Source organism: Phoca vitulina, unplaced genomic scaffold, assembly GCF_004348235.1.
Source record: "Phoca vitulina isolate PV1807 unplaced genomic scaffold, GSC_HSeal_1.0 scaffold2, whole genome shotgun sequence".
NCBI lineage: Eukaryota > Metazoa > Chordata > Mammalia > Carnivora > Phocidae > Phoca > Phoca vitulina.
In genome coordinates, this window is record NW_022589705.1 from 10,119,122 (window position 1) to 10,191,210 (window position 72,089).

Genomic DNA, 72,089 nt, shown 5'->3' on the forward strand with positions numbered 1-72,089 from the left:
AGAGAACAGAAGTAGAACATTTACATCTCAAAGGCACAGGGAAAAGATATAAATTCCACCAAAAAGGATTTTTATTCCCTATATCCAGATGTTTTATAGTACCCTGCAAGTTTTTTGAGATGAACAGGAGACGTTTGGGGATGGTAAAATGGATAGTGTGCTTTGAACCGTTTCTAGAGCCACATTTCTGTTCTTGTAAAGATGAGATTTGTCAGGACAGTACAGTTGTTTTTAATTCCTCAAAGAACTGGGTTGCAACCTGAATGATATCAAGAGGCTGACTGACACTCCCATCCACCCGCATGATCTTCAATTTGCTGATTTATTTATTATTCATTAGGGGGATTTCTTTTCTTTTCTTTTTTTTTTTTCTTTTTTATTTATTTGACAGAGAGAGAGAGCACAAGCAGGGGGAGCAGCAGAGGGAGAGGGAGAAGCAGGCTCCGCGCTGAGCAGGGAGCCCGATGCGGGACTCAATCCCAGGGTCCTGGGATCACGACCTGAGCTGAAGGCAGACCCTTAACCTATCGAGCCACCCAGGTGCCCCCATTAGGGGGATTTCAACTAAGATGGAAATTAAGATTCTCACGCTCTAGATTAAGAGCTGTGTGCCTTTATGACATAGTAAATTCTTTCACAGTGGTTTGGGAATGTTTTTCTTTCCCTTTAGGTACATAGTTTCACTTTAGTTTAGGGAAAAAGGCCTTTTTAAAAGTTCCTATAAGCGGGGGCGCCTGGGTGGCTCAGCCAGTTAAGCGGCTGCCTTTGGCTCAGGTCATGATCCCAGGGTCCTGGGATCAAGCCCCACATCGGGCTCCCTGCTCAGCGGGGAGCCTGCTTCTCCCTCTCCCTCTGCCTGTCTCTCTGCTTACTTGTTCTCTCTCTCTGTCAGATAAGTAAATAAAATCTTTAAAAAAAATAAATAAAAAATAAAAGTTCCTATCAGGCTCTGAATATCAGCTTCCAATCCGGCCAACTTCTGACCACAGAGCTCACTAAACATCCTTTCAAATATCTTATTAATACTTCTTAGCTAGACGAACAGTAAAAATTTTTCTTCTTCTTTTAAACCAGAGGTATCCCTATCAGATGACTCAAAACCCAAACTAACAAACCTTTTATGACTTAACCATGGACAGAAGAGGTGCCCCCAAGGAGGGTGCAAGAGATATTACCTCCCGAGACCCTGAGTTACTCCCAAAGAGAACCCAAAAGGAGACTTCGACAATCCCCCTGATGGCTGAGCATGGCTGGGAGGACACTAGCTGCATATGGGGATGCAACCCATATTTCTGTCCAGCCATAGTTTTAGGGCCTCCAACCCTACCGTTGAGCTGCCTGCACTTGCAAGAATAACCTGTGTGTCCCGACAGGCAGAAAAGCCAAGCCAAGTTCTCATGACACAAAATGAGACAAAGGGGAAAGCAATAGCTGTCTCCAGGAAAAAAAAGGATTGATAACCAGTGGGCACCCAAACAGAAATTCATGAGCCACAATTCAAAGATCTAATTCTCAACTGGTTTTCGCTTGTCAATCTGAATTTGGAAAGGAAGGGACAGCATGAAGTTTACTTCCGCTCTCGCCCAGGCAGCACAGAGATCCAGGAGAGCTAACTTTGGTAGGAATGCTCACCCTTTGCTGGCTTCTGCCGGTTTTCTCAGGATCCCATCTGCAGGCTCTGGAGTGAGTGGGGTGTCCCAGGAGGTCTCATTCTGGTCACCAGAAATTGCAGAGGAGGAAAAATGATTTTCCCCCACCTTTTAATGTGAGTGTTTGGCTAAGACCCTTTTTTTCTCAAGGGAACCGCATAAATGGATACATTCACCTAAATTAAAAATTCTCCACTGTGGCCACTGGCATTGAAGATTATCTTTGGTAAGGTTAACCTGCTTGTTCAGCTTTAACACAATATTTTATTCAGCTGAGGCCTCACACTGGGCCCAGCCCAGTTTAAGTTGGTCCTAGTCTGCCCCCAGACCCAGGCCAGTGTTTAAGTTGAACCCAGTCAATTTCTGGACCCAGTCCCTAAAAAGAAATGCTTGAATGAAGTCCAGCAGTGTGGAATACAAACGCTGTGGAGCTAGGACCTAAGAGGGACTTGCCCATGAGCCTGTAGAGGCCCGAGAAAGCCTCAAGCTCCGGGGGCTGGGTGGGGACCTGCGTCCCTTGCTCGTTGCTCCTGGGGGGGGGGCGGGTCAGAGGTCTCCTTCCTTTGTTCCCTCTTCTGATACCAGAACTGTTAAAAGATAAACTGAAGCATATTAAATAAATAGGTTAAGAGTTTATTTGAGGAAAAATCTATTCAAATCAGGCAGTGTCAGATCAGAAGGATTTAGCAGCACTCCATCGACAGGAGCTCAGGGAGAGACTTTCACAGAGAAAAAGGTGGAAGCAAAGCAAGGAAGTTTTTGGTGTTTTTTGTTGTTGTTGTTGTTTTTTAAGATAGTTTATTTATTGATTTTCGGTAGGCCCTATGCCTGCCATGGGGCTGGAACTCAGGACTCTGAGATCAAGTGTCACATGCTCTCCTGACTGAGCCAGCCCAGCGCCCCAGCAAGGAAGTTGTTGATATAGTTTGAAGCCTAGTTCCTTGTGATGAATTGTCTTTACCATTTTCATTTGGTACCTTTGTGGCATTGACTGGGCTTAGATTTGGGTTTGCTTGCAGAAACCATCCTGGGCCTTAGAGCCACCTCTGTGTAAGGGCTTCCTTGTTGAATTAACTTAACCATAGTTCCCAAAAGGATTTTCTACCTGGTTTACTCTGATGCTTGCTTCTGAGCCTATGGTGAAAAATTCTACTTTCTGAGTCTGGATGGGTGGAGGGAGGGCCTGGGATGGTGTCAAATCACAGTGTTTCCTCCACCCCTCAGGAAGTTAAAGTCCACTGGCAGGAGTGACCACATTGACTCCAGCCGCACGGACTTAGAATGCTCGCTTGTGTTCACAGTGCAGCTGAATGAAATGCCTTAAAAAAAGGAGTAACTTTGTCGACAATCCTATACTTTTTCTTCCCAGATTGCCTCATCGGTGAAGGATTCCTTTGCTGAAGACCACATCAAAGGTAAAATAAAGACGGGACGGTGTGTTGGGTTGGTTTTCTGCAATGTTTTGAATGACCGGCATCTTCCCCCAGCCCCCCACCTCCCTCACCTGGCCTGCTCACCAGACAGCCTGCCCTGTCCGGGAAGCAACAGCCTGCCTGCCAACCTGACGGAGGGAAATAAAGAATGCCGCATGCTTTCTTCCGGACATTTACATTTCTCTTTGCTATTTCTCTATTTTTTTTTTTTACTGAACCACTTGTGAGAAAATAGCAGGTTCTATGATACCTCGCTCCTGAGTGCTTGCTAGCACGCAGCTCCCGAGACCAAGAACATGCTCCTAGCAGAACCCAAGACCACGACCGCATGGTCTACTAGAAAGTCCAGAATTCAGATTTCCCCAAGTGATCTCCTAAAGTCCTTTACAACTTGTTTCCTGGTCCAGAATTCAGTCGAGGAGCAGTCATGGCATTTTTGTTGTCACATCTATTTAGTTAGTCCCTTAGAATATTTTCATTTTAGCAATTGCTTTGTAAAGGGAATTCCTAAACCCGAGGCTCCTCCTCCCCTCCTTGTTTCTCTAAAGTCAAGAGCTCACCCAGAGGACCAGAGGGTGATGCACAACTTCCCCTAGGATGTGGCTTGCAGACCTAGGCCACGGAGGCCAGTGCTAAGAGCGGCCACCTTACAGTGAGGTCAGGCTTTGTAGTTAATTCCTTTGCAATTCCTGCCTGAACTAAACGGAGGGGTCATCTTTCAGATGCCATTCAGATCTCTCTGATGGCTTTGATGTCCCTCGAATCATGGCTTTTCATTAGCTTTTTCTCACCTTTCCCATGGTTCTGCCTGGATTGTGAGTATGGAATAAACAGGGATAGGGAGACATAGTCAGACTGACTTTATATGTAATTATGGACATACCCCCGGATAACTGTCAAAGCCATCTGGACTTGCCAGGTGAAGCTAGGCAGCAGGCCTCCAGAAAAGTCCCCAAAGATGGTACAAAGCCCTGCTTGCATTTTTGAGGTTGAGATCAGAGCCTGTAAACAATTTAGAAATGAGGAAATCATCCATTTTTAAAGGGGTGGGCTAAAAAAAATTACAAAGGGTTTTATACCACAGAGAAAAATAAAGTTTAAAAGTTTAGATCAGTTTCTTGTCAACTGAATCAACTGTCTTGGTATTGTCACAGAGACCAACCATCATGATGCAGAGGGCAGGGAAGGCCCAACCTTACACTAAAGCCCTGGACGGAGGATGGGGATGGATGATTGTATTTCATTTCTTCCTGGTAAGAATTTACTTTCCCCTTTTCTACTGCCCAAAAGAGAGCTCTTCTGGAGAAAGGCTCAGAGCAAAGCCAGGAACTGCCAATAGCTGCCAAAGTCAGTGGCCCACCCTGAACTCGGAAGAAAGTTGAAAATGTCCTCCTTGAGTGAAAGACAAAGTGTTTCCCTCCAGCCCCCTCCTCGCTGCCATCCCAAAACCTACAGAATGTTCCAGCCACCAGCAGCAGCTCCACCCTGGCGGCATGGCAATTAGGATGCATAGATAATCATACATTTAAGCACCCCAGAAGTAGCAGTGGGAGGTGCTAAAAAGTGCTGTTGGGTGGGTTCCCAGCTCAGCCCAGCATACACATGGCAGCAACCTCCCTCTCTCCTAGGGGATGGGGACATTTTCTCTGTTCTCCCTACTGTCCACTTCCCAACCCATCCTCACAACCGTAACTTATGCTAGAATTAGGCCCAGTGTGCATTTCTGATATGTCTGGAAAGGGAGAGAAGTATGTGGATTCTGAAACTGGAGACTGATTTTTCTCCATCTGTAAGCAACTGGACTGGGCACTCCATTTCCTAATTAACTTCTTTCCCTCATCCACCTAGAGGCTCTTAAGGTTGTTGTGAGACAGTGGTGATGTGAAATGTCAGCATGGCCATTCTAGAATACTGGTGAGTCCCATCCCAGCTGTGCCCCAAACAAGCCTGTAACAGTGGCACCAGCTCCACATTCCGCATAAGTGTTCCCAGATCAGTGAACTTTGAGATGGACTCATGAAGACACCCTATCCCTCTTGTCTTCCTCCCCTGCTCCGCCCTACAGTAAGAAGCTCACAAAGACGGGACTGCGGGTCTTGGTGACTACTAATAATCCTGCAGTCCACAATGTGATGCAAGAGCTCCATAACCAGGACAATGGGAAAACATCATACCTCCTCCTCCCTAGTGACAGAGGAAGGGAAAGTAGCGGCCCAGGTCCTCAGGCAGGATTTATGTAATACAAACCTCCTAACCGGAGAACTATTTGTTAAACATTAGCTTCCTGACCAAAGAATGTATACTCACTTTTTTTTCTCCCAGAAATGTTACTAATAAGGAAGCTAAGGATGTCCTAAGTCTGAGAGCCCTCCCAGACTTTGGGCCACCTCCCCAAAGCACGGGCTTTGCAGAGCTAGCATCGCTGGTGAGGGTCTCCAGATCTCCCGCCTTTCTCCCCAGTAACGAGCCTTACTTTTCCAACATTCTCCTCTGGGGAGAGAAGTTATTTGGCCAATGTAGTTACTGGTAAGAAAGACTGCCTAATAACCAGATTATTAAACAATGTTCAGTGTTCCACTTTTCTGGGTGCGACACTGCTGATGAAAGCACAAAAGAATATACTGAGTCCTCAAGTGTTAACAATTAACTCCAGCTACGTGATTGCAGTGATATGGGGATACTTACAGGATTATGGTTTTCTGTCTGCATGAGTTACAAGTATATTTTTCTACAATAGATGAGTTTCTAAAAAGATGAGTGAAAAAAATCCTGGAGCATGTGGCTAGTGCAACTGAGAAACTACATTATGGGGGGGTAGGGGGCTGAAACATTGTAATTTAGTGAAACAACGAAACAAAACAAGGTGCTGGAACGTGCAATATATTCATACAAACACCCTCAGGGGCACATTCAAGTCAAGTGTGAACTCCATACCCCTTCCCCTAGTCCTGACCTCACACCCTGGGACCCCAGTGTCCCTCCATATACAACCATGCACGCTTAATTTGAAAAAGGAAGCCCCAGTATATTTTGATGTAGCACCCAACTTAATTAAAATTACACTAAATGAGAATTAGCCCCCACCTTAATTAAAACGACATTGAAATTCATTTAATATTAAAATTAAAACAGCCACATGTACAGGCTACTGTATTGGACAGAATAGTTCTATAGTCTATCCTGTGGCCTATTATAAAATGTTCTTTTCAGATTATCAGCCTAGTAATTATGTTTTAACCAGTTAATAAATAAGTGGTACAGAAAGGCTCTTCAGTAGAGTTTAAAAAATCAAGTGCATGGGAGAGGAAAATGAGTGAGCAAGAAGCCAGAACCCTGAAGAAACAGGGATGGAGTTTAAGTCACTCAAGGGCTCATCTTGGTTCTGTCATGTAGCTGTGGACCCCTGACAAGTGATTGAATCTCTCAAGGCCAGCTTCACCCTCCGAGAAGAGGGGTGGTAACAGGCCTAACCTCCAGGCAGGATGACTACATCATTTGCAGGATCCAGTGCAAAATAAAAATGCATGGCCCCTTGTTCAACAATTATTAAGAATTAAAAAAAAAAAAAGAGAAGAAAAAAGAAATATCCAGTAACAAAATGTTCTTTGGGAGTGCTCTACTTTAAAAGAAAAAAAGAGGGCTCATTCTTGGGACGCCTGTCTGGCTCAGTTGGTGAAGCATGTGACTCTTGATTATGGGGTTGTGTGTTTGAGCCCCATGTTGCGTGTAGAGATTACTTAAAAATAAAATCTTTAAGAAGAGTAAAAGTTTATTTATTTATTTATTTTTAAGATTTTATTTATTCATCTGAGACACAGAGATAGAGAGAGAGAGGGAGCATGAGCAGGGGGGAGGCAGAGGGAGAGGGAGAACCAGGCTCCCCGCTAAGCCAGGAGCCCAACGTGGGGCTTGATCCCAGGACCCTGGAATCATGACCTGAGCCGAAGGCAGACACTTAACCATCTGAGCCACCCAGGCGCCCCAAGTTTATTATTATTTTTTTTTAATTTTATTTATTTGACAGAGCATAAGCAGGGGAGAGGGAGAAGCAGGCTACGGGGCTTGATCCCTGGGGCTCAATGCGGGGCTCGATCCCAGGACCCTGGGATCACGACCTGAGCCAAAGGCAGACACTTAACTGACTGAGCCACCCAGGCGTCTCAAAAGAGTAAGTTTTTTAAAAAGGACTCATTCTAACTTACCACACTTTGTAACTATATATTTGCATGAGTTTTGTTGTTTTTTTCTGTATTCAGTCTGTCTCACTGGACTGAGTGTCCCATGATGGCAGGTACCATGTCTCACCACCATTTGCTCACCATTGTAAGACCAGCCCCTCATAGCAAACAGCCTGGGACATCGTAGGCATTCAATAAATACCTGTTGGTGGATGGGTAGGATGGATGGAGGGATGAACTGACTGATGGACACACTTACGAATAAAGCAAGTGATTATGATGAGATTGGAGATGGGTAGGGGCCTTGTAGGGGCATGTTTAAAACACTGGTTTTTATCTTGAGGCTGAGGAGCTAATGAAAAAAAGCAAGCAGGGGAAAGGATGGGATCAGATGTGCATTTCCGGAAAATAGCTCTACCTGCAGGGTGGATGATGATTGGCAGGGGATAGGCCTGGAAGCATGGAGATCCACTGGTTGGGTGTTGTGATAATCCAGGTGAGCAAAAAAGGCCCTAAATTAAAGCAACAGCAGTGAGGATGGAGAAAATACAGGTCCGTGCAATAGGGAGGAGATGGACCTATAAGATTTGGACAGGAACAGAGTATCAGGGCAAAAGGGAGTCAAGGAGTCCTGGGTTGTTGGCTTGGGCAACTTGGAGGATAATGCATCACTCACTGAATTGGAGGACACAAGAAGAAGGGAAGAACATCTGAAGATGCTTGGATAGCTTAATCCTGGGCAGGGACCATGGGACCTGTGACGTAAGCAGAAATGTGTTCAGCAGCCCACGCACAGGTGGAGCACGGGATCTCGTACTGAAATCTGTGCGTCATCGGCATACATTGGTTGGCTCGAACCAAAGGGCTGGATGGGGAAAATCGCCAGGGAGGGGGAGAAGAGCAACTCAGCAGAAGCCTGGGGAAAACTGATGTTAGGGGTCGGGCGGCGAGTAGCCCACGGAGGAAACTAAGAAGCAGTGGGAGATGCAGGGATGCAGCATCACAGAAGCAAAGGCAGAAATGTCCAGGAGCTAAGGGCGATGAACAGATGCTGCCTCGAGGTGAAATGCCAGAACTGACGACGGGGTTTGTTCAGCAACAAGGAAGCTTCTGATAGCCTTGCTGAGCGTCCCTACAGTCAATGGTGGGATGTGAGGAAGCAGAGATAACCTGACAGACTGTTCTCTAGTTTGTGTAGTCCAGGAAGGAAGAGCTGGGGTGATAAGAGAGAGAGACCCAGAGTAGAAGGAAGTTGTTGTTAAACAACAATTACCCAATCATTTCTGACCAAGCCTGATGCTCTCTATTCAAAAGGGGCCCCTTTGGCTGATCCAGCCCCCTTTCCCAAGACAATATTCTAATGAGTGATCTGGTGAGGGAGCTCTTACTGTGTATGAGTGTTTGTGTGTGTGTGTGTCTGGGGTGCTCTTAAAGATACTTTATACTTAGGGGCGCCTGGGTGGCTCAGTCGTTAAGCATCTGCCTTCGGCTCAGGTCATGATCCCAGGGTCCTAGGATCGAGCCCTGCATCGGGCTCCCTGCTCAGCTGGAAGTCTGCTTCTCCCTCTCCCACTCCCCCTGCTTGTGTTCCTTCTCTCGCTGTGTCTCTCTCTGTCAAATAAACAAATAAAATCTTAAAAAAAAAAAAAAAAGCTGACTTTAAAAAAAAAGATACTTTAAAGATATTTAAGAAAATAAGGGGGCTGGGTCAGCCACAGGAGAACTTCTAGGGGCTTTTATTTTTGGGTGAGCCCATTTACAATGTCTGAGGTGGACTCTGGAACAGGACTGAAACCCACCTACCTTAGTTGAAAGCCAGGATGAAGTAATGAAGTAGCAGAATATAGATGTACCTAGTCTGCTTGGATAACTAAGGGAAAATTCAGATCTTGAGAAAAAGAGTTTTGATATCGGAGTCAAAATAGAAACAAAGTTGGAAGGTTACAAGTTAAGGGAGGGAGGCAGAGCTGATGCAAAGGCTGTGTCCTTGGCTTTCTTGACACACAGTGGAAAGCACAGACCCACTTATCACAGACAAGTCCTATCCACTCACTGCTGCTATGCCCAGACATCAAGGACAGACCGGAGAGGAAAGGTCCTAAACTGGGGCGGGGTGGGGGAGGGGATACAAGAAGCTAGCCAAATTCAGGTGGCTAAGAAAGGAGAGGTCAGCACTGTCTAGACACCAGCATGGAACCATGTCCACAGAAAAAAGGGAAGGAAATTTTACAGAATGATGATGCCTCATTGTGGTGTCCCTTGCTCATGAGAGGCTGCAATCACCACTCTGCATTCCGAATCGAGAAAAACAAGTGGGGGCCGCCTGTGGTTTGCTATGCTCTCTAGCTTCATTTCCTGATAGAAGCAACTCTGAGGAACAGGAGGATTATAAATTGCCTGAACAAGGACCTGATAAAATGTCTTTTTCACTTGTGAATGTAGAGCCCAGGTGTCCGTGGCATTGTTCACTCTGAATAAGGACAATTTTGTTGCTACTATCAAATCAAAATGGGAAAAGTACATTAAGGGACCCCCTTCTCGCCACGCCCAACGTTTGCAACCTCGGAGCACCACTGGTTCTTAGTCCCTTACTCCAGACAAGAACTAATACTAGTTTGAAACAAGAGTCAAATGAAGGGGATTGAGGAGGAAGCTGTTGGTTATGTAGCACGCGGGGGCTGAGGGAAAGAGAGGCTCTGACTTGGGTGAGCAAGTGGATGGGCCCAATGAAAGGAGAAATGAAAAGACTAGGTGTGGGATAAGGGAAAGAAGAGTCTAATTTTGGATGGGTTGACCTGAGTTAGATATGGTGGTTATACAAACGAGTCTGAAGCTCTTGAGAAAGCAGAATGGTTACGTGAGGTAACAAAATCACAGTTAAGTTTGAGTATTAAGTGCTATCCTTTACCTGAATTTTCTCAATCTTCAGTTCTATAAATGTAACATTTCCTTTATCTTCACTTTACAAAAAAGAAAGCTTAACTTCTGTGAAGTGTTTGCCCAAGGTCACACCTCTCATAGGATGTGGAGCCAGGATTCAGGCCAAGACAGGCTGACCACAGAACAGTACTTGTAACCATGACATTATGAATACGTGGGTGGTAACTTAAACCTCAAGTGAATGACTGTCTACAGACCAGGTACAGAGTGACATGAGTGAACGACAAGGGGGTAATACAGAGAAAGTGGAATAGGTGAAAGGAAGCCCCAGGTCTGTGGCTGGTCAGCGAAGCGTGGCCAGGTTGAAAGCGGAGAAAGTGGCCTTGGAAAGCTAAGGCCACCGAAAAAAAAAGGGGAAGCTTGAAAGCACCTGGAGACAGCGAGTGCACGCAGCTCCCGTGCTAAGTGCCTACAGACCCTGGCCCGGCGGCCTCCCTTCAGGTTCCCCCTGCTGACCCCTGCTCTTCACTGCCCCCAGGGTAATGGGAATTCTAAGAACAAATGTTAATATGCCACAGAAAGAAACGTGACCTCAAAAGGGATATTCCTCCTAGTGGAAGGGAGAATGGTGGTACTGGCAAGGAGGGTTAGTTGGGACAAAAGAAAAGGATGGGGCACATAACCAACCATAAGCTGACCCTCTAACCTGTTTACCCTTGCTGTTCTGGCATAAATTAATAGTGTTCCTTTCCGCCCTCAAGTATTTCCATTTGGACGATATATGGCCTCCCTATTTATATATCAAGTGAGGAAGGGCACTCAGTTTAAGAGCAAAGTTAAAGCAAAGCTAATCTAAGAACCGATGGGAACAATTCATCTTTTGGACCAACGTGCTTCTCTCACAAGAGTTAAATGCAATTAGCTGTCTTTAAGGGATGCGATTCCAACAGAACAGTACAGTGACTGGTCTGGAGTCAGTCTATCTGGGTTCAAATCTCACCTCTGGCACCCCCATCTTGAGCGACTTTCAATCTCTCTAAACCTCACTTTCCAAAAAAAAACATTGATTCCATAGCCTTGGAATGAATATTAAAGGAGATGCTTTTGTGTCAAGTACCTAGACACTCCAAGAGGATGGCCGCCCCACAAAATACAAGATGTATAACGTGGAACCAACAAACTGGTAAATACCAGTGACCTGGGGCCAGGCGGGGCAGGGTCCTAAGAACGAGCAGCTGTAAACTTCTCTGTAATGGCTCACTCACCACCTGACTTGGACTCTTTGGTCTGCTTTGATTTAGGTAAACATGTTTGTGATGGGGATGGTCAAGACGTTTGCAATTTTCTTTGTGGTTTTCCAAGAAGAATTTGAAAGCACCTCAGAGCAAACTGGTTGGATTGGATCCATCATGTCATCACTTCGTTTTTCTGCAGGTATAAAGCTGGCAATAAGCTTGCTGTCCAAGGAAAAGCACCACAAAGGGCAATCCCAAGAAGATTCATCTGTCAGTCATTTAAGACTGAAGCGTTGCTAAAACTCAGATTCATTAATAGGTAAAGCTGAGAAAAGTTACGGACTTGAAGTGTTTAGCCTCTACTTGATTTGACAAAATCAGAAGAAATAGGGTTCAAAAAGAGCTTAAGAATCCAACTATTTAAGTCCATGATTCAATTTCTCACACCTTGTTTCTTTCACAGTGCCTGAACACGGGTTCAGTGAGCCAGTCTCTCTGGGAAATCAGACCACAGGGTTCTTAAGCCCAACATCTAAGCATATTCAAAACAACACAGAGAACCAATTCCTCTTCCTTTGCTTCTATTTGGGGCTAAAACATGATAGGGTAGATTAATGATCAAACTTTGTTCTAGTCAAAGGTAACTAGGTGCAATCTCATTTTGTGGGTTTTTTTTTTTTTTTTTAAGGCTTTACTTATTTAAGTAATCTGTACACCAACGTGGGGCTCGAACTCATGACCCTGAGATCGAGTCACGTGTTCTCCTGACTGAGCCAGCCAGGCGCCCCTCGTTTTGTGGTTTTATCAAACCTGCTTATTTACAATCCTCTTTAAAACAAACAACTCTTTTTCCAAAAAGCACAATAGTGTGGGCCTGGGAATATTATGAAACCCAATACAGACACCTTTCTAAAGGATATACAATACTCCAAAGTCAAGTCCTCTTGTTTTCCTTCAGTTGCTCATTTAAATTGCACATCAGAAGATAAGAAATGCCAGAGCGTATTTACCTGTACTTGCCTTTCTTCCTTTTTCTGAGGTCCCCTGGTTGCCATTACTTGTGACATAATTGGAGAGAAGACTGCCTCCATTCTTGGGGTTTTCCTTGTTACTGGTGGATATCTGATCAGCAGCTGGGCTACTAACATTCCCTTTCTTTGTGTGACTATGGGACTTTTACCTGGTGAGTTCATGGTAAAAATAAGACTGTAAAAGATGGAACTAGGAACCTTCTCTTTTACCGTCTTGTCCATGGGCCCAAAAGGCCTACTTAAATTATCTCAGTTCCAGGAGAATATCTCATCTGGTACCAAGCCACTTCATGTGATTCCAAGCTACTGTTTTTCTTTTTAGGTTTGGGTTCTGCTTTCTTGTACCAAGCAGCTGCTGTGGTAACTATCAAATACTTCGAGAAACGATTAGCTCTTTCTACAGCTATTGCCCGTTCTGGGATGGGACTGACGTTTCTAATAGCACCTTTTACAAAAGTCCTGATAGATCTATATGACTGGACAGGTAAGTCATTCTGTGTCTGAACCATCAACTCCACAAGGTATGTTCAGCTCTTTCCCTCTAATGAGTGGAAGTAAAGACTTTTTGAGCCAAGGAAGAAATAAGCAGGATTTCTAAAGTAGCGTAAACCTGTGCCTCCCCTTCCTTGGAGAACACAGCAGAAGGCATGTTGAACTACTTGCAGGCTTCGCCACGGACCACCCCAGCAACTCAGACTTCACACGGTTCAGGTCTGAGGGGATGGAGGCCACTCTGTGAAGCTGGCAAAACACCTTGCAGGGAAAGTGATACTCCTGGGGACACACGGATTCCCTCCTCCTCCTCTACCACTAAAGCACTCACTTTTCAAATATTCTCTTAAAAAATTCCACATTAAAAAATACCTCATCCATCTGACTCACTAAAATAGACCGAGAAAAAGAAGGGCGTAAACAGAGCATTATGTTCCTAAATCTTTTATATACCATCAGCTATAAATTTTTCACAAATGAAAACCATTCACTCCACGATTTTCTTTGTGCCTGACCTAAAACATTCGGATTGAAATAATCTTAAATTACTGGAAAAATATATGTATATGTACATGTACATATATAGGAATATATACAAACCTATTTCTACCTACAGAGCCTTACAGTTGATGCTTTCCTTTCCCAAGTGAAAAACTACCAGTGGTTTCATGGTAAACAGAACCAGCTGGCAAATCTGTAAGACAGGACAGCAGAATCTACAGCCAATTCCATCTCTGAAAGCACCACACACAACCCACAGCTTTGGTCAGACCACGCTGAAACCAAGCAACTACTCAGCTTCCAAGGCAAGACTGGCATCTGTCTTCTTTCAAGGAAATTAAAAATGGCATGAGATGAAAGGCTGGCCCCTCTCCTAAGGCAGTTTCTGAATGACTCTCATCATCTAACTCTAGAATTCTGTATTTTCTATCCTTAAATCTATATCCCCACTTCAGGATATCTTAAATCCCTATTTAAAACACCGTAATTTTCTAACACTTCAAATATCCACCCCCCCCCCCCACGCTCCCCCAAAAAACTATTCTTTCTTCCTCTCGCACAAATAACACTCTCTCCTTCCACATCATCTCCTGGTGCAGCTTTCTGGTTTTCTATTTTCAAAGGACGCCCTGTTTTCACAAGGATACAGTGGTGTGTAGGGCTAAAAATGAAGTCAACAGATTTAGATACTTCAGTTAAATTTAGGGGACAAAGTAGTGTTTTCAGGAATCACTGCACTGTGACTGAATATATTTGTGGTGGGGCCCCTTCTGAGCCTAAGAACAGAGAGTATTGCGAAATGAGAGGGGTCATTTTTAACCTAACTTCTCACTTTCTCTCCCCCATTTAGGTGCTCTTATACTACTTGCAGGGATCACACTGAATTTGGTGCCTTCTAGTATGCTCCTAAGACCCATCCATATCAAAAGCAAGAACAATTCTGATATTAAAAATAAAGGCAGCAGCTTATCTGCAAGTAATCCAGGGGCAGTGGGTGCGACAGAAACGTCATCCTGCAATGAGACACAAGAAGCCACCATCAGGGACAGTGCTCTGCAAAAGGCCGGACAACCTGGTACAAGTTTAACAGTCTCACAAAACAGAGAGTTCAACAATGAGCCTAACGGGGACAGTTATGAGAAAGAGGCTATTTCATGGAGCTGTAAACAAAAACTCTGTGACCTCTCCCTTTTAAAAAATCCTTTCTTCTACATATTTACCTGGTCTTTTCTCCTCAGTCAGTTGGCATATTTCATCCCTACTTTTCACCTGGTGGCCAGAGCCAGAACATTGGGGATTGACATCATGGATGCCTCCTTCCTCGTTTCTGTAGCTGGTAAGAAAGCATACTTTGACTTCAAACTCAAAAGGAAAAATGAATTTTACAAAAATTTATTCGATTTTATAAAAAACTAAAGAAAAACAATTTTTTAAGAAAAGGAGTTATGGGAGGGCCAGGAAAAAGGAAGTCTTTTGAGGCTGGCAGGAGCACCAGGCATGTCCCTCCCAGATCTCTGTCACTGCACCTTGCACACAGGAGCTCTACACCAGTGGCCCCTAAGCAAGTCTTGTTCGTTTTCATGTCAGTGTCTGTCTGACACAGTACACTATTTATTGCATAAATACTTGATTTTAAAAAGTAGGCAACAGCCACCTCCAGGAAGCAGGAAAAGCATAGGCAGACAGCACAGGGCTAGACTGGTTCTAGAGCTTAGACTTCCTGGGTTCACGTTTTGTTCTGTATTTCCTAGCTGTAGGACCTTGGGCAAGTTACTCATGTTCTCTGTGCCTCAATTTCCTCATCTGTAATACAGGGATAATAGTACCTATCCTCAAAAGGTTATCAGGATTAAATGAGCAATGCATGTAGAGTTTAGAATAGTGCCTGGCCCATCATAAGCATTCAGTAACGTTCTATTAGTATGGGTAGCTAAGAATTTTTCCCCTTGCACTCATAGTAAGACAGATAAATATGCCCGTTAAGGTCATTCACTAATGGACTGGGCATCATTTTTTTTTTTTTTTAATTAGAATACTAAGTTAAAAATGAAAACTATCATTTTAGTTGAGTATTTATAAAAACGTAAGGAAGCAAAATGCTTAATTCAAAAGAGGTGGATTCTCTCAATGGACAAAATAGGTAGCCTAAAAAAGTGAATTGACATGGAACGGGACTATTCTAAATACGTGGAAATTCTATGTAGCTTGATGTTAACTTTTCTCTCCCTAATTTCTTGAAAAGACTGCTTACACAGTCCTTACAAAACTGACTATACGCCATTCCAACTGCAAAGACACACTTCAGTCAACTAAAGCTTGTGTACGCAAGAAATACATAACTAAACTGTTTTTTTTAATTAAAATGTCCGGTAGTCATCAATTTAGATCAGATTAGGCTATGCAATGGGACCAAAGAACATAACAAAAAGTTTCCGTATGTATCCTAGGAAGTAACTGTAAAAAGAGAAATAGTAGTATGCATTTTCTGTCCCCCACCCTTTTTTGTGAAGCAATTTAGGAAGAATTTACAGTACAAAGCAACTGTAGCTCATGCTACTCTTGGTGAAAATGTTCTATTATTTAACTGCTACATTAGTTTATAATCGATAAAAAATAAGAATATCCTGTTATCATGAAAGAAAAATATGATTCTCAAATTTTATTCAAGTTTACACCATAGCTCCAATGTTCAAAATGATCACACATTTCCAGATTTCCTTATTTCCAAAAAAAGCAAAACAAAACAACAAACAAAACAGATTTCCTATTTCCAAGCATAATAACCTTGAGGGGAGCACTTAATTACCAAAACCTCAGGTACAACCATAAGAAAGAGTCCCAACATCTATTTTTATTTTCAACATAAGACTTTATTATTTATAATGTCCAGTCTTGCACCATCTGACTCCCCAGCACACTGCCCAGAGGGTCTACCAGTCTTTTAGAACTCTCACTCCCTCACCTGCAGGACCTCTCTGAGGAAGGCTTCCTGAGCGCTGGGGCCTCTGTAACCAGGGATTCCCAGTTAGGTGGTACAAGCTTTCCAAACCCGACGAGGAAAAAAAAAAAAAAAAAAAAACCACCTGAGGGGTCTTCTACCCAACTCTGGAGGAGTCTTTTTTGGCATTGTATTAGATGTATTTGGAGTAGGTAAATAAATGACTGAATCTGATGACAGACAGATGAGACCATTTTTTGCTCATATGTCCTCACCTCAGGAAGAAGTTGTATTACTCAGGAAAAGAGGTCTTATGCAGTTACACTTTCCAAAGGGGCTAGGGAAACGGAATTCGGATTTCATAAGGTCTTCTCAATCTTGTTCCAGGTATCACTGAGGCAGTCAGTCAGATAATCTCTGGATGGGTTGCTGATCAAAACTGGATCAAGAAGTATCATTACCACAAGTCTTACCTCATCCTCTGCGGCATCACTAACCTCCTTGCTCCTCTGGCGACCACATTTCCATTACTTATGACCTATACCATCTTCTTTGCCATTTTCGCTGGTGGTTACCTGGCAATGATACTTCCTGTACTGGTGAGTAGACATACTCATTAACACTGTTAGACCATTTAGAAAAAAGCACGTATTAATAATAACCTCCCCAAAGAGATTACATACTTTGTGTTAATTTTATAATTAAAAAAAAAATCATATGCAAGGCCTCCGAAACCCTGTAGCTGTATCCTGTCCAGTTTTCATCTTACCCTTGGGGGAGGAATGGTGAGAGAACATATATGAGACAAAAAAGAAATGAAAGCAAAAAGGGGATCAGCAGGATTTCACTTTCTCAGTCCCCCAAAAGGTTAGGTTTGTGTTTACTTGTTTCCTTCAGCTCCAGAAATTTCTTTGGCTCCTTCTAAGACACCATCTTGAGTTCCTTGAGAGAAAAAGTGACTTCCTGACCAGTGTGGCTTCTCTCTTGTTGAGAGTAGTTCTATGTACTCTAATAGGGACATTGTTCATTTCCTCTCTACTTTTACCCCAAATTGACTTAAAGTCCTGGGCCCAAAGGAATGGAAATACTTACACAAATATTTCATGGATTCTTCTGGCCTGATATCAATATTCGCGTAAGGGCTGTAGGATATTATATGAAGCTTATGTAAAAACCAAACTTTCTAAAGCTGAAATCAACCTGGAAAAATTGACTTCTTACAACCAATAGCTGGTATTTAGCCACAGGTGGATTTGAGAATACCACTGTCAGCTCAGAATGTAAATACCATTTCCTAATAGAGAAGAGCCATGAGGATCAGGGAAGAAAGGTACCCCTGAGTTGTCTCAAAGATTTAAAATAAGAAGCCTCATGTTCCTTACTAATAAAATGAAAACACTGCCTGCCTAGCACAATAACTCTTCCTTGTTTGCCTCAGCTCTTGTAGAATATCAAGGCAAAAGGCCAACCAAATCACCTCAGAAGTCAATCGTTCATAGTATTTATCTCTTTGCAGGCACAGGTCTCTACAGAGTTTCACCTTCAATATGGCTAACACTGGATTCTAATCCCTACAGGTTGATCTGTCTGGGAATTCTAGAGTACACAGGTTCTTGGGACTTGCCGGTTTCTTTGCTGGGATGGCTGTCCTTTCTGGACCACCTATAGCAGGTAACAGCTTAGCCATATTTTGAGCAAACTTCAATAGCTAAAAGAAAATGCTGATCCATTATGAATGGTAACATGCAATGACAGTATCAGGTTAAAAGCCTGATGAGATCTCTGCTGTTCCTACACTCACTTTCACATCCCATCACCAACCCAGGAGAATCTGAGAATTCACTCAACAGATAATAAGAGGTTAACTAAGCAGCTTCTTACAGTATCTTGGGAGTCTCAGAGCAGGGATTGTGTGTATATCTACTTGCCTAGGGAGACAATCCAGCGTTTTAGAAGATTCTCAAAGATCGATGATGCCTTAAACAAACCAACCAACCACTAGCATCTTTTATCTGAGCAGGAGTCATTACAGAGCTTGAAGGCTGCCTGACCCTCCTGCTCTTCAGATGTGCTACTACACAGCTTGTCCAGGGCTTCCCAGTATCTCTGATTTTCCAAGAGGGATGATGGAGGCCCTTCATACTCTATCTGGTCCAAGGGTGGGAGGATACTTGGCCTACAGGCCAGAATCTCTGTGGAGAGGATGTGTGGAGCCCGTCACTGGTGAATATTAAATACAAGCGCAGGAAAAATTGGGGGAGTTCTGATATTTAAGCTAGCTTTAAGACTAAAGCATTGTTTTGTATGCAGGTTTAACTTAAATGGACATTCCGTGCTTGCTGAACATTTAATCCAAGACTCTCAAAAGACTACTCACACAGAAATATTTCGAGGAAACAGACTTAAACTTTAGTATTTTACATACTACAGGTTCTCAATGTTAAAATGTCTAAATTACTACAGCATTTCCAATCACCCACAAAAAGGTATTCAGCCTAAAACTTCCTTTTACTTCCTTCAGTCCTGAAGTGAAACAGAGAAAAATACAATCTTGCCTCACTATCTTTGTTTAAAAACTAAATGCTATTTAGGTTTGCACCTAAATGTAAGACCTAGAAAAGGCAAACAGCAAAAGGGAAAGTATAAAATTAGTAACAAAAATTATTATTGAATGGAAAAAACACACCATTATCTGATGTTCAATTTAGGTGTATCTCTTCTAAAGGAAAAGTTTATACAAATATACAACCAACTCCTACTTGTGTTTATGAGCCCACCTCAGCCCATGTGGTCTAGCTCAGCCTACACCTCACACCTGGAAAGCAGGCTCGAATTTTAAAGTGAGGCCCAGGACTGTGACGTAGGGGCTGGTAACAGGAGACTAACACCAGATGTGCTTAGCAGAGCAGCTCTACGGCTGGTGCCCAGGTCAGCGAGCTAGAAAAAACAGAACTCAAATATAGCTTGCCGATGCATTTTCTCAATCTTGATCCTTCTTCAATGGCCATCCCCGTGATGCCTTAAAACTTTCCAAGCCTATTAGGCCCAAAATATAGGGAGGTAACACATACCAGGGCACAGAGTATCTTATTCAAAAGATAAAAACAGTAACATGTTTAGAGATTTCAAGTTTTGTATGTTTTTATATATATCTTAAAATGTTTATTATTTTAAAAATTATTTATTTCAGAAAGAGAGAGAGAGAGCATGCACGAGTGGGGGCAGGAGGGGCAGAGGGAGAGGGAGAAGCAGGCTCCCCGCTGAGTGTGGAGCACTAAGCGGGGCTCGAACCCAGGACCCCGGGATCATGACCAGAGCCGAAGGCAGATGCTTAAACAGACTGAGCCATCCAGGCGCCCCTACATCTTAAAATGTTTAAAGAGTTCAATACATGAGAAGACAAGGCAAGTTTTGTGAGGACTATTACTCTAAAGGGAAGAACGAGAGATGTGTGTGTGGGTATTGAATCAATTTGTTGGGTCATGATCTTTTAAATTTTTTTAATGAAAAAGAACAGATGAGGGGTGCCTGGGTAGCTCAGTCGGCTGAGTGTCCAACTCTTGGTTTCAGCTCAGGTCGTGATCTCAGGGTCCTGGGATTGAGCCCCGTGTCAGGCTCCGTGCTCAGCATGGAGTCTGCTTAAGTTTCTTTTTCCCTCTGTCCCTCCCCGCTGCGCTCGATCTCTCTCTCAAAAATAAATAAATAAATCTTATTAGGAAAAGAAAAATAGACTACAACAGAACATTAAAAAACACTGTGCATCACTTTATTTTAAATGTTTAGTTCATACACACACACACACACACACACACCTATGTCATATAATATATTTGTGATGTAAAACATATTTCTTATGGTTAATGAGTCAAAAAAATTTAAAAGCCTTTTATTACCCAACGTCCACAATACCCTAGCACTGTATGTGAGGATAAGGAGAGCTCATGAAAGAATTTTTGCCCACCAATTCTGAAAATATTATCTAGGCAATCATAAATTTTATAAATTCTACAAAATAGTCAAAGGAAGTGATAAGGCTGTTGCTGATAGCTTATAGATTTTTAGTCTAGGAGTTGCTCACAGTATCTTAAACAAGATTAAAATAATACAAAATTCAGTTAAATTTCCTTCTCTATACCATGAGCTCCCATTGACTGCAACGCTGTGCTAAGCATCTTGTTAAAGGGAGAAACTTCAGTAAGGTCATTACTCATGTAAGCCATTCCTCTGTGAAACAACAAAGAGAATTTTACAAAGGCCATTAGATTTGTTCCTAACTTTTGACTCCAGCAGCAAGGACCAAAGAAACATCAAAGATGTTGATTTACAGATTCACTCAGCTCTCGACAGGTATGGGCAGTCACTTTATCATCTTCAGCTTTAACTAAATCAAAAGGTTTACTGGTTATAAAGTATTACATTCTCAACCAAATTTAGATTTTCCGCATGTAGGAGATGCTCATTTTGTACTTACCTAGATCTGTTATTATCAAATTGCAGAAGTTGAAATTCCTACAAAACATTACAGGCATTTTTAAAATTAGGAATCTAGCAAACAGTAAAATTTTTCACAATAACCCTCAGTTAACACTAGTTAAAAACTGTAACATCAATTACATTAACAGTATTTTTCTCCTTCCCTGTATGGAAATGAAAAAGAAAAACAAGTTAGTCCTATACAGCATGTTTTTTTTAAAGATTTTATTTATTTATCTGACAGAGAGAGAAACAGCGAGAGGGAACACAAGCAGGGGAGGTGGAGAAGCAGGCTTCCCGCCGAGCAGGGAGCCCGATGTGGGGCTCAATCCCAGGACCCTGGGACCATGATATGAGCTGAAGGCAGACACTTAACGACTGAGCCACCCAGGCGCCCCCTATACAGCATATTTTAATAATTCGAGGAAAGAAAAAAAAAGCATAAGAAACCCAAAGGAATCATATTACTGAGTTTTTAAAAAATACTTTCCTTTTAAAAAATATAAATAGAGGGGCGCCTGGGTGGCTCAGTCGTTAGGTGTCTGCCTTTGGCTCGGATCACGGTCCCAGGGTCCTGGGATTGAGCCCCACATCGGGCTCCCTGCTCAGCAGGGAGCCTGCTTCTCCCTCTCCCACTCCCCCCCTGCTTGTGTTCCCTCTCTCGCTGTGTCTCTCTCTGTCAAAAAGATAAATAAAATCTTAAAAAAAAAAGGCAATAGAGCATATGGGCAAGAAAATTATTTATAGACCTTCATTAACTCTGAATATGATAAGAAACATAGTAGCAACAAAATGTATCAGATCTCGACTGAAAATGACAGGGACTGAAATGGAAAAAACTGAAAAAATTACTCCCCATACACACAGAGCTTCTTCCACCCCACAGCCCCTGCTATTCCTTTCTAACACTCCATGACAAATTCAGTGTTAGTTAATAATAGGATCTGCTTTAGATTAGGACAGTTTTTTAGGATTGTTCTAGGTTTCCTGACCCAGGGTGGTCAACAGACCTAAGTGTAGGCCAAATGTCACTGCTCATCCAAACCCAAGTGCTGTTTTTTGCTGGTGGATGGCATCCAGAGCTACAAATTGGCCCAGATGGAAGCCTTAGAAGGTTGTAGAAAAATAAAAAGTACTGGGGCGCCTGGGTGGCTCAGTCTGCCTTCAGCTCAGGTCATGATCCCAGGGTCCTGGGATCGAGCCCTGCATCGGGCTCCCTGCTCAGCAGGAAGCCTGCTTCTCCCTCTCCCACTCCCCCTGCTTGTGTTCCCTCTCTCGCTGTGTCTCTCTCTGTCAAATAAATAAATAAAATCTTAAAAAGAAAAAAAAAGAAAAAGTACTGATATTTTAAAACCTTATTATATTTCTATTTAATCTCTGTTAACAAAAATGAACCTGCAAAAAGCAATATAAATACAAAATTCATGCCTTAAGCAAACAAAGCATATAATCATACTCACCAACATATAAGTAGGAATGTGAAATTTCTAATCTTGTATCCAAGGCATTTGATATGTGAGCCCAAAAATGCTAAAGGCTCAGTTTCACTTAAAAATAAAACCAAGGTTTTATCAGCTGCCTATAAAACTGAATATGCAGTTCCCCTCTCTTCCACATACCCTACCCACTGCCAACTGATGAATGCCTATATTATGCAAATATATATATTTTATACATATTTAAACCAATCACAAATATAATCTGAAAACTCCATTAAACCACCATCAATAATTATTGATCATAACTCGGAATTCATTCAATAATTATCAAGCAACTTATTAGCATAGCACTCTCCTAGCTGCTATGGGGAACACAGAAAAGACAAAAGTTACTCTCTTATATTCTCTTACAGTTCTTCCATAGCACCTTGGGTCATGGCACAGCACTGTCATACACTGCCAGAAATTAATACCAAGGACAGTAGTCTAGAACCTCTAAATTTAGATTAGAATGTACATTCTTTCTCTACTTCATTAATTGAAAATTTGGTTAAGTCACTATAACTTGGTTATTGTGAAAACTGGTTAACTCTGTTTTACCTTTTTTTTAATTTAATTCACATTCAATTAATTAACATATAGTGTATCATTAGTTTCAGAGGTAGAGTTCAGTGATTCATCAGTTGTATATAACAGCCAATGCTCATTACATCACATGCCCTCCTTAATGCCCATCACCCCTTTACCCCACCCCGCAATACCCCTTCCCCTCCAGAAACCCTCAGTTTGCTCCCTATGGTTAAGAGTCTCTTATGGTTTGTCTCCTTCTCTGATTTCATCTTATTTTATTTTCCCCCCTCTTCCCCTATGCTCCTCTGTTTTATTTCTTAAATCCCACATGAGTGAAATCATATAATTGTCTTTCTCTGATTGAGTAATTTCGCTAAGCATAATACCCTCTAGTTCCATCTACGTTCTCACAAATGGTAAGATTTCATTTTTTTGATGGCTAAGTAATATTCCATTATACACACACACACACACACACACACACACACATACATACATACATATTCTGCTTTACCTTTAAATGAAGACATCCTGAGCTGTGGTATAGTAAAAATGACCTTAAAAAAAACTGAAGCTTCACTCAATCAAGTAGGTTATTTCACAAAAGTGATTTTTTTCGACAAACTCAAGGAAAGCCATTTCTAACACTGAACAACCATAAGCTAGTTCTACTCCAGAGTAAGTTAAGTAGTTCCTAAAGGAGAAGTACATCTCTCTCTTGCTATTATTTGTCAGCTTCACACCTCATCAGAAATACCATGGAGGGAAACTGGTAATTTTACACTAACTCTTCACCTGTGTTTTATAAGAGCAGACAATGGCTAAAATGGAAATTCATCCATCTAAGCTTGTCTCTGTCCCATTAATCCAGATAAGGTCATCTCCTCATGAAATGGTCACTCCCTCTCTCTACTCTATCCTCATTTCAGATACAACATGAAACAAATACTCCACCTGCTCCTCACTCCATCTTTTATCAACCATGCCCTCTACAATTTTATCATCTTGGCCAATCAGTTGAAAACTTCTCTATGACCTGAAATTTTATTTGGAAAACAAATAAAACAACTCAACCTTTTGATTTGCTATAAATCCACTTTGGAGGCTGGGGTAGGTGGAGAGAAGTAAGAAGGCAGAGCAGAGTTCTCTGTCCTCTAAACCCTGAGGAATGTATTATACCCTAAAGAATCAAAAGAAAATAATGCAGATCATTAATTACTCTGATTATTTTCCCCATAAACAATAAAGCCCCAAAGAATTATAATTTTATTCAGTATTCCTAAGATTGATGAATCCCTATAAAAACATCAAAAATAAAATCCAAATAGCTCTCAACTGTGGTTAAAAAGAGGGTAGGGGTGGAATAGTCTTTTCTTCACAAAGCCAAAAAAAATCAAGCTTCAAAATCCTAACACAGAGCACAATCCTTTTTTTTTTTTTAAAGATTTTATTTATTTTTTGACAGAGAGAGAGACAGTGAGAGAGGGAACACAAGCAGGGGGAGTGGGAGAGGGAGAAGCAGGCTTCCCGTGGAGCAGGGAGCCCGATGCAGGGCTTGATCCCAGGACCCTGGGATGACCTGAGCCAAAGGCAGACGCTTAATGACTGAGTCACCCAGGTGCCCCCAGAGCACAATCCTTTTAATGAAACTCATAGCATAAAGCAAATACTTAAAGCACTCGTGGTAAATCTTACTTACATAGCGACTTTAGAGAGCACCTGTCTTAAAAGGCAGTGAGGCTTGGGGCGCCTGGGTGGCTCAGTCGGTTGAGCAGCTGACTCCTGGTTTTGGCTCGGGTAGTGGTCTCGGGGTGGTGGGATCAAGCCCCGCATGGGGTTCTGTGCTCAGAATCTGCTTGTCCCTCTCCCTGCTCCTCCCCCTGCTCTCTAATAAATTTTTTTAAAAACCTAAAAAAAAAAAGGGCAATGAAGTTTAAATTTCCTAAACCATGTTTCCCAAGATTTTTCCCACCATAGCACATATAAAAAATGTTTATATAGCACACCAGAAGTAAGATGAAAAGGCTGCTAATAGCCAGCCGGTGGCTCCAGTGACTCCAGGGATGACCAAAGATCATTGTCTCTGTACACCTTGGAAGTCTGCCCAACAGCTGGAAGTTCTGGTTGAACACCCGCTAGTCACGTACAGAATCTTCAACCACTAATTTGAACTAGCATCAAGGAACTTGGGAATTAATGGCCTTATGGGTATATTTCAAGTTTTAACAGGATGACCAATAATATACTTAGAGTAGTAATCCTAATAAAAAGGATTCATGGGACACCTGGGTGGCTCAGTCAGTTAAGCATCCAACTCTTGATTTCGGCTCAGGTGATTATCTTGGTGTCAAGGGATCAAACCCTGCGTCAGGCTTCATACTCAGCATGGAGTCCGCTTGAGTTTCTCTCCCTCTGGCCCTCCCCCTGCTCAAGTGCCCTCTCTCTTAAAATAAATAAATTAATTAAAAAAGAAAAAGATTCATAACTCAGCTCAACAATCTAGTTCTGAGATATCAGGGGTACTATTTATTTATTAAGGATTTTTATTTATTTATTTGACACAGAGAGAGAGAGCAAACACAAGCAGGGGGAGCAGCAGGTAGATGGAGAGGGAGAAGCAGAAGAAGAGGGAGAAGCTCAGCGGGGAGCCCGATGTGGGGCTCGATATCAGGACCCTGGGATCATGACCTGAGCCGATGGCAGATGCTTAACCAACTGAGCCACCCAGGTGCCCCAGAGGTACTTTTTAGACAGGATGTTACACTCATTTTTAAACATATATGGCTTTGCCCAAAAAATGATGCAGAAGAGTTTAGAAGTGTTGACATCTAAAAAAATTTAGAACCCTATATTAAATATCGAGTTTGATAGACTATAAAAAAACTCATTTGCAAAACTGTTTATGGAAGCTGAGCCCTACCTTCTTAGTTTTTTTAAATTATCAAAGGAAATATTATTAGACATTCCTGCTTAAAATAAGGGTTACAGCCATAGACAAGAAAATAATTTGGACTACAATTTTATTTTAAGACTCGACTGGGTCACGCCATGATGAATTATGCTTAAGGGAAGCCAATGAATCTGCACGATGAACATGCATCTCAGATGAATCTGGGGTAGGCAGTCTGTAAACACTGAGGAAACGCTTACAGGGCACTTGAGCTTAGGCAGTCTGTACCAGCTGCCAGTGTACTACTCCTCAGACTGTTGGCTACATACATTAACACTCAGCATGGAGTGGACATTTAGATGGATGCACATGCTTCTGGATTATGGCTGGTGTATTGTCTTTCTCTGTCATTCACAACGCTTTTGCTATGACCACAAAGGAACCCTGTCTTTTGAATGTCAACTTAGCTGTTTACATTTAAAGTCGTTAGAATATGATAGGTTCTCAACTACCAACCATCATTTCTTTTAAAAATATACACGCAGGAGCCTTAAACTGTTTAGGGTTGAAAGTGCATTTGTAAACAGATTTTCCATACTGTTACCAAAAAAGCACAGAGATCTAATAAAATCAGAACAAATATACAGTCTTCTTTTACGGTGGTGGGAAAAGGCTGATTATTCTAACCAAATATAGTAGATGTTTCAATACTAATGAAACTCTGAATTTAACTTACTTAGTAACCATGTAAATTTAAGCTTATGACAGCTAATACTTCCACAAAACAGTCAATATGAAATAGCCCCACATCCTACATTTCACTCGTATTTGCGAATTTTATAAATAAAAAACTAAATACTCAACTACACATGATTAACCTACTGAATGGCAACTGGATCTTAGAAATAGAATTTTTAAAATTTACTAATATCTCAGTTATCAAGTATGAGTAAGAGGAACAAATTTTTTATTTTTTATTTTAAAAAATTTTTTTAAATTTTTATTTACTTGAGAGAGAAGCATGAGCAGGGAGCCCGATGCGGGGCTTGATCCCAGGACCTAGAGATCATAACCTGAGCCGAAGGCAGATGCCCAAGCGACTGAGCCACCTGCGTGCCCCAAGAGAAACAGATTTAAAACTAATTATTTCATTAAATGTTGTATGGAAATACATGGAGAGTTCTAAAATATGCCAGATAATTCCCTGCCCTGGCAAGAAAATATATTAAATATATTTTAATCTTTCAGAAACAACATTTTGACTTTAAAATGTGTATGTGATGGGGCTCCTGGGTGGCTCAGATGGTTAAATGTCTGCCTTTGGCTCAGGTCATTATCTCAGGGTCCTGGGACTGAGCCCCACATCGGGCTCCCTGCTTGGCAGACAGCCTGCTTCTCCCTCTCTCTCTACTGTTCCCCCTGCTTGTGCTCTCTCGCTCTGTCAAATAAATAAATAAAATCTTTAAAAAAAAATAAAATGTAGAGGGGAGGGGGGTGGGAGGATGGGTTAGCCTGGTGATGGGTATTAAAGAGGGCAGGTTCTGCATGGAGCACTGGGTGTTATACACAATGAATCATGGAACACTACATCTAAAACTAATGATGTAATGTATGGGGATTAACATAACAATAAAAAATTTAAATGTGTATGTGAAATCAAAGGCTTATTACCAGTTTTCTAGGATTTATAAAGATCACCACCACCACCACCACCCATTTCCACTATTTTTACCTACACCCTCCTGACCTTTTAGCAGCACAATCTATTTCCTTATCTAAGAATTACTAGTCTTTTCCAGAGCATTACTTCTAATATCCCTATCTTACAATTCCATACATCTCCTGTACTGGTGGGACTAAAGCAAGAATGACAAGGGATAGGAAAGGGTGCTGGTGCTTTCTTTACTTCCTCCTTTCTAGAAATTTGAGACTGTCACCTACCTATCTCTTTGATATCTAAAGGGCAATCACAATCAACATAATACAAAGACTTGTCCTGGTCAGTTTCTCTCCACTTTTTTGCTTAACTCCAAGAAACATTTGAAGTCATTGATCCAACAAGGAGTTAACATAGTAAAAAGCAAGTTAAAGTCAGCTGAATTTAAGAGGCTATAAAACATGCCATTCATTCATTACATCAAGAACAGGAAACATAAAGCTAATGAAGCAAACAAAAAAACTGAATGTCTATATCAGAACCAAATTAAAAAAACAAAGGACAGGAGATAAAGACATACACAATCAGACCAAAAAGAGAAGAGGGTATACACTACCCATTCAGTGAGAAATCATGTTCCAAAATATAAATGAAAAGATACAACATAAGCTCCATGAGGGCAGATATTTCCATCTGTTTCATTCACAGATATACCCCCAGTACCTAGAACTGTGTTGGCACATAGCACCAAAACTTCTTTGAATAAATGATCAGAAGAACAGCTTTAACTTTTTAAGGTATTTTAGGATTAAAAACCAATTTGCATCTACAAACATAATTTGCATACAATACTCTAGAAAAGAGGTTCTTAGAGTGTGGTCAGTGGATACCTGGAAGTCCTAAGACCTTTTTACGAAGCCTTGGAGGTTAAAACTATCACAATAATAATACTAGGACGTTATTTGCCATTTCACAGGGCTGACTTGTACAACAATGTTTAAGCCAATTCCTTGCACAAATATTCTTTGCCACCATACACTCACAGGTTTTTAAGAAAAGCGTTTCATTTAAAAAGTTCTGGTATGTGCCATTAGCCAAATGATTTTGTGGACCCACTTATTCTTGCTTTAAAAGAACATCTTGATTTCAGGGGGACTTACAGTCATCATTTAACCCACCTAAGTAGTCACTTCCTTTTTTTTTTTTTTTTTTTTAAGATTTCATGTATTCATCTGTCAGAGAGAGAGGGAGAGGAAGAGAACATAAGCAGGGAGAGTGGCAGGCAGAGGGAGAAGCAGGCTCCCTGCTGAACAAGGAGCCCCATGTGGGACTTGATCCCAGGACCGTGGGATCATGACCTGAGCCGAAGGCAGACACTTAACCGACTGAGCCACCCAGGCATCCCAAGTAGTCACTTCCTTTTCACATGCTCTCACAGCCTCCTGAACCTTCCCTTCATAGCCCTTATGACACATGTAAGTCATGTAGTTAATACCCAACTCCCCATGAAACTGTACAGTCTGTGAGGGCAGGGAGCACATCTGTTTTGGCTCATTACCATTCTCTCCTCCAACAACTAGCACACTGTTGGGAACGTAGTAAGTACTGAAATGTTTGTTCAGTGAGGGAAAAAAGATAATCAATACTCTCACTTTTTTCTTTGGAAAATAGTAGTAATTCACAATTATTTTCTTCGTAAGAACAGTGGCTTTCTAGTAAGACTCATCATAAAAGCAGGGGCACCTGGGTGGCTCAGTCGGGTAAGCTTCTGCTTTCGGCTCAGGTCATGATCCCAGGGTCCTGGGATCGAGTCCACATCGGATTCTCTGCTCAGCAGGGAGTCTCTGCTTCTCCCTCTCCCTCTGTGCTCCCTCTCTCAAATAAACAAAATCTTAAAAAAAAAAAAATATCGTAAAATCAGATTGTATACGTCCCTAATTTCCCCCAATTTCCACAGTAAGACTGCAGATGAGTTCTGAGTCCATGACGACTTTTTCCCCCACAGGGTCAAGTCCTTAACTCAAGTGGAACAGATTTAACTCCATCAATAGAAAATAAGGCAAGCAGCTAGACTAACTTCCTAATGGGTCACAATACATACTAGTAAGTACAGGAGGCTCCTCCCCTCGATGCAGTCGATGGCTGAGAATTACTACCTGAAAGGTCTGCTTCACTAACAGAGACCACTCCTTCCTTCCAGGCTGGTTATATGATCACACCCGGACATACACTGGCTCCTTCTACTTCTCTGGCATATGCTTTCTCCTCTCTTCAGTTTCCCTGTTCTTTGTACCGCTGGCTGAGAGATGGAAAAACAGAGCCTGACCAGAAAGGAAAAGGACTGCAATCAAGCAAGAGCTTAACAAAACACAATCTAAACTAAGAAGTCACTGGAAACAAAAGCTTGGAAGAAACCCGTTTCCTCATTTGTAAAATGAGAAGGCAAACCAGATAATTTTTAAGGTTCCTTTTTGCTTTTGCATTCTGAGGAATGTCTAATTAATAGTGAGAGAAGAGTAATAGCCACTTAAACTAAGCCGTTTGTTAGTATTTAATCAAACAGGCTAAAATCTTCATCAGTCAAAACAACTACCTTAAGTATTAAGTAAAAATCCGAATAATAAATTATTACTTAATAATAAACTGACCAAACTCTCAACTGTGCCTTGGTAATTCAGCCACTAAAATATGTGGAGATGAAAAACCATTCTCATTAGCTTAAAGAAGTATTAAATGTAGCCACTGGCTGAGTAGGACTCTGAAATCTGAATGAGTATTAAAGCCTTGTTGAGTGATTAGAATGGTATACATCCTCCAGAAAGTTATCTTTCCTTATTAGAAGTAATTAGAAGTAATCTCTGTTTTCATTATTTTGTTTCCTAAATTTTCTATGATAAATGTGTATTGCTATGTAATAAAAAATAAGAATTGCCCAAAAAAGGGGGGGGGCACCTGGGTGGTGCAGTTGGTTAAGTGCCCGACCCTTGGTTTCAGCTCAGGTCATGAGCTCAGAGTCGTGAGACTGAGCCCTGTGTAGGGGTCCATGCTCAGTGCAGAGTCTGCTTGAATTTCTCTGTCCCTCTCCCACTCCCGCTCGTGTGCGTGCTCTAAAATAAATAAATAAATCTTTTTAAAAAATTTTAAAAAGGGACATCTGGGTGGCTCAGTCAGTTGTCTCTCTCTGACAAATAAATAAGATCTTAAAAAAAAAATTGCTAAAAAAAAACACAAACCTTTATTTTAAGATCATTTGAATAGTATTCCTGCCCATCCAAACAATATTATGTTTTTTTTTTTTTTAAAGATTTTATTTATTTATTTGACAGAGAGAGAGAGTTAGCGAGAGCAGGAACACAAGCGGGGGAGTGGGAGAGGGAGAACCAGGCTTCCCGCCGAGCAGAGAGCCCGATGCGGGGCTTGATCCCAGGACCCTGGGATCATGACCTGAGCCGAAAGCAGACGCTTAACGACTGAGCCACCCAGGCGCCCCTATATTACTTTTCACTACATCTAATTATCTAAAATAGTCAAGCGAGGGGCGCCTGGGTGGCTCAGTCGGTTAAGCATCTGCCTTCAGCTCGGGTCGTGATCTCAGGGTCCTGGTATCGAGCCCCGCGTCAGGCTCCCTGCTCAGCGGGGAGCCTGTTTCTCCCTCTCCCTCTGCCTGCCGCTCTCCCTGCTTGTTCTCTCTCTCTCTGTCAAATAAATAAATAATATCTAAAAAAAGAGAGAGAGAGAATATATAAAATATTCAAGCTAAATGATCTAGATGTGTCTTTAGAACTACAAGTTTTAGGGGTGCCTGGGTGGCTCAGTTGGTTGGGCGTCTGACTCTTGGTTTCGGCTCAGGTCATGATCTTGGGGTCGTGGGATCGAGCCCCATGTTGGGCTCCATGCTTGGCAGGGAATCTGCTTGGGGTTCTCTTCCTCTCCCTCTGCCCCTCACCTACACACTCATGCTCTCTCCCTCTCAAATGGATAATAAATCTTAAAAAAAAAAAAAGAAAAAAGGAACTACAAGTTTTATATGAACGTTGAATAAGTAGCTTTTAATGGAAGATACACTTAAACTATGTTTTGGTTTTTCTTAAAGATTTTATTTATTTATTTGACAGAGAGAGCACAAGCAGGGGGAGGCAGGCAGAGGGAGAGGGAGAAGCAGCCTCCCCGCTGAGCAGGACCCCATGATCATCACTGGAGCCAAAGGCAGCCGCTCAACCAAATGAGCCACCCAGGCAGCCCTAAACTATGTTTTTTAAATATAGAATAATTATGTTAACTAGTTAATAATGTCACTCAGGCTAAGCAATTACATGTGAATAGAGAGCCCTTCATTTCATTATTTGGGTTATTTTAAGAGGAAAGAAAATACCTAGAGTTCTCTGTAACACCAAGCTCCCTTACAATCTCTTTCAGAAGACTCTTTCAAACTACTGTTATTAAAATTAAATAATTAAAATAAATCATTTAAAATTAAACTAATTAAAAAATTAAAATTTATTATCATTATTCTATCCTTCCATTCCTCTCTGCTTTAAAATATCTACTGATTCACTACAGAGGATAAGACTAAACTGAAAGCCTGGCTTTAGCTCCAAAATACCATACCCGCTCACTCCCTGTGTATGTCTCTGTGCAAGGTTTGCCACCACTTACAAAGCTTGCCTTTCTCCCTTGGACACAGTCTCACCCTTCACAAGCTGACTCACTCAAAGGCTACCTCTTCTGGAGACTTCCTCCAGCAGGAAGTCATTCTCTGTTCGGAATCCCATCTACCTTTTAAAAGAGCACTACATGAGCTCATATTGTCACTTTTCCATTAGTCTGCAAGATCAGCAAGTTGGATGGTGTTCTACCCATCTTTTTATTCCCCAGCATAAACTGTGGAACCAAATTAATCTGGATTCAAATCTCAGTGATCTTAAAAACAGTAGTTGGTCCTATTTTAAACATAGATTTTTCATTTAGATATAAATGTCTAACATTCTTTTTGTATTTTAGATGTAAGACAATATAAAAAAAAGCAAACACCACTCCTCTTACACATACAGACAGCAAAAACAGTTGATAATAAATTCCGTTCTGCCACTTGTTACCCTTTGATCTCATCAAAGTCATTCAATCTGAGCCCCAGTTTTCTCCCCTGTACCTGAGGATAACTGTACCAGCCTACCTCACGGATACACTGTGAGGCCTAAATGAAAATACTCCTGTACTAAGCAAAATAACCCTCAGACACAGCAGCTGCTAATTTCCCTTCTTCTGCTTTCTACATCCCTTCCATGTCAAAACAGAAGACAAAAAATCAGCGATTTACTAGAAACCACTCTCATCTATCCCCCTTCTCTTGTGAGCAATACTTTTCTCAAAAGAGACTTTACCTAGAACAATGAGATTCTTTCCTCCTAAGAAAGCAGACTGTACATTTAAGTAGGACCAACTAAAGAACTCCAAGTTAAATTCTGATTTGGACGGGCTTTATGAATCTTACGCAACAGAGCAACTCTTCATCTGCTCAACGGCAATAGCCCTCTGAACCTGGGTGGTGTGGATTAAGAAAGTCTGATTCCCTAGGCTGCAAGAACTTAAAAGACAGCTATAACTAATGTATTCCTTGTAATAACAACTAACTTATGATGTTCCTATTCATCTATTACTTTTCTTGGGCAATATTATAAGATGTCAACACATTTTTAGGAATCCATAATCTAGAAATACTATCTCAGATATATACTCAGTTTCAAGAAAATCAAAACAGTTCATTGACTTTCTTTCCCCTTCCCCCTCAAGAGATTCCTAGGGACAAAGAGGAGAACAAATATTAAATTTAGGATACACAACCATGTGTGTCTGGAGTGGTAGGGTAGTGAACAACTTTATTTCAACATCCAATATATACCCGTCACTGAGGGAGGCACATTTTATATATTATCTTATTTAATCTTCACAACCTTTAGAAACAGATACTATGATGCCATCTTCCAATGAATAAGCTTAAAGTCAAAGAAATTAAACATCCAGTAAACAGTGAAGTCACAATTCATACAGACTGACAGGAAACCCTACACTGTCCTCTCTAGATCACTCTGACTTCTTGGCAGTACCACAAGATTATGAAGCTGATTTAATTGAAAGCAGTTATAAATTTGTTCTAACTCAAATTGGCATAAAATTTTATAATATCTAGATTGAAATGAAAAGGAGAATGCAAAGTACCTAAGAACCAAAACAAATTAAAATTAAAGCCACAAAAGACATCTGGTACAGTGCAGTAACAATGTAGTTGTAACGATAATTAACTTTTTTAGGTCTTTCAATATTCACTGAATCTTACCAAAGAAGGTAATGCTTGAGTATAGGCCACTTGTAATTAATTCCTCAGTACTAAAATATTAGTTGGAATGTTTATATTAAGCCTTGAAACATACATAAATATGTTTTTTTATTTAGCAGAGCTATGATAATTTGAACATAAAAATTCAGCATACTTTCTTCTCAACTACTTATTGGCTTATATTTAAAACGGTTGGGTGCCTGGGTGGCTCAGTTGGCTGAGCGACTGCCTTCGGCTCAGATCATGATCCCAGGGTCCCAGGATCAAGCCCCACACTGGGCTCACCCTGCTCTGTGAGGAGCCTGCTTCTCCCTCTCCCTCTGCCTGCCACTCCCCCTGCTTGGGCTCTGTCAAATAAGTGGAATCTTTAAAAAATAAATGAATAAATAAAACTGTTAAGATACCATTTCTTGCAGCTATTACTCTAAGAAGTGCCATACAATCATCACAAAAGATGGAATTTTCTACATATGTTGTTCATTAAGTACTATTTCTGATACTAAAACTCTACCTTTATGGTACCTTTAACTTTTGAAAGTTCTTTCCTACCCATTATCTCATTATCATCATGTCAAGCCTGTAAGGAAGTTGAAGAGGTATTATTATTCCTATTTTATACTTACGGAACAAAAGCAGATTAAGACCGTTATTTGCCTAAAGTTACAAAGCTAGTCTTTAACAGAGCCAATTCTGAAACCTAACTACCAGTGTTGATTAGATCACGGCCCCTGGCTTTCCCTTAATGATTGTCTAGAAGGTTAAAATTTAATGAAAGCAACAGCTACACTTAAATGGACTGAGGTGATAATTTTGTGATATTTTCCAAATAATCTAGGCATATTAATATATGTGATGCTGTTTGCAAAAAATTAGCTTAGCTAATAAACTTGTCCAACTGTAAAATCAGCTTTTTCCATGAGAAAATACACACCATATATTAGTATTTTAGTTATTTTTATGCAAGACAATACAAAAACATGGACAGTAGTTTCTCTAAAGACTTCAATACAAAAAAAGCCCAACTTTTTAAAATCCTTAAGTGTTTCTCTTAGCCCAAAACCAACTTGTAGGCTTTATGTACACATATTTACCTCATTTGCCTACTCATTTCCCACAAATATCTACCCAACTGGTCTCAGATTTATACCTAAGTTATTAACATATACACAAACGAAAAATAACAAAAGTGGCTGGAATCAATTTTAAATAAATTAGTTAAAATTCATGTTTCATTTCTGAGAGGAAGCTGGTATTACCTATGGTCACTGACTCAAATGACAATCATTTCTAAAAAAAAAAAAAAAGAAAGAAAGAAAAGAAAGAGGGGCGCCTGGGTGGCTCAGTCGGTCAAGAGTCTGCCTTCGGCTCAGGTCATGACCCCAGGGGTCTGGGATCGGAGACTCGCAGCATAGGGCTCCCTGCTCAGCGGGGAGGCTGCTTCTCTCTCTGCCCCTCCCTCTGCTCGTGCTCCCTCTCTCCCTCTCTCTTAAATAAATAAAATCTTTAAAAAAAAATTTTTTTTAAATTAAAACAAAGGAAGAGAAAAAGAAACAGAACCTAATCTCTGGTAACATTCCAACAGAAGGTGGTATATTGTGAAATCTCCTTCTATACAAAATAATGATCAATAGTAAGCTAGTGAAGCTTTTTTTAGGGATACAGAGAATAAACTAAGATAGGGTAACCAACTGTCTGGGTTTGGCTGGAAACAAGAGCGTTCCTGGGACACAGGACTTTCAGTTTTAAAGCCAAGATGAGTTGGCCACCCTTACTAACGAGCAGAGAATGTCTAGATATTTGACAGCACACGCTAAAACCTAAAGTTTTCTTCTAGCCACCCCCCCAAAAAAGAAAATCACAAATTCAATTCTATTTTTACCTCATTCAAGCCCCAGCAAGCAAACAGAAACAGGATACACATTAGTAGTTAAGGAAGGGAGGCATACATTTTTAATGAGAATCCACTTTCAGGCATTAACTGACCAGGGACTTGGAAGTAATGGAAGACTTCCAGCTTTCACTTCTACTATTTTTATAGAAGTGACGATTTGAGCTGAAATAAAGCCAGGATGTCCCACTCTTTGGTTCATGTCAACCAACATTAATGTTTTAGCAGGGAAGAGAAGTTTGTCAGGACCAAGGAAATGAGAAAGCTAAGTGTTAAAGAGCAAGGGCCAAATTGTCTTCCTTCCAATTATCTCAAAACTAGTCAGAGTTTAGCATAAATTATTTGCATACACCAACCTGTAGACTGGAGTTTATCACACTTGATTAAACAATTTCCAGCCTAAATGCCCCAGCTGTGTAGCATAGCCCTCTGAAGCCATAGCAGTAAGATGACTCACCAACTGGCAGGTGTCTTAGGGTCTACGAATAATGGATGTCTGCCTGGATGAAAACAAATGTATGTGCCCAACAGACGACCTCATCCTGCTTGGCAAAGAGAGGAGAGAAACTAAAAAACTGGTCAGTAGTACAGTACTTGTTTTATAATGGAAAAAATCGGACTTAGCGCAAAAGAAGAGACTTGTAATTCATGCAGACTTTTAAAATGTCCTCTGTACGTATTTTATCTTCCAATTTTCACTTACCAGAAAGGTTCAAGAGAATAAGATCTAAGAGGATAAAAATCAATTTTATAACCCCCAAATTAGAAATAACTGAAAGTGAGAATTGTCATACTGAGTTCAATTATTTCAAGAAATGTGAAGTCAGAGTCACAAGAAAAATAAATCCATATTTAAACCCTCCTATTATATTTAATGACTTGATGTCAGTTTCCACTGAAATGAAAATTAGTAGTTCATGTTTGCGTTCTAGTTCATGGATTTATTGAAAACTGACACCATGCCACAGTTAATAAGATATGGGTTTATAAATATGGAGTTTAAAAGAAACTTACCCTTTCCCTTTGTGCAGCTCTGACTTCCAACCCAGTTTTTATAGAAACAGGAGGACAAGTGCCAGTGCCAGAAGTCTGCCAATTAGAACTCATCTTTTAGTTGCTGAATAATAAAGTCATATCCCAAAGTCGGCTATAGGTTTTTGATTGTCAGTAGTTCCTAAAAAGAAACCCAGGAGGAAAAAAAAGATGTTTAACCAATTATTATACTTAAATACGCTCCCTCCTTTAAAAAAGGCTATTAAAAAAAGTGGAGGAGGTTGATCCAATACCATACACGTTAAAAACATTTTATTAGAGCTTTAGATATCTCTAAACTTAAGCAGCAGCAAATTGAAGAAAAGGTGTCTTTGAAGGTTCAAAATACCTTTACACCCACACACTGAAGAGAAAAACCACTCATGTATCACAGAAATAAAGTATCGTCAACCATCAAACCTTAAAAGTTGGATGAATTCATTCTTTTTTGTGAAATGTATTTTCAGTAAGATTATAACATCACAGAGGGTAAACTTCACAAATGAAGTTTGTCGGGAGAGATAAATGATGATATAGGTAGTAAGTCTCCACTAAAAACAAACATCTCAGGTCTCAGGAGAAATCTATAAGTCAGAAATGAACCCTAGAGAAGTTTTCTGGAGAAGCTGACATTGCTGTGCTAGATGAAAAATGCCTCCAAAGCACATATGCCAATTTAAAAATTAAAACATTATGGAATGTGAATAATCTTGCTGCATTTCTTCATTTGAGATCAATAGGATTGCTTGGTGAATGTTTTTTAGAATCATTTATCATAAAAATTTACACAGTATAAATGATTCCTGTATCTAAACTGATATACTGCAATTTAGAGTATTCCCTGAACATTCATACCAGACCATTCCCTTTAATATATGAAATCTTAATATTTATTATGTTATTTGTCACTGATTAATATGAATTAGATTCTTGATTCTTGTTGCTATGTGAGGAAAAGCAGTTTATTTATGAAGTTACTATCATATTACAATTAAAAATTAAAGCAATTCAAACCTACACCTCAATCCTGTCTATATCCATCCCCGTAGAGATCTAAACCTACCTCTACCAAATTTTCTCAAGTATGGGGCAGCTATCAGCAAATAGTGTCTCAACTATCCTCACCCATGTCTGTAAAAAATAACATGTTTTATCTCACAAGGAAAAGAGTGGACCAGAAGAGAATAGGAAGGAGAGAAAAAAGACAGAAGCATAACAAAATAAGCAAGAACCAACCAAGACAGGCAACAGCAACCCCTCCCCCTGTCTTGGTGACAGAGACCTCTAGTAATTTTCTGGTCACCAGAAGCTCACTACCTAAGAACTCTTTGTTCCTACTTTTTTTGATGAAAATATTTTCTAAATGTTTTAAAGTAAATGTCACATACTAATGAACAAATCAGAAAATCTTACCCATGAGAAATAAGATTCTAATCATCCCATTTTTAGCATAAAGAATATTTATGTATCTACATCTTAAGCATTGCTTCTTAAACTTTAAAGTACATAAAAATTACCTGGGGATCTCATTCCACGCAATGGGTCAGGGTGAGACCCTGTAATTCTATACTTCTAACAAGTTTTCAAATGATGGTAATGCTGCTGGTCTGAGGTCCACACTTTAAAGGGTTAAGGCTTCTGGAAGACTAAGCAACATATATACTGTACTCTGAACGTTTTTGGTTTTGATTTTCAAACAGTGCTTAAGAGGTTGATTCTGTGTGTTTGTGAGTCTGTTTAAGATCTGTTTCTAGAGCAATGGTTCTCAACCCTGGCTACACATGAGAATCATCTGGGGCACTTAAAACAAAAAAATAATACCGGGGCCTTGGCAAAGTCCCACTCCACCTAGATCAATTTAAATGAATCTGAGAGAGTGATTTCCAGGTACTGGCACTAAAAAGTTCCTCAGGTGATGCTAACGTAGAAGCTAATGTAGCAGAAACTGTATATGACTATAGTGGAAGCTCTCCTGACCGTGGCCTGAAAACAGAAAGAATAAGAAACGACATGTTGAGGAAATAGGGATATACTAGGAGAAGACTGCTTTGAAATCTCCGGGTGGCCAGCAACTTTGAGCCTGAAGAAGAAATACAATCTCTACTATGGTTATTTAAATAAAAGAACACTGCTGATCTCTGAACAAGAACATTTTCAGTCTTACAGTGAATCTGAAATGCTAACATATCTTTGGAGGAAATACTATCTTTGACTTGTCAACAGCTGAAAGATTTCCTATTTTGAATTACTTATATTGTGTCTGTCTTCAATTAGTGTAGCTAATTAATTCTTCAACTATTTGGGTACCTATTATATGCCAGGCATTATTCTACATCTTGGGAATAGCTGAAGGAAATTTGTGTTACTTTCCTGAGACAGGTAGTCAAATCTTGATCAAATCACAGCACTCCACCTCCTTAAAACTTTCAGTGGCTTTCTATTGCATTCAGCATTTGTCCTTGGCAACTGGCCCTTACGGTTCACTATCTCCCTTCTTCCATCAGAATGTCAGCTCCATGAGAAAAGAGAAATTTGTTTTCTTCACCAATATACTCCCAAGATCTAGAATAATTCCTGGTACATACAGATAACTAAATATTTGAAGAATGGGGGCACCTGGGTGCCTCAGTCGTTAAGCGTCTGCCTTCCGGCTCAGGTCATGATCCCAGGGTCCTGGGATCAAGCCCCGCATCAGGCTCCAGCCCCACATCGGGCTCCCTGCTCCACAGGAAGCCTGCTTCTCCCTCTCCCACTCCCCCTGCTTGTGTTCCCTCTCTCACTGTGTCTCTGTCAAATAAATAAATAAAATCTTTAAAAATAAATAAATAAATATTTGAAGAATGAATTAATTCCACACTAACTGAAGACAAACCCAGGTTAGATAACCCAAAACAAGAAATCCTTTAACCATTTAGAAGTCAAAGATACACTCAACTTTATAATTCCATTCTGCCTCAATCCTATCAGTAACCTGCTTAAGAGGTAGTATATATAGGTGCCGGTTCATTCACAAAAAACAACTTGCTCATGTACATACACATATACATAATCCTAGAATCGCTTTCATTTTAATTTAAAATAGACTACAGTCACATTATTTTTAGATTAACATCCGAAACCTCAAGGATATCCCAATCAGTTCCTGGCTGTATATCCCCTAGCCAAACTCACGAAACTTTTCTGGTATCCCTTTAGCATTTTATAAATTTTCTAAAGAGTGGCCCTTCTTACAGACTGTTATAAGGCAAAAATCACATACTAAGCTAGACTGAATTCCTTGTAAAAATAATTACACGACTATAAAACAGTTACTTAACTGACGATTTTAAGTGATAAGTTCCATGGCATTTGCAGTTTCATTCTGCTTGTCTCTGTAACAGCTTTGAATTTATCTTCTGGAAATAACCTCCTCTCAGCCTCAGAGACAGAACACTACTACTCTGGCTCTTCTCCTTGGGATTCTTTTCCACACCATCTCCCCTTCCCATGCCGTATATATGACATAACCCCAAGTTTACACTTCAGCACTCTACTCTCTGTGGGCCAGTGATGCTCAACATGTGGCCAATCACCACAGACTACATCAGAATTACTGGGGAAGCTCGTAGAAGAACAAAGACTCCTGGGCCGTGCCAGCCCTAACAAATCCCAGAATGCGTGGGGTGGGAGCCAAAGGCCTGCATGTTTCCCAAAAACCACAAATGGTGATACACTCTATAGTTTGAAACCCACTGCCCAGACATTTTCTCAAGTTTGCAGCTTTATCCCATCCCAGCCTCCAGAAAAAAGTAGTGAGGTAGGACAGTACAGCAACCAAGAACTCTAGCTGGAACAAAGGCCTGGTTAGAACCCTGGCTCCATCAATTCTAGCTGTCAGATTATGGTCTGTAGTGAAACCTATCTGAGACAATGTATGCATAGGCCCTGGCAGAATGCGTGGCCTAAAATGGGTATTTTTAATAAATGATTGCTATTATTAGTACCGTCGCTTTCTGTCAACCTGCCTCAAACTGATTATGCATCCTCACTTCCCACCTTCCTCAAACCGCCTTGCCTTTCAGGATTCCCTCCCTATTTCTGTTGACCTGACCATTTTACAAGTTTTCCAGGCTTCAGCCTGCTCAACTTTTCCACTGATCAACAAGCTGTTTTATTATTCATGCTTGCCTGCCCAACATCTCAATCCCAATCTCCCTCATCATTCCACATCCTTCTCCACCTAACACATTATTTTGTAGTCTTTCTTGACTATCCCAGCCTAAAGGAACCTTTAAGCTCATATACTCATAGACCCGTATCACCTGTAAAAATTCATTAGCAATTAATCAAAAACTGGCCTATGACATCCCTCTTGTAATTGTCTTAAACTGTGAACTTTTCCCCTGATATTTAACCATTTACTTGTTGATATCTAGTTTCCCCAATTACAGTATAAGTTGCTGAGATGTGTAGAGACTAATACTTTCATCTATATGCTCAGCACCTTACTTCTTAAGATACAGTCAGCATTCAAATGATTATACAGAAACTCTACCTGAAAGCTTAATGTTACAGCATTTGAGTAGAAGCATGTTAAGTAATTTGACCTCAAGTTCAAAATCTCTTCTTGGCTGCTAAGGACAATCTTGTGTGAGGTTTGAAGGAATTTTGTCATTCAATAAATTGCTTAGGGAACCAGAGGGAGATGGAAGTGGTGGTCAGATAAGCCATAATCAGATAACCCATTGTAAAAAGAAAAATAGATGCTGCAACCAGCCATAAGCATTAAATTTACTGCCTCAGATAAACAGCTTGTAAACAACAATGTGACTTAAGCTACAGAAGTGGCAATTTATAAAATCTAAGTTGTATTACTAAAATCAGGGTACTCCCTATTTTCAATTTTAATACCCACAGCCTGGCTTTTCAAAATGAGCACAAGTCAATTCAGAGGTGTTCTTGGAATAATTTCCTTTATAGCAGAATCCTAAATTTAGACCATACGAAAGATACTGAGAAACCAAACAAAGAATTCAAAAAGGCAGGTCCCAATTTATAAAACCAGAAGTCTAGATCTAACACTCAACCCAATTAAGAATTTTTCCTTCATGGTGTAGCTAGAAATAAAATGATTTCATGAGTAGTTTCAAAAGATTGTCATGCTGAGTACCCTTCCATTTTGCATGATATCGTTTCATATACAAATAAATAAATGTTCAATTCGCAACCTTTTCTTCTTGTTCTTGAGATGAAACCTGAGACCTTAGAAAGATACCAAACATGTGGAAATATGTAGAGTGTCACATAATCTTCCTTAAATCATTATAGTGATTTAAAATACTTGCTTACTAGTTGGAAAAACTACTTAATGGGCTTTCAGTGTGGACTAGCCAGAGAAAGAAAATACATTGGAAACTGACATTCCCAACAGGTATAAAACGTTTGAAGAAATGTAGGTGAGATCATCTAGCAGTTTTAGATGACAGCCAACTCATAAGCAGAGCTTTTAAAAACTTGTCAGTCACACAATGACAAACTGAAAAACAAAAACAACCACTGCACTTCACTTTTCCCCTTTCAAGAGAGATGAAAAACCAGAATTTTGTGAAAAAGAAAAATTCAACATTTCAACCCCACTTAAAGGAAACCTAGTTGTATCATACACTAAAAAAGCCATGCTTATATTAAGTTGCCAAAGCCTCATACCTGATTAATTTGGGGGGAGAGGAGAGGGATTGGAAGGGCTCAGAAGGCTGGTAGGACTAAATGGACAATGAAAATGGCAAGCGCAGACAAAAGCTAGATTTCTCGTAACATTGCCTATTCACGTCCCTAAAACTATAGTTGCCTATTTTGATAATTCAATCTCTTTGTAAGCCAAGAAGAAAACTAACCATTTTGGCTAAATTATCTATCATTCCCAGTCTGACGGTACTTTTCTTTTTGTGCTATATACTAACCCAGAGGTTTAGAATCAGCGTTCGTAATGGCAACATTTTACAGCAGTAAGTTCTTCCAGTACCATTAAATCACCACAGAGGGTGAAGGCCACGGTTAATGGAAAATGTCAAAACTTTAAAGGACATCAGGCTGTAAATCCCAAACCCACAACCAGGATTTTAATACTTTTGGCTCCCACAATAAAAAAATTTTTCCGCGAGTTAAAGTAAACTAAAAAAATATATAAACACGAAGTACAACAAAAGTTCCGGCCTAGACTTTTACAAACACAACACTTTGGTGAGGAGAGGAAGCTAGTTCATGGCAGCAGAGCGCCTAAAGACTTTCAATCAGAGAAACAATACCCCAACCAGTAATAGCCCTCACCCTGTTAATCAAATGCATTTTTGACCTCTAAAAACCCTCTTACCTGTTTACAAGAGTTTATACAGCTGTTTGCCACTGGAACACCACCTTGCAGAGCATAACCGTGGCATCCTTGGTTGATAATCACCTGTTGCCTAAGTAAGCATCATCCCGCATGGAGACAGACAGCACTAGGGCTCTTCCATCCGAGGTTAAAATTCAAAACAAGCCCAACAAGCCTGCATTTCAAGGTGGTCTTCGTCTGCAACTAGTTACGTTTAAAACTGGCAAACGACAATGGTGTCTGAAGCCACTGGTGCAGCACTGCTGGCTTCCTCTTGAATTGCAGCGTTGTCACTGTGCACCGAAGTCTCCTGCTGCAAACAGGGGAGTTGTTCTCCTGTACTGGGAACAGCTTCCAAAGCTCAGGAGCCCCTGTACAGGATAACGCAGGAACTAAAGGCAAACACTTTCTCCTCTTTAAGGATGCCTCCATTTTTTCCTCACAATCTGTACTACCAACCGAAGTGACTGGGCCTGAGTGTGCGTTCGTACCTATGAAACCGTCACGGTGCATGCACATCCAAGGCATGTGGAACCACAGGTCAAATAAGGCACAGATACCAAGTAACGGTTCTAATTACAAACGCTAGCTCTCAGGAACTCTTCATCCATTCAGAACTAAACCCATCACTGCATAACTCTGGTAAGAAGCCCCTGGAGATGGAGGAGCTCCTCAAATGTGTCAGGAAAGGCTTTATTAACATCATCATTAACATTTAAAAAGCAAACGGAGCATTTCTCCTTCTTTTGGCAATTTGGTGCAAATGTTAAGTGCAAGATAAAGCAATTTCAAACTTTTCTTCAAATTAAAAATGAAACTAAGGCCAAACGTGATGGGTGAACAAAATAAATCAAAACTTAAATTTCAGCAACTCCGGCTCTTCAAACCAGCAAAGCCCCCGACTCGTGCACTGTGGTGAGGCTTACGGTGCTTGCCCCGGCTTCTTGCGTGCCAGCAAACAGCACCATTTCCTCATCAAGTTGAGGACTGAGAAGCAAAGGATCCCCTTCGCTGCAAACAAAGGGGGTCACAGTAACACTAGTGATCCTTCAGAATTGACACACCGTGATAGTCAAAATGATGGTCTCCCTGCTTCTTGCTCAAGACATACAAGATCTGAGCAGCAGCAAGTACCCCCTCGGCTGCAAACAAAGGGGTCAAAGGTTTGCCGTCAATTCACTTCCAGGCAGAAAAACATTTTCCTCAAAAGAAACAATTTATTTAGAATAAAACAAAAGCAGCTCAACTGTGAGCGCACGTTTGAGTGACAGCTACTTTTAAGCTGTGTGAGCCATAAAAAGGGTTTTTCTTTACTTTTCCAGAAATCTTGTGTACACAGCACAAAGCAAGAGGTCATTTTTTTTCCACTTAAAACACCGGCATTGGCATCACAATAGCAGATACACAACTTTAAGCTGCCATTTTAGTAAAATGCACAAATACTAAACAGATTAGCTTTCTTCCATCAAGAGGCCCATGTAAACTCCACATAAGCCACAACTTCTCTTCAAAAAGGTCCATTAGAGCTTTGAATTCCATATCTTCAATCCGCAGTTCACCAGTTTTGCTTGCGGGGGGAAAAAAAGGTTATTCAGTACAAATGTTTACAATATTAAAAATATATATATTTCCCCTATGCCATTATAGATGAACATAACATTAACAAGACCTTCCTGGATAGTCCAGCTTGACTTCAAAAAGCACCAATAATACCCACTGGCACATACCTTGAATGAATTTACTGTATGAATAGACAAATAACAAGTAAAACAACAGGGTGGATTTTTTTAAGGACTGCAATTAAGCAAAGATTACAGGACTGAAAATACCCTTTATACTCATGTAACTGAGTAAAACATGTCAAAAATTTTCAGAAAAAAGAAAGTTTATAATCAATTTATGATCAATATATTCTAAATATAACTTAAAAAATGAAACTAAAAAAAGGTGGAGTTTAGTCAAACTTTTACCCTCTCTGGTTTCATTCCATAATTTATATGGAACAATCCAGAACTATTCCGTTGTAGAAAGGGGTCAAGATACGAAGCCATTTAAAAATCCACCTTCATCTGTGTTACCAAAGACAGCAGCTGTTCTTTTAAGAAAACTCATTAAGAACAATTGCTAAACAGCCAAAGAACATTTTAGGACTTTTACTTTTCAACTGTTTAAATCAAACATAGAAACCTTTTTATTTAGCTAGACAGTTCGCTGTGGTTACCTGAAATCATTTTCTCCCTTTAGGGACATCATTATAACCAGAATGTTAACAGGGTCAGCTCCACTTCTCTTCTTGTTCTCATACCTAACTGCCATCTCAAAACCAAACACCGTAGCAGAGACAGAAAAAAAGTCCAGAAATTCTCTCCAAAACTTTTCACATAAAGGTCATTAAGGCCCTCTCCTCAAGAGGATTTCCTAATTCTGTTACCACAGAGTTTTTGGTGAATGGTTCCTATATGAACCCAAACTGAAGTTCAAGCTGTACCTGCATAACGAGCAATTTCATGGTCTAAAGAACGTGGATTTCAAATTTTAAAAAACAAATACTGTCAGTGAAAACCTGTTCATAAAATTTTTAAATAAACCTAAACAGTGTTTGACTCTGAAAGCAACACACACACACACCTCACTTTTCCTACTGTATCTCAAATGATCTAAATGAATTAAGGGCCAGAGTATGTTACCTTCAAAATGTGACAAAAAGCTTATACCAGCCAGAGGATGGACATTTTAAGATGTAATCCTTAAAGGGAAAACTCTAGCTACAGAGTCCAAGTATACATGTTAAACCAGGAATTTAAATTTTTGTGTGGAAAACTCTTTATAGGAATCCCGGTTACAACCAACAAAATAATATTTAAAAAATTGGCTAGGAGCCGAATGATTGCTTAACTTTCCATAAACTTTGAAGTTGTGATCTAAGTGTTAATTAGCTTGATGTTTTTCACCAGTAATACTTAATAAGTCATTAAATGATATACTGAAGAAATTTTCTTTGCATTCATTTCAACAGAGTTCCAGAAAAATCAATTTAGCTAAACGAGTATTTTTTTTAAAGTAAAAGAAACAAGTGGTTGTTATAAAGAACATCCAATATTGAAATTATGAAATTCTGGCTAATGAGAATTAGAACCAGATAGCTTTAGACTCTTGCTTTCATTCCATCCTGAAGGCTTAAGTAGATAGTTTAACAGTATTATGAACCTGCACAACAGAATGGGCAACACAAATAAGAGATTCATCTGAATGATGGCACTCTGTAGGTAAGCACCAAACTAAACATAATTAGTTATTTCTAATACATACATTTAGAAATGGTATCAAGCCATTGTTTCAGAAACACAGAAGCACAAATTGCGCAGATCTAACAAAAGCCGCCATGTCAGATAAAGAGTCAAACAAACAAACATGGAGCAAAAACCACAGTACTCTTCGGTAAGTTGTCACATCAACTTAAAAAAAAAAAAAAAAAAGAAAAAGAAAAAAAGGAAAATGGGAAAAACCACACTTTGGATTAAAGTAAAATTAAATGTTGTGGACTTCACTCTCTAAAAGAGCAAAATCATCTGTCCAGCCTTATCAAAAGATATTCAAAAGTTAATGGTTAGTGAGATTATTTAAACTGGAAAAATGTATCTAGCCAAACTGTACTTTGACCCCATGTATACACACACTGCAAACCTGCATTAGTTTCTGAACAGTGTCTCCTCCATATTAGCGTGCCAAGCAAAGCTTTTTAAAAGCAAAAGCACCAAGTCTTACTTGTAGGATTTCAGATATTCTCCCTACAGGCACACCAAGGACACCTTTGTGCTCACAGCCTAGTACCTTCCTTCTGTCAAAATAGCTAGTTTTTCCAGTTTAAAAAACAAACAAAAAACCCACAAACACCTCCCAACTTAAAAAGAAAATTTATAAATGCATGGTGAAAACCAAAAAGGATGACACAGCAGTGTTGAGGATTTCATGCTGACATGCATTAGACACCTGTCATAACGGAAAATAAAAAAATTACATGACATTTCCCTGGGTTATTATTGGTGCTATTTCAAAACTACCAGCTTTGATAACAGAAAGAAAACAGTTGAGTTCTGCCAGGCTTTCTATAAGTCACTTTCACAGAATAGAAACATGACCATGATCCAAAAGGTCGTAGAGTTTCTAATCATAATTAAATATCAAGGGCCTTAGCTAAAGTCCTCAGTGTTTAAAATCAAAGGGGGAAATATACTTAACTAATGACCTGAGAAACTAGGGGTGAGGACAGAGGGACAGATCAAAGAAACAAGACAAAAAAGAAAATCATCCATTACTGTTTTGCAGCAAAAGCCCTTGTTAAGAACCAGGAATTGATATAACCTTCAGCTTTGAAAAAAACTGTGAGGGTGGGTTAAATTATTCTGTATTAATTCCAGGTGTTTGGGAAATAAAACAATAAAAAGAGGTTCTCCTACACTGACATTTCAGTTCTCTGTGGTTGGACACCAGTGAATATATTAAACACAAAATTTCAAAGATATTCAACATTTTCAATAATGTAATGTCATCGCTACTGTTTATATATGAAAATAAAAATACAGGCAAAATTTAAAAAGAGCATGTCAAAGGCATTTCACGATGACTTTAAAAATTTCTGCAATCCAGATATGGCTGATTAATGCCCACTAAAACAAAAGCTGACTTATGAGCCTGCAGACAACTCTTCTTTCTATTATTGAAATCAGAAATTTGCATGGATACAAAAAAACTCATCTTTGATGAAAAACACTTAAGTTTTGAAATATGCACAATTAAATTAGACCTGTACCTGCTATACCTCTCTGAAAGTCAGTAAAAACACCACCACACACCAATAACTAACCAAAGAATTCTGATTTTAAAAACACCTACTCACTTCTTGCATACTAGCATAAGACATAAATGGTTTGTAACCTACTCCTCAATTTTTACTGAACAGTTATAGCTACAAACCAAAAGTGCATATACGGGATACAGAACTTAAGAACTAATGATAAAAAATGTGTATGTTAAAGCAAACTCTCCGGGAATAAACCATGTATCTTAAGAGAAATACTCAAATACCTGATTAAAATAATTACATTGCTATACAATTTACCAGCTTGTACTTTTAAAATTCCTGATCAAATTTCAGCCACACAAATAACATTTCTGGTACAGGAATTATTTACCTACATACCAATCAAGCCATTTTTAGGTGTATATTATCATCTTTATAAAGTCAGTGGGCTCTTCTCCAAATCCCAACTTTTCAAAAATTTTGGGTTTGTAACTCTGAGGATTTTTTTTTTTTTAAGCTCAAGGTTAAAAAAGGAAAAAAAAAAAAACTGAAGAAAAAGAGGAAAAAAGTTACTCGTAAGAGTAGGAACTCCTAATTAAAATAAATCCATCCGCCTGCTACCTTCAGGGCATCCCTTTCACTTAAAATAATAGCTAAACTGTCCTGACTTCTATTGTAAAGGTTTATAAAAATATAAAAAAGAAAAAAGCTAGAACTAAACAAACTAATTCAAAAGAAAATTTCATCTGATGCTGTATCCCATTACACATCACAAAACAGGAACCATGTCAAAGTAGTAAATACAAGTTACACATGGACTTTAGGACGCACCACGGACAATGATCATGACCAGGTAATCTTCTTCAGATTTGGCCAGTGCCTTGGCAGGGGAATCCAGGAACTGCTGGGAGAACTCACAGGGTGGGAAAGCATGTAGGACCCCGGTGTTTTCCTTGTCTTTGTTGCCCCCCACAGGGAGGCTTATCACCCCAGCGGCCTGCTTTTGCTTTAAATAGGACACAAGGTTCCTAAGTGGCCTCTGAGTAGAGGTGGCAGTGTCTGACGTGGCTGAAGAAGAGGAGGACCTGCTGTCAGAACTTCCAGGCACAGCCAGAAGAATGGCATAACCATTGGGCCCTGCCACTTTGATGCGTCGAGTTACTTCATCCAACTTGGGCTGGTCCAAACGAAGACGCTGAGTGATCTTGAGCTGGGCTACTTTGCCTCCAGTTGAGCCCTCCACAAGAAGACTACTAGCCACTTGGAGGTCACCCTGCAACAGATGCATGTTGGAAGGAAAGTTGCTGTTCTTCAATAGAAGCATGCCCTGCCAGGCCAAACAGAGTTTGGGAGAGGCTGCAGCTGTGGGGGCTGTCCCACCGTCCTGTTTCTGGGAAGGGGACTTTAGCTTCGAGGAAACAGTGCTGGTGCTGGGTGCACTCCCATCAGAACGGTCTTCTTTTTTCAGAGGGCTTTTTCCCTCAGTGGGAGCAGCTGTCCGGTGCTTCCTATCCCGTTCAGCTGATGCAGAGTTTTTACGGTCTCGCTTGTCACCCTGGCTCTTCTCCAAACTACCTCGTCTGTCTCTGACTGGAGAGGGCCTTTCCAAGATAAGAAGACGGGAAGATCGATCATTGTCACTGTTGTAGCGATCCCGGCTACTGCTCAACTCTGGGCTGCGGTCAGGAGAAGGAGCACAGTGACGTTTTCGGGGACGGTCACTCTCAGGGGACCTATCCAGGTGCCGGCCCCCACTTTCCTCAGGCGGCCTTCGCTTCCTAGGCTGGTCTCTGCTGCTGGGCAGATCTCGCTCACCTCTGTCCCGGTCCAAGGACCAGCCATCTCGCCTGCGATCCAGGCTATCCAGTGGCTCATAAGCAGGCACAGCAGTAGCTGCAGTCCGAGTGCTGCGTTCACGGACTGGGGGCGGGGGGGGCACCCAGTCAGAGTCAGGATAAAGGTCTCTGTCACGATCCCTGTACAGTAAGGGTGGTGTCCTATCCCGAGCACCCCTCAAAGGGTCAGGTGCTCGATGTCCAAATGCATCTGTCACCAACTCATAATGAGTTAAGGGCAGAGGCTGCAGATATTGCTGCTGGTAACGATGTTCTGTATCTGCAAAGTCTACTCTAAGGCGACGATCTGGGCCACCAAGTGGGAAGCCACGCATATGGGTCCAGGCAGCATGAGCCGCATCGAGGCTTTCATATTGGATATATGCCCAACTATCACCTTTGCGGTAGTCTATAGTGCGAATGGTGCCAAATCGGTCAAACTCTCTGGCCAGGGCAGCAAGAGGCACCCAAGGTCCCAGACCACCTACCCAGAGGCGGGTGGTGGGCGTAGCTTTACCATAACCAATTTTGATAGGATTCCGAATAATAATTTTGCCAGACATTGCTAGTTTGGCCCGATGAGACATGTCTAGGTTCTCAAATTTGAGAAAGCCATAGGTACTGGTCTGGCCCCGAGAAGGCCTCTTGATGTCTACCTCAGTGATGACTCCAAAGCGGTCAAAAGCCCTTCTTAGATCACTCTCTGTCACAGTGATGTCTAGGTTGCCCAAGAAAAGCGTCCGGTTAGCTCGCTGATCATCCTCGGGTGAGATCTCATCCACTTCTCGGAAAGGAGCAGCACCTGCTCCAGCTCCCACCCTCGGCTCAAGACTGTATGCTGGGCGCACTCTCTCATAGAACGGGTAGTCTCGCTCTCTCTCCAGCTCACGGGGCAATGGTGGCGGAGGTGGAGGGGGCAGGCGGCCAAGAGCCAACTGCTGCAACCGGTAGTCTCTGTATCCCAAGGCTGCGCCACCAGGGGAAAGTGATCTCTGGCCTCCACCTCCTCCAGGGGGGTGCCGGTGTCCACCTACAGAGGCCCCGACCACGCTGGCTGACGGAGGGTAAGTATCTTTGTCTAAAGGGGAGCGGCTGCGGCGCCGGCTCACATACACAGCTTCTATCTTCAGAGGCCGGTCATAGAGCACTAGGCGGCCTCGGGCATGCTTGGCCGCCCGCGCGTCCTCTGGCCGCCGGAAGTTCACAAAGGCTACTCGCTCATCCCCGCTGCCAGAACCCGAGAGATGACTGATTTTGACACTTACATCACCGAAACGTTTGAACTCGTGAAACAGTCCGTCCTCCACCGCTTCGTCACTCAGCTGGGACCCCAACTCGCTTATCTTCAATGTCTTGTATTCCCCGCCGTCCCCGCCGCCAGGAGCTGAGGAGGCGGCCCCAGAGGAACGTGACTCCCCGCCTCCACCCCGGGAGCTGCTGCGCGACTCGCCCCCGCCCGAGGAATTTTTGGTGCTTGGGGAGCTGTAACTATGCAAGCGGCTACTGGAGCTGCCCCCACCAGTGTCATACTCGCGGCTGCCACCTCGGCTGCTGGACTTGTCCAGATGAAGGCTGCGCCGCGACCCGCCGCCGCTGTCGGTCTTTCCGCTGCTACTCCCATTGCTGCCACCAGAGCCCCCTAACTTCTTGCTCCGCTCCCCGCGGGAAGTCGAGTCCTCACCTCCACGTGAGCGTTTGGGCTTGACTGGAGAGCGCTCTTTTCCCTTCATTGTTGCGGGTCGTCGGAGGTCGTCTCCGCGGAGATGATTAACCCGCCGCCCCGCGCTCGTTTCACACAGCGGAACCGCACGCCGCCATCTTGGACTCCGCCGCGGTAAAGGATCCCGCCCCGCAGTCCTCATTGGTCAATTAGCTCGTCTCTTCTACAGTCTCATTGGGAAAACGATTTGTCTGTCTTTACATCTCCCCGCGCTCCGGAAAGGCGCCCGCCCAACCACTGTTATTGGGTTCCCAACGCCCTAGTCTGAGTACCTCATTGGTTATATTTGTTGTCCATCTTAACGGTTCCTCGCGCCAGGCTGTGGCTCCGCCCCTCGCACTCTAGGGTCACCTGACCCAAAGTCTGGAGGCGTTGATTGGACAAAAAGTCTGCCCTGTAACGGTACTTCTAGCGCGGTAAAAGCAGTGATCCCACCTCTTCATTCCTTTCATTGGTTTGTGACTCCGTCCTTTAACTCACTATTTGGGAAGTCGGGCCATCAGTTCTGGCGTTTTTTCTGAGAGGCCCGCTTACAGCGTTCTCGCGAGAGAGAAAGCGTTCCCTTTTTCGACCTCTTTTTCCAACTCCTCCGGCGGCTCAAAGAAGTTTAAATTTGATTGGATGTTGACAAGGAAGTTGATAGGCTGAAATAACTGTCCATCATTCGCTTAAAGGGGTAGGCTCGTATACTGAGAAGGCTGACTGAAGGTGAAAGAGTAGAACACGCGCTTGCTGTGCGACGTCACTAAGACGTCGCGAGATGGTGACCCAGAGCTAGCTCCGCCTCCTCGCGCTTTCGGCGTTCTCTCCTCATTTATTTGGTCCTGCGGCGTGCTTGGGTGTGCCTCGGCCCCTGGAACCCGAAACTTCTGGGCCGCCCACTTAGTTACTTGTCTGGGACAAGGGGCTGTCGGGGCGAATTCCTCAGGAAGGCGGCCCGGGGCTCCCAGCGGACACCATCTTAGTCCCTCTGACCTCAGAACAGCCTGTAAAAGCTGGGGCCCTGGGGTCCGCGGGGCAGGCTGGCCGCGGGTTCCCAGTTCGCCAAGTACCGGTCCCACTAACACCTGGGGCTCTCGGGGGCCCGCAGCCGGGAGGCAGCACACTCGAGCTGCAGCCTTCGCCCGGGGCCTGGCTCTCCTTGGCGCTCCCCGCTCCAGCCCAAGTACCCAGCGTAACCGGAGGGGCGGGTACCCGACGCCCGGGCCCCGCCGCCCGCGCGCGTCTCTGCGCTCCCAGTTTTCTGTTGCGAAGCCGCGTGCGTTTGGATTTTGTACAAGATCTGGCGATCTAGGTCCGTTGGCTTTGTATATGTAATGCCCCTCCCCGTTAAATAATCGAGTCAAATTGACGCTCCATATGCAGACGTGTCGCGTTTTTTCTGCGGCTTCTCGTACCTCCCGGCATCAGGTTAGTATAAGAACCCAGTAGCACAGCCTTCCCGACTCTCCAGAGGAACCTCTTTGCCTCCTTCAGGCATCGTCTGCTTCAAAACCCAACTTTCATAAAGGTAAATAAAGCACTTGTGGCAGGTGCTGCTCTTTGGCAGGTGAAGGAAGTGCTGAGTTCACCACAGCGGTTAGGCTTTTTGCCGTCCTCCCAGGTCTCCTGGCAGAGGTTACGAGAGTTCTTATGTTGATCCTCTCCTCTCACTTCTTTCAAGTCCAGTATGTAGGAGAGAATGAGATTTTAACATAACATTTTTCAAGGTAATGCGAATGTCCCCAAAACTGAAACCTAAACTTGAAAGCTGTGTTATGATTAGGACTGCAACATGTTTAGCCCTGCCTTAGCCATCTTTCTCTTTCTAGATAATCTTGAGGAAGGTGAATATGAATTTTATCTCTTGACTTGATCAAAGCTTGAAAGAAGCCTAATATGTAAAAGCATAAAAATCCGCGGCACTGTAGTATGTAGACTTACTCGCTGTATTAAGACTAGCTATTAAAACTTGATGAGGCATAGAACAATGTGTATAACATGCTACCACTTGTGGTTTTAAAAAATAATATATATGCGTAGGTGCACGTGTTTTTGTTAATACATTCATAGAAACTTCATTGAGAGTACTTTGGTTATGGTTACTAAGATTACCCTGAGAGGCGGGTGGAGGGTCTGGGTGGGAGAGAAACTCAACTTTCCGTTGTATATCTTTCTGCATTATTAAAAGGAAACTTGTTTTACCATGTGCATGCTATTACTGTTTCATTTTTTTAATTAGCAATCCTTAAACTAACAAGAAAAAAAAAATGCAAAAGTAGGATACTATAAAGAACTCCGGTGTACCCAACACCCAATTTCAACAATTACCAACTCCTGTCAATCTTGTTTCCTATACACTCTCTTCCCATTTTTTAAGATTTTTTATTTATTTATTTGAGAGAGAGAGAATGAGAGAGAGCACATGAGAGGGGTTAGGGTCAGAGGGAGAAGCAGACTCCCTGCCGAGCAGGGAGCCCGATGCGGGACTCGATCCAGGGACTCCAGGATCACGACCTGAGCCGAAGGCAGTCGCTTAACCAACTGAGCCACCCAGGTGCCCCCCGCTTTGTTATTTTGTTACAGGCTTATCTGATACATTTCCTGCCCTAGACATGAAATCAGCCAGTTTCTCCAAGGAGATCTGGTTGCTTTTAGTGAGAAATGATATTTAAAGATAAAAATCTGGATGTTAGGAGATAAAGACAACAACAACCAACACATTATTTGTAAAAGCATAAAACAAAAGGCTTTACATTGTTAGGGATTTTAATCTGTTTCAAGGTTATATTAAATACAACACAAAATTGAAGTTAAGCCATTATCTGATTACTTAATGTAATAGCCAATCCAAATCAGGCTCCAGAATGACTATTTTTGGCCTAAACTGACCTGCATAGGTGACTGAATGATCAAAGAAAAAGTAATGACCAAATCAGCATAGTTTCTCAAACATGACAGGGGTTGAGGGAGCACAAGAATGGAGGGAAAGAGTTCAAGGAGCAGGTACCAGTATGTGCAGCAGTGCCTGAGACTCTGCTAGGCTTAGTGGCTTAGCATTTGAAATACCAGGGAGCTTGATGGAAGCTACTGCACACAGCTCTCGGCAGCAGGAGAGCTTGCCTAAGGGGATTGGTGGCCAAGGACTGGTAAGTCGAATGGGTAGACAGAAAAGCCCTGGATTCTGTTATTAGTTACAAAGCCAAAATATAACCTTGATGTGTGTGTGTGTGTGTATGTCCACACAGAATTGGATAATGACATAATATGGCCATGTTGTAGTCAAAATGAGTGTTTTCATTTCCTTTGTGTTCTTTACAGTATGAAGGTGCTTAGTGAGATCGTATCAGCCTATGTTTGCACATGTGTTTTAAAGAGAGCTGAAAGAGGATAAAAGTGACCCATGGTTTAGAAGGCCAGGACCTTAAACCCTTTTTCTGGCATTGGTGATGGAGTTGTTGAGGTCCAGTTCAAGGTTTCATCTGGCCTTGTGAACACCTTGTCAAAAACCAAGACATAGAGTTGAGAAAAAGCTGCCATAGCCCATTCTGGTGTCAATGTTGGTCCTTTGAAGCTTTGATTCAAAGGCCCTCAAGGACACAGCCCAGCAGGAAAGTGGCCACAACTAGCTTTCTCTAGGAATTGCTTTTTCCATATCCTTTAAAATCAGTTTTAGATTTAAGAGGAAAAAGCAAAATAAAAGTTATGGAAGAAACTGCATAATTAAAAGATATCAGTATGTCTTCAATCAAATGTCTTCACTCCACCCTCTTCCTAGGTTTTATTGTTTGCGTATCCTCAGTACACAGACAATTATGATTGCAATATGAAATTGATCTTGGGAACTGAGAGCTGTTTGATTTCCTGGCAGATGCAAAAGGCCTGAAGCTGGGAATTGAAATATTTTCCCACCCACAAGAGTGGATTAAAATTTTCGATTTCATCTACCTTCATAAACGTGAGTGGTCTCCTGACAGTGAGGTTTAGTTTGTTGGTCTGGAGAAAAAGCATGTATTTTACCCATAGGCATATATTAAATCCTAAAATAGCAAACAATCATTTAGGACCCAGTTTGCATTATTAAAGTCACTTACTTATTTGTGGTTTGTGGCCTTTATTTTTAACAGCTTTATTAGGATATAATTTACATACCATAAATTTCACCCATTTAAAGTATAGAACTCAGTGGTTTTTAGTATACTTACAGAGCTCTGTATGCGGTTCATCCTTTTAACATTGTTACAGAAAGCACTCTACTATAACTTCTCCTGCATGACTAAGCCCTAATATGATTATCTCTTTCATTTATTTAGACATCTTATAGGGCAGTGGCTAAGAGCATGGATGCTGGAACCAGCCAGTGTGGATTAAATCCCAGCTCTGCTGTGGGCAGAAGAGTTACTGTTAATCTCTCTGGGCCTCGATTTTCTCATCCATGAAATGGGAATAATCCTAGGATCTTCACTGGGAGGACTAAATGGGTTAAAACATATAAAGGTCTTAGAACAGTGCCAGGTACATGGTAAGCACTATAAACATGTTTGCTATTACTAATATGTTTTCTTTCTGAACTTGGGTACCTAGAATTGGATTAATCATAATCCTTAGTTCATGACACATAATCGTCAATGGCCCATCCATGGGCCTTTAAATTTTTCATTTCTTTATCAACAACCTAGTGAATACCTATGAAACTGCCACTTGGTCCAAGAAATAGAATGTTACTGATAATTTACATTTACCTAAATACCTTATCCTTATTCCTTATCCACTGCCTACTCTCATAGGTAACTACAATCCTAAATCTGGTGTTTAATAATTTTTTGTTTTGGTTGGTTTTAAGAACTTTAAAGAAATTTTTATTCTTTTTTTAAAGATTTATTTATTTATTCGAGAGAGAGAGAGAGAATATAGGCAGGAGGGGCAGAGAGAGAGAGAGAATCTCAAGCAGACTCCCCACTGAGCATGGAGCCCAATGTGGGGCTCAGTCTCATAACCCTGAGATCACAACCTGAGCCAAAACCACGAGTTGGATGCTCAACCAACTGTGCCACCCAGGCACTCCAAGAACTTTAAAGAATTTTTTAAAGGAATTTTTAAAAGTGTGTGTGTGTATGTGTGTGTGCATGCATGCATGGGCGTGCATGTTCATGCACCTTAATAGTATTTTATTTTTCCTTGTTTAACTTTATACAATATAATATTTGTAATCTTCTGAGACTTGCATTTTTCATTCCTAATGTTACTATGATTCTTTCATGTTATCATATGTAGCTATAGTTTATTTCCATTACTGTAAAATATTCCATTGTATTGAATATACCACCACTTATATATCCATTCTTCCTCTGATGGGCATATGGGCCATTTTCTGTTTTTGTGCTATTATGAAGGTTCTTATTCATGTGTCTTGAGGCACACATGCAAAAATTTCTCTGGGATAGGATAGGGAGAAGGTGGGTAGGGGATACCTAGGAAGAGAACTACGAGATTAAAAGGAATATTTAATGGTCGGTTTTACAAGAGAATGCCAAATTGTTTTCCAAAGTGTTCTTTTTATCAATTTATATCCTTGCCAGCAATGTATAAGAGGTCTTATTAATCCACATCATTGGCATGGATTATAATTTTTTTTTTCCAAACAAATGGGTGTCAAATAATGTCCCTCTGTGGTTTTGATGTTTTATTTCTCCAATTACAGTGAGGTTGTGAATGTCTTTTTAAGTTTCCTGGCCATATGTTTCTTCATCTATGAAATATCTGATCATGTTTTCTGCTCATCTACTGAGTTAGATCTTTCTTATATGTGTAGGAGTTTTTCATATATTCTTGATTCTAATATTCTGTAGAATAGATACATGGCAAACATCTTTTTCTAGTTTGCAGCTTATCTTTTCATTAATTTGTTGCTAGCACTTTTTGTATCTTGCCTAAAAAATCCTCTTCAGTTCCTCCAACCCTGCTGCCAATATTTTTACCTCTGTTAAAATTTTGTTCTGTCTTATACATTTTAGAGTCAATTCATCAAGTTCCATGAACATCTGTCTATGATTGGCATTTCATTAAATCTATGGATTAATTTAGGGAAAGGTAACATCGTTACGAAATTAAGTCTTGGGGCACCTGGGTGGCTCAGTCATTGGACGTCTGCCTTCGGCTAGGGTCATGGTCCCGGTGTCCTGGGATCGAGCCCTGCGTCCGTCCATCGGGCTCCCTGCTCCACGGGGAGTCTGCTTCTCCCTCCCCCATTCCCCCCCTGCTTGTGTTCCCTCTCTCGCTGTCTCTCTCAATGTCAGATAAATAAATAAAATCTTAAAAAAAAATTAAGCCTTCTTTCAGTGAACAGGGATATCCTCTCATTTAATTAGATCTTATTTAATTTCCATCAGCAAAATTTTTGTAGTTTTATAAGTACCCTTGCATTTTTTTTTACTATGGTTTGTTGCTATTGTTAATAGTGTCTTTTTTAAAGTTATACTTTCTATTTGTCATCAGTGACTTGAATTGCAGCCACTTGCTAAGCTGTCCCATTTATATTAATTTAGTATGTAGATCACTTTGAGTTTTCTATGCAGACAATCATGTTGTCTGCAGGTAATAAGAATATTTCTTCCTTTCTAATCCTTACAATTTTAAGTTTTTCTGGTCTTACTTTGCTAACTAGAATCTTTGACACAACGTTAAATAGAATGATAGTGAGCACTCCTATGTTATTCCTTATTTTAAAGGGAATGCTTCCAATGTTTCTCCATTTAGGATGATGTTTATTACATGTTTTGTCTGTTTGCTTTTTGTTATCCTAGTTTGCTAAGAGTTTTTAATCATGAATAGATGTTGAATTTCTTCCAAAGTAAAGGAAGCTCAAGAACAGTGACAATAAAATCAGTGCATGATGCCACATTATATCCTAGATGGGGCAGAAGCCGTAATGGAGAATACTAGGACAAGTAATAAAATCTGAATATATATTGTGAATTAGCTAATAATAATGTATCAATGTTATATTTCCCGAGTTTGATCATTATGCTGTGGTTATCAAGATAATGCCTTTGATCTCAGCAGCACATGCTGAAATAGTTAAGGTTGGAACGGGACATGATAATAACTCCAGCTCATTCTAAATGCTTCAGAAAACTTTCAAGAAATGGATCATTTCCTTCTATTTTATTCCCCTTATACTGCCTCATGATCTGATACAGCTTTGCAAATTCCAGCCATCAAATAAGCATTCCAGTCAACCAGCAGGGAAGAAGGAGGGAGGAACAACAGCATGTCCTCCTCCTTGTAAGACACTACCTGGAAATAACTCACTAAAATTCCACTTCTCTCTCATTGGCCAGAACGTAGACATATGGCCACACTTAGCAGCAAGGAAGGCTGGGAAGTGTATTCTCTATTTAGTTTAGCCACGCTAAAAATCAGGGCTCTTATTGCTAAGGAAAAGGGGGAGAGTAGACATTGGGGTCAACCAGCAGTGTCTTCTACTACTACCTTGTGGGTGAATTCCATGACATGATGCATGCAAAGCTTGTGGTGCTTAGTAGGATTCAATTAAAACATGTCATTTCACGATTTCACTTGCATTATCCAATTTGATCCTCATAGTAATCATATGAGTTAGGACAAATATGATTGTAATTGCAGATTAGGAAACCAAGACTCAGGCTAATTATAGTTGTTGCTGCTGGTGGTAGTTTTTGTTCGATTTGTTTTAAAGAAGGAGGCAGTAGAATCAAAGCATTTACCTTTCCCTAAATTAATCCATAGATTTAATGAAACGCCAATCATAGACAGATGTTCATGGAACTTGATGAATTGACTCTAAAATGTATAAGACAGAACAAAATTTTAACAGAGGTAAAAATATTGGCAGCAGGGTTGGAGGAACTGAAGAGGATTTTTTAGGCAAGATACAAAAAGTGCTAGCAACAAATTAATGAAAAGATAAGCTGCAAACTAGAAGAAGACTAGCTCCTCTAGACAGAATCTACCTCCCACAAAGTCCTGCAATTCTTTGTTCTGTGACATTCTCAATAGTCTGGCACATAAATCGGCAGGGTATGGGACAGAAGCAGGTCCACTGATGGCCACTGTGGGGCGCTTTCCACTGTATCCCATAGGAACTAGGTTGCTGGAAATGACACAGACCTCCAGCAGCCGCCACTCCTTCCCAAAAGTAGAAATCCAAACAAGTAAGTCCTATTACATAACCCATTCACAGGTAATAAAAACCAAAGCCAGCTGTTATTGAGTGCATATACATTACCAGGCACTCTGCTAAAACATCCCTCACATTAGCTCATGTCACCCTTACAATAGCCCCAGAAGATAGGTAGGCTTATACTCCTCTTTCTCAGGTAAGGAAACAGTTGAGAGACCCAATATATTTTTTAAATATTTAAGAAGAATAATATATGTACACTGGAAGAGTTGTGTTTTTCCTGGTCTGTGAAAAGCATTTGATCTGAAGTCATGCTTACATATTATGGGTAACACTCTTGATTGCCTAACTGATAGCCATTCTCCCCTCCTTTGTTGTGCACAGGTAAAATCCTTTGACGGGGAAAATTCTGTAACAAGTGGTATAGACAATTCCATAGGTCAGTACTGTAATGGAAAAATATATGGTAACTATGTTATTATCTGCCGACTTTAAGAATGGTGCTTTAAACTCTAGTTCATAGCAACCGGAAGAGAGCATTTCATTTGATTGTAGGTAGTGTAAAGACAAAAATTAGGTGTCTTGCAAAGGATATGGGGATTCGGGGACTCTCGATTACTCTCAATTACTGTACAAAGCTTCCAAAGTCACAGGCAGTTAAAGCTTGATTTGCTGCCCCTTGTTGGATATGAGGCAAAATCCTCATGGTGCTGCCTGTGTCAGGTTAAGATTCTACCCTAGAGCTCTTGATAGTCTATTCCATATAGTCTTCTATCTCTTGCATGTCCTATCAACCCACCTATAAAGACCAGTGTGGTTACAAAGCCAATGGAACGTGGGACGCCTGGGTGGCTCAGGTCATGATCCCAGGATCCTGGGATCAAGTCCCGCAACAGGCTCCTTGTTCAGCGGGGAGCCTGCTTCTCCCTGCTACCTGCCGCTCCCCCTGCTTGTGTTCTCTCTCTCTCTCTGACAAATAAATAAATAAAATCTTAAAAAAAAAAAACAAAACAAAGGAATGGAACGTGAGTCGTTCTGTCACCAATGGTGTTTCAGCTGGACAAAAAGATTCAGATGTGTCCTGATGTGTTTAGTACATAACGTTTCTCGCACAAATGCAGTTAGCTCCTGAGATCTCATAGGCCATCTCTGTGAGCCCACTGTTAGCGAGAGGAGACCAGCTTTGGGGAGAAACCCAGCCCCTCGACACAGCCGTAAATCATCTGGTGGAAATAATGGGCTTCAGCAAATCTTTGTGTGTACATAACATGAGCATAAACAGTGTTTCCATGACTTTTTGAAAATTATGAGGCCTTTTAACTAATCACTAAGTCCATTTTTTTAAAGCATGTCCCTTGTGCCTAGCACAGTGAAAATATGGGGAGAATTGTATGACCCACAGAATTGCTTGGATGGGGACAAAAATCAGGTACACTTAAAATAAATCTGTGAATTATTAAAATGTAAAATTTAAAGAGTTAAGTATAAAAGTTTCATGATGGGAGTGCTCAGTGCGGACTCAGGGAAGCTATATGTGTTCATTGTAAAATTCCAGGCAATACAGAGTGCACAATGTAAAATTCTGATTAAGTTCCAAGCAATGTTTTGTAAAGGGCGCCAACCCTACATTTCCCTACTGTGTAACCTTGGATACGTTACTTAACCTCTCTGTCAATTGAAACTATTGTGAGGAAATGAGGTAGTATGTGCATTATGAGGATGTGAGGAATTATTCTGGGTGGTTGTGAGATGGTATTTAAACTTCTAAAGACCCCAGAGGTTGGGGGGCAGGGTGAGAAAGCTATATCTGCGATCTTAATCATTAGTGTAATTGGGGGTACAATGAATTGACTTTTGTTTGAATTAGCTTCAGATATGTAGGAAGAATCCTTGCAACAGGTAAGGGTGAAATGATCTCCATGATCCCTCCCAGCTTTGAAATTTCCAGATATCTGGAATCAAACCTGTAGTCACATAGAGTAAAGGACAGACCCCAAAGAACATGGTTATAGGTGGGGACTAGACTGGAAAGAGGACCTTGGGGCTCTCTTTGGATCCCAGTGACAGATGCTGCCGAGTGCATCTCTATTCCTAAGACAAATGTTTCCATACAGTGCTTTGCTGGAATGAATTGAGGTGAGGGCAGACCTCCCCCTTCCTCAGTCCAATCCCTGAGGTTCAGAGAGGAGATTTCTGGTGAAGTGGATGGCTCTCTGTGTGTTTTTGAAAAGCCAGCTCTGTGGGTTCAGCTGCTTTGTAGGAGAAGGGAGACTTGATCCAGACCTGAGAAAATGAATTCTTTTCAGCATCTCTTCCACCACCATCATCTGGGACCACTTCAGTAGCCTTCTAAACTGTCCACCTAGATCCACTCTGGCCCACTGCCTATCAACTCTCCACTCAGCAGCTTGAAACACAAATCTTCCTCTTCTTCTTCTTCTTTTTTAAAGATTTTATTTATTTATTTGTCAGAGAGAGCGAGGGCACAAGCGGGGGAGCGGCAGGCAGAGGGAGAGGGAGAAGCAGGCTCCCCGCTGAGCAAGGAGCCCGATGTGGGACTCGATCCCAGGACTCTGGGATCCTGACCTGAGTCGAAGGCAGACAACTGACTGAGCCACCTGGGCATCCCTTGAAACACAAATCTGATAGCTTCCATTGCTCCTCACATAAAGACAAAAATTCCTAACATGGCCTAGAAGACCCTGTTTGGTTTGGCCTCTTCTACATTTTAGACTCATCCCCTACTGGCCTTCTTCTTCTGTCCCACACACTTACTGAATGCTTACCATCCCAGAGCATATGCTCCTCTCCATTCTCATCATTATGTGAACTCCTACTCATACTTCAGGGACCAGTTCCAGGTCACCTCCTCAGGGAAGCCTCCCCTGACCAGACTGAGGTTCCCTATTCTAGGCTGTCATGTTGACGCAGGCAGGATGGGTCTGAGGACCAAGAGGATCCTTAGCTTCATGCAGGGTGGAAATCAAACAAGAGCTGAGAGGAAGTGAGAGCAGAGATGATTGAAGACAAAGAGAAAGCAGATACAGACAGTGTTTGGGAGACTTGGAAAGGAAAATCCTGAGTCTTGTCTTTGTTTGGGGGTCTGGAGTTTTTAATTGAGGGCAGTGGTCTGGTGTATGTGTCTCTCAGGCATCCAGGAACTGATCGAACAAGGGCGAGTGCTCAGGTGTTCTCCATAAGTCATTTATGCCTTGGAGTCAGGGGTCTTAGCATCAAGGTGTTTGGAGTCAGTGGTCTTGGAGAACGTTCATGAAGACCTCACCTGGTCACTCCTTAGATGCTATCTATCTATTCTGCTGGAAGTCTCCAAAGATATCATTAACTCCTTGACCTTTACAAGGTGGACATTCATTAGGCGTGTGTAAAGTAGGGGTGCAGGTTCTACCAAGAATAGAAGCAGGGAAAGAAGCAAAGGAAAAAAAAACCCAGCTTTTTCTTTCATAGGGTCCCTTTGGTTTCCTCTCCCAATCTGGCCATGTGATGTGCATCTCCTTCATTGCACCTGTCACATTTACAATTTTACATCTGTTGTGATTATTTGATTTGCAATTGAGTGCCTTTGATTCATGTCTATCTCCCCCAAAGTCTTCATAAGGACAGGCCTGTGTGTCTGGTTACTTACCGTTTTATGTCCAGTTCTCAGCACATCACCAGGCACCTAATTAGCACACAAACACACAGTTTTTTGTTGAGTGAATGAATGAACATCATCTATACAAGTATTGCCCAATATCCCATAAAATGGTCCTAAGGAAAAAAAAGTGAAATGAGTTTAGTAAATGCTTTATGCCATGTTATCCAAGCCTCTACCCCTACCCCATGTGTCTTTGCATATAAAAGACTCTGGAAGGTCCTACAGTCAAGAAGCCCTCAACTTGATTTGACCACAGAATGTAAGCCAGGGTCCTCTAGGACAGACTCTGGGCACCGTTTCTACTCAAGGGAGAGCCCTTGGATGCCTCTGTGAGTGCTGTTTTTGGAGCCAGCAAACGGCAGGAAGAGTTCTAAATGGTTCCTAGGAGGAATTTCCCAGGAGTGAAGCTGCCATGGCAAGTCTAGAATTTAAGATTTTAAAAATAAAGCCACAAGCACAAACAATCTCTATGAATAGAAGCTGCATCATTAGCTAAAGAATGGACTCTACTCAGCAGAATTTGTACCACAATAAGTACTTGTTCAAGAGAGAAAGTCTCTGGAGTGACCACAGGTCAGCTAGTGGCCCCATCTTTTAATAGAAAGGATAATCATATGATTAAACTTAAAACTCAGCCGTGAACGGAAGGTTTTAAGCTTTGATAGCTAACGGATGGCTACTTTGGCTTATTGAAGTATAGTCGATACACAATGTTACATTAGTTTTAGGTGTAGGGCATGTGATTCAAAATGTATGGGTATTTTAACTAGCTAGTTAGCGGAAGACTGCGGCATCATAAACCACAGGGGTCAAAGGATATTACCCAGTAACTGGATTTAAAGAGACACCACTAACACTCTGAGGGTAAATAAATACTGATCTTCCCTTGTTGGTTTTGTGATAAACATTTTGTCTACTGCTATTTATTCTAGGATTTAACATTAACTTCCTTTTTGTCAAATCCAATGTTTTCATTTTTTCCACCAGTGTTCACCCTCCTCGATCTTTTGGTGTCTTTTTGACAGTGCTCCACAAGCCTCCTTCTTGAAAATCTCTCTGCCCTTGTTTCTGTGGCCTGCACTTTCAATTCAATTGCATTTTAACCAATATTTATTGATCATCTGCGATGTGCCAGACACTGGGCCATCATCATTCATTTATTAACTCATTCATCAACATTAATTGAGTTCCTACTGGATACCGGGCACCATGCCAGTGACTGAGATAAAAAAATTAACAAGATACAGTCTTGATCTAGGAGCTGCAAAGTCCAGTGAAGGAGAGGCTAGAGGATCATGGAATGGCAAGGCTATAATAGAAGTACAAACTCGGGGACTGTGGCCCCAGAGAAAGAATCAATTGTGGGAGGGGAATATGGTACATTACACAGTGCCTGGCACATGCTAAATCTTTAATAGATACTGTCAGAGGAACACAAAACCTTTCAGACAGAGCGACTTGTATGAATAGGGGGTCTTCAGGAAGCCGTACTGGCTAAAGTAGTAATTTTCAACTCAGTGGGGCAGAATATCAGATTCCCTGGGGGCAGGAAAAGGGTGGTGACGGGGATGACGTTTACCTGAAAGAGATCTTTTTTCCTACTGTTATTATTTAACTGATAAATTTTATGCACATGCATATGTAAAACCACATTATATAAATTATTTACATGTTCAATTTTATACACTTATATCTCAACGAGAACAAAATTATTGTTTTTATAATACAAATTACAAAAATTGAAGCTCAAACTAGCAAAGCTGGTAGAGAAATATAGAAGATACAGGGATTCTGCAACAAAGTCACTGTCCTCTTGAGGGTCTGGTGAGATTTTTCTGTTTAACAAAAGGGGGAGCAGCATATTGGGTTGCCAAGGACTGTATCCTTGTAGGCGGGGGTTTGTCAACCAGGGTCAGAATCAAAATCACCTGGGGGGGGGGGGTCTCTTTTTTTTTAAGATTTTATTTATTTATTTATTTAACCCTATGACCCAGCAATTGCACTACTAGGTATTTACCCCAAAGACACAGATGTAGTGAAAAGAAGAGCCATATGCATCCCAATGTTCATAGCAGCAACGTCCGCAATAGCCAAACTGTGGAAAGAGCCGAGATGCCCTTCAACAGATGAATGGATAAAGAAGATGTGGTCCATATATACAATGGAATATTACTCAGCCATCAGAAAGGATGAATACCCACCATTTGCATCGACATGGATGGAACTGGAGGGGATTATGCTAAGTGAAATAAGTCAAGCAGAGAAAGTCAATTATCATATGGTTTCACTCATATGTGGAACATAAGGAATAGCATGGAGGACATTAGGAGAAGGAAGGGAAAACTGAAGGGGGGGAAATTGGAGGGGAAGATGAACCATGAGAGACTATGGACTCTGAGAAACAAACTGAGGGTTTCAGAGGGAAGAGGAGTGGGAGGATGGGTTAGCTCGGTGATGGGTATTAAGGATGGCACGTATTGCATGGAGCACTGGGTGTTATATGCAAACAATGAATCATGAACACTACATCAAAAACTAATGATGTACTATATGGTGACTAACATAACATAATAATAAAAAAAGATTTTATTTATTTATTTATTTATTTATTTATTTATTTATTTATTTTGAGAGAGAGAGCGAGAGTAGGGGGAGGAGCAGAGGAAGAGGGACAAGCCGACTCCCCGCTGGGTAGGGAGCCCTACCAGGGCTTAATCCCAGGACCTGAGATCATGACCTGACCCTGAGATCATGACCTGAGCGGAAATCAAGACTCTGTAGTCCAACCCACTGAGCCACCCAGCACCCCTGGGGGGTGGGTGGGTCTCATTTAAAAAAGCACATTCCTGGGCCCTACCTATTTTAGTCAGGCTTCTCCAGAGAAACAGAGCCACTAGGATATAGATAGATAGAGACGTAAGTATAGACAAGTCCAAGATCAGCATTCAGCAAGCTGGAGACCCCAAGAGCCGACTTTTCAGTTTGAGTCAGAAGGCAGGAAAAGACCAATGTCCCAGTTCAATGAGCCAGGCAGGAGTTGCTGTTTTTTACTCAGCCTTTTTATTCTATTCAGATCTTGAACTGATCGAATAAGGGCCACTCACATTAGGGGGAGGCAATCTGCTTTACTCAGTCTACTGATTTAAATGTTAATCTCCTCCAGAAACACCCTCACAGACACACCCAGAATAATGTTTGACCACTGGTCCTGGGCGCCCTATGGTCATCACAATTAACCACCACACCACCAGATATTTGAGTGCATCCTGAAATTTGAGACCTTTGCAGGCCATTTGGAACCCTGGAAGATTTTATTTATTTGGCAGAGAGAGACACAGCAAGAGAGGGAACACAAGCAAGGGGAGTGGGAGAGGGAGAAGCAGGCTTCCCGCTGAGCAGGGAGCCCGATGCGGGGCTCGATTCCAGGACCCCGGGATCATGACCTGAGCCACCCAGGCCGTCTGGTGGAAGGTGAATGGTGGTGGGGTAGGGAAGGTGAGACAGGATGCAGATTCGGGTAGAACCAGATTGGAGGACAGGAACTTATTTTGCAAGACACAGTGATGTGAGCCTCTTCTCCCCAGTGCTGATGACTCCTGTACCCCTCCCTGTCGCTACATTACAAATGACCCCGGCACTTAGCAGCTTAAAACAAGAGCGGATCAGGAATTTGAGAAGGGCAACCCTGGGCAGTTGAAGCTTGAAATTTCCTATGTTGTTGCCGTCAGATGTTGGCTGACGCTTTAGTCGCCTCCTCGGGACCGGGTACCCACGGTGGGTCACTGACACGGTTGGCATTGGGCATTGGCTGTCATCTGCCACACACCGCCTCTGCAGCAGAGCAGTCTGAGGGCAGTCCGACTTCTTCCATGGCTCAGGCTTCATTGCCAGAGAAACAGGCAGAAGGCACATGGTCTTTGTGACCCATGCCCAGAAGTCACACAGCATCACGTCTACCTTCTTTCTCTTAGTCAAGCAGTCAAGAGCCTGCCCAGATTCAAGGGGAAGGGAATTAGTCTCCACCTCTCGATGCGGGCAGTGGCCAGGTCCCGGTATAGAAGAGCATGTGGGATGGGAGGTATCTCGGCCGTCTCTGGAAGCTACAGTCTGACATAGCTCCCAAGCCCACCTCTTCTGTCCTGATAGGCTTACTCTTGTTTTGTTTTGTTTTATTTTATTTTATAGATTTTATTTATTTATTTGAGAGAGTGACAGAGAGATTGAGAGAGAGCACAAGCAGGAGGAGAGGCAGGCAGAGAGAGAAGCAGACTCTCTGCTGAGCAGGAAGCCTGACGCAGGACTCGATCCCAGGACGCTGGGATCATGACCTGAGCCGAAGGCAGACCTTTAGTCGACTGAGCCACCCAGGCGCCCCTTATGCCTGTTTTATACACAAAATGGCCCACAAGATATCTCCATTCGAAAGTCTTGTGTCAACTCAAACTCAAGTCTAAGACAGAATTTATCACAAAACCATCTCAATAATCTTATTATTTTGTGACTGTGGTAACCTAAAAAAACACATAGACTAAACCTTTTATCTTTGCCTTTTCTTTCTCTAAAAATAACTTGCTACCACTCCTGTCTTTTTTTCCTTCTTCATACTGGCTCTCGGATTCTCTTCATCCCCTGCCATCGACCCGTCTAGCTCCTCCTCACCTCTTGGTCCCTGCTGCTCTTTTCATCCCCATCGCTGCCCTTGCTCCTCTACCCATTTACCTATCCCAGCCTGGTTAGTCTTGCCCAGATCCCACACCCTACTTTCCCCCTCCACATTCTGGAGTGGCCTCTGATGGAAGTCCACTCATCTCACTTTCTGCCAACAGGTCCCCTGGAAACTGAACTCTGAGACAGAATAATTTAGCACAAAGGATGTTTCTCCAGGAGTGACTTTGAGAGGGACACCTGCCGAAGGTCAGGGAAGGAACAAGGACTGGGAAGAAGAAGAGGTGGAGCTGAGAACAGACCCAGCAGTAGCCGTGGCCAACCCCACAGGGAGCTCTGGAGTTAAAATGTCACCCTAGTTAGTGGCCTTCAGAGTTGTCCCAAGACGGGCTGAGAGGCTGGGCCTTGACATTTCTGCACTGTTCTGTCATTAGATAGGCCACAGTGGGCAGGAGCATGACCTTGGGCAAGGCAACTCTCTGCACTTGGGGGACCCTGTGCAGTGGCTGACAGCGGCAGGTATCCTCCCCCAGCACTCCTGGGAGCTGGAGCAACAAGTCCTCCTGGCCCCAGACTACCCCTCCCCAACCAGTACCCTTGCCTCTTCAATCACATCCGCAGTGCACACCCTCCTGGTGCTCCCAAGTTCAACCTCAAGTCCTTCTTTCATTTGACCTTCAGCCAACTCCATTCCATACCACTCTCTCCATTTTGGCTTACTCTCTGATTGCTTTGTGTACCCAGTCCAACTAGGTTATGGACTCGGGGAGGGAAGGAGTGGAGGCATGCCTCTCTTCCAGGATGTTCAGCACAGAGAGAAGTACGTATCCATTTATAGTCAAAGCTCAAGAGATGCTTGGCGACCTGTTAACCAGAGCCTCTGATGAATGTAGAGATTGCTCAGAGCGTACTGATTCCGATTTCCATTACCATAGCAGAAGGAAAACACCACCTCATTGTCCTTCTGGGGGGACTGGAGGAGAGGAAAGGTAAAACCCATGCTGGCTTCCCAGAGCTTGCTGTGCCCGGTCTGGAGGGGACCAGGGTCTGGATACCAACCTCACTCTGCCTTGAACAATAGTCTGAGGTCCTCCTTCCCATCTCTTTGTTCCTGTGCACAAAGCAGAGCCCGGGATCTTTCTTGGTCTCACGGGGTGCTGAGTACATTTAACTAATTAATGGCTATAAAGTGTGGCCCAAATGCCAAGTGTAATTATGAGGACCAATTATTTTTTCCTGAGAGGCATCATTCCAGCCATTGTAGAGGGAGGGAGATAAAAGTGTGTTTTCTGGGAGCCCAGGAGAACAAGGGCTATTTTCCTGCCCTCAGGCAATGGATGGGGAACCCGGATATGGCTTTCTTACGCCCTGGGCGTACTGAGCCAGGAACCCCTCATAGGATCACTTTCACTTTGTAGCTTCATTACTGCTTTGGGGTGAGGGAAGTATGCTGCCAGAAACCACCACCAAGCTGGCTTTGATGTGTGCTGGGGTTCTGAAGACCAAGCACAGCAACACCCCTCCCGCTGGACCCCAGAAAGGTCATGGGCAGAATTCACTTGGGGTTTCCCGGCCACATCCCCATGTCTGAAATTGAATAGCCTCTGCAACGATAGTAATAAATCAAAAATAAAGTACTTTGGGGCCCCATAAACTGAAGTTTCCACGTGGTTTTTCTATTTAGAGTTCTGTTTCTCCCTCCGGGTAGATTTTATAAATAACCATTGGGAATGCTGAACAGAATTCAATTTCCATATTGATTCTCTTTTTCTTTTCATGTAAGAAACACCAAGTAATTTCATATCTGTGACCTTTCTCCCTGAAGGTTTGTCGAGTTAGATAATACAAGTAGAAAAATAAACAGGAAAGGAAGAGAAGGAGGGAACAAAGGTGGGGTGACAACTTAAGCAACTTAGAAAGAAACGTGATTCCATCTCATGTCTTGAGATAAATACAGAGCCGTCCCCATACCCTCAGCTTGCATAGTTGAAGTCCTGGGCTAATGCTAGTTAACACTTGCCACACTTGCCATGTGCCCAGCATGATTGGAAGGTGCTTTATAGGCATTATCTCATTTACTTCTCACGTTAACCCTGGAAGTAGATACTATTATTCACCCATTTTACAGAGTAGAAACTGAGGTCTATAGGAATTAAATACTCCAAGTGTCCGTCTGACACCATAGCCCAGGCTCCTAACAATGTCACTCCGGGGAACACCATACACGTGTATGAAAATGTCATTTTTATCAAGGAAATCCAGGGCACAGTAAGGTCCTGGGATGAAGATACTCTCATGCCGGGTCCCTCTGGACGCCTGAGAAGCAGCCTATCCTACCCTGTTCACCCACTCAGGAACTATGCAGTCTCAGAAGCTTTCCTGGTAATGTCTAGACCTCTAAGCTTCTTCCAGGAGGTAGGAAGTACGTATTGAACCTCTTTTCTCTAAGCGAAATGGGAGTCCATGTCCATTATTTATACTCGCTCAGAAATAATCTTAAAAAAAAATGTTGTTTCATATGAAGAACTTTCATATATACACCTAGAGGTTGTGTGCCCTCTCCGCCACCAGCCTAAGGCAGTCCCTGCCCCTGTGATGGACTCTCAGAGCCTGCTGGACTTTCCCTTCAGAGTGCTTGTCATGCTACGGAACCAGATAATGGCATAACTCTTTGTCCAGGATCACTTTGCCCCGCCAGACTGGAAATTCCATGGGGCAGCGACCGAGTCTGTGCAGCATCCCCAGGGCCTAGTACAATGACTGGTATGGAATAGGTGCCCAGAGACTTCCAGAGGAATAAAGGAGGCTTATCCATGGCACAATTTGTTTCTGAGGAAGTGCTCCAAGACAAACCTGCTGCTCTGAAACCTTTGAAGATCCAGTTAAGTTTTCAGACAAAATAAAGGCATTTTTCAATACACGATTACAATTGTTTTTGAAATGAGAGTAATGGCCGGCTTGCCACTGTGGTGAAGAATATCGGTTCCGGAAGTAGAGGGTCTGGTTCTCAGCCTCTGACTTGGATCACTACTCTCAGCATGCTGGTCAAGTGTTTTCATTCCTCGGTGTGTCCATTTCCTCCTGGGGAAAGTGGGGCTAATGCCAAAGTCAAAGCCATGATGTAGAAGTTCAATGAGTTCACACACAAATGAGTGTTGGCAATTGCACCGGCTGCACGGGAATCCGTAAACGTCGGCTGTTACTGTCAGTGCTGTTATTATCTTAGAACTCACAGATTTGTATGCTGCAGATTTGTGTCATTCCTAAAAGTTCACAGGATCTGAAAGCTATTGAGGCCAGGTGTAAAGGTATCTGGACCCCATGTCCCTGCTGTCAGGTTGCCTTACGAGGCCAGAGAGAACCTCTCCCAACCCCAGCCGCCAAGTGTCATTTATTTTATCGCCTTTGTCCCGTGGCTGCAGGAAGCAGGGAAGTCCTGGCTTTCCCAGGCCCCTGGTGGGGCCTCTGGTAGAGCCTGCTCTACCACCTGGTTGGATTAGATGGCCTCATTCAGAGAGCCTGTGACTCCATGAGAAGAGCAGGTACCACTCAAAGTCATTCGAGTGGGACCATCATCCTCCCCTCCCCGCCCATTCTCCCTTCCGCTCTGCGACTCTCCCTATTCACTTTGCTTTAATTCACCCTTCAGATTTTACCCCCAGGCACTTCAAACGGCCAAACTTCCTGACTTAGTAACAAAAATTCACTGCTTTGAGCACTTTGCAAAATGTTAACTCAAAACCCACAGAAACGCAACGGGCTCGGTGCTAGTGTTCCCTCCATTTTACAGGTGATGACACGGAGGGGAAGGGAACTTAACCGACTTGTCCAAGGTCACTCCGCTGGGAAGTCGAGAGTCAGCGCTCGAACCAGCCTCTGGGCTATGCCACACCACACTGCCTCTGAAGGGGGGCTCCCCACCCTGTCCCTGGGGAGCTCTCCTTGAACGTTCTCCTGGAAGAGAAACGAAGATGTGCGAACAAACTCAGGCAGGCAGGGAGAGGTGTGGTGGAGTGGGTAGGAGTACCGGCTGTGGAGCTGGACCGCATGGGTTACCATGCTGGGTTTTGGACTTACAACCCTGGGAAGAAATGGGAATAATAATAGTAATAGTAATAATAATAATAATAAATATCTTATATGGTCGTACTGAGCATTAACTTCCACATTAAGCACTTAGAATAGTGTCTGGCATATAATAAGGCCTCAGTACCTTTTTTTTCTGCCTTTTTTTGGGGGGGTCTTTTTACATTCTCGAGAGACAGAAGCAGCAATGAATGCTTTTGTAGAAAGAATGGTAGGCT

General features: G+C 41.8%; 2 protein-coding genes across 2 annotated transcripts; one reads left to right on the forward strand and one right to left on the reverse strand.

The window, feature by feature from the left end:
• Nucleotides 1–2,760: 2,760 nt before the first annotated feature.
• Nucleotides 2,761–30,319, forward strand: SLC16A4 (solute carrier family 16 member 4). The gene is made up of 9 exons (XM_032421818.1): nucleotides 2,761–3,064; nucleotides 4,237–4,335; nucleotides 11,442–11,574; nucleotides 12,415–12,558; nucleotides 12,729–12,890; nucleotides 14,250–14,735; nucleotides 16,725–16,936; nucleotides 17,915–18,008; nucleotides 29,567–30,319. Exons 2-9 carry the CDS (start codon nucleotides 4,249–4,251, stop codon nucleotides 29,689–29,691), a joined length of 1,443 nt encoding a protein of 480 aa, XP_032277709.1. The 5' UTR covers nucleotides 2,761–3,064; nucleotides 4,237–4,248; the 3' UTR covers nucleotides 29,692–30,319.
• Nucleotides 30,320–44,166: 13,847 nt separating this feature from the next.
• Nucleotides 44,167–51,467, reverse strand: RBM15 (RNA binding motif protein 15). The gene is made up of 2 exons (XM_032421831.1): nucleotides 48,602–51,467; nucleotides 44,167–44,536 (listed from the first exon to the last, which is right to left on the reverse strand). Exons 1-2 carry the CDS (start codon nucleotides 51,465–51,467, stop codon nucleotides 44,490–44,492), a joined length of 2,913 nt encoding a protein of 970 aa, XP_032277722.1. The 3' UTR covers nucleotides 44,167–44,489.
• Nucleotides 51,468–72,089: the final 20,622 nt, after the last annotated feature.

What these genes read in the sequence shown, in the direction of transcription:
- SLC16A4 (XM_032421818.1), top strand. Translation starts at nt 4,249, where the DNA reads ATGATGCAGAGGGCAGGGAAGGCCCAACCTTACACTAAAGCCCTGGAC. An exon ending in ATCACTTCGTTTTTCTGCAG is followed by an intron (nt 11,575 to 12,414) that starts GTATAAAGCTGG and finishes CCTTTTTCTGAG; the next exon opens with GTCCCCTGGTTGCCATTACT. An exon ending in TTCTGGACCACCTATAGCAG is followed by an intron (nt 18,009 to 29,566) that starts GTAACAGCTTAG and finishes CCTTCCTTCCAG; the next exon opens with GCTGGTTATATGATCACACC.
- RBM15 (XM_032421831.1), bottom strand. Translation starts at nt 51,467, where the DNA reads ATGAGGACTGCGGGGCGGGATCCTTTACCGCGGCGGAGTCCAAGATGG. An exon ending in GGTCATGATCATTGTCCGTG is followed by an intron (nt 44,537 to 48,601) that starts GTGCGTCCTAAA and finishes TCCCCCCGCAAG; the next exon opens with CAAAACTGGTGAACTGCGGA.